The sequence below is a fragment of the Balaenoptera borealis genome, assembly GCF_965194805.1.
Source record: "Balaenoptera borealis genome assembly, chromosome: 8".
NCBI lineage: Eukaryota > Metazoa > Chordata > Mammalia > Artiodactyla > Balaenopteridae > Balaenoptera > Balaenoptera borealis.
The window spans coordinates 49,854,675-49,926,763 of record NC_138865.1 but is presented as its reverse complement, the minus strand read 5'-3'; the positions used below and the strand labels follow the sequence as shown (position 1 = coordinate 49,926,763).

General features: G+C 36.9%; 1 protein-coding gene across 1 annotated transcript; it reads right to left on the bottom strand.

Annotated features, from left to right (window-relative positions):
• Window positions 1–31,121: 31,121 nt before the first annotated feature.
• IZUMO3 (IZUMO family member 3) lies at window positions 31,122–47,016 on the bottom strand. Its single transcript, XM_082401706.1, has 6 exons — window positions 36,557–47,016; window positions 36,345–36,419; window positions 36,107–36,196; window positions 35,339–35,419; window positions 34,824–34,914; window positions 31,122–34,505 (listed from the first exon to the last, which is right to left on the bottom strand). The coding sequence occupies exons 1-6, from the start codon at window positions 36,786–36,788 to the stop codon at window positions 34,370–34,372; spliced, it is 705 nt and encodes a 234-aa protein (XP_082257832.1). The 5' UTR covers window positions 36,789–47,016; the 3' UTR covers window positions 31,122–34,369.
• Between the last annotated feature and the right edge of the window lie 25,073 nt (window positions 47,017–72,089).

Genomic DNA, 72,089 nt, shown 5'->3' with positions numbered 1-72,089 from the left:
TTTGGAACATGCCTCTTTTTGAATTATGGTTTTCACAGGGTATATGCCCAATAGTGGGATTGCTGGGTCATATGGTAGTTCTATTTTTAGATTTTTAAGGAACCTCCATACTGTTCTCCATAGTAGCTGTATCAATTTGCATTCCCACCAGCCCTGCAAGAGGGTTTCCTTTTTTCCACACCCTCTCCAGCATTATTGCTTGTAGATTTTTTTAATGATGGCCATTCTGATCAGTGTGAGGTGATACCTCATTGTCGGTTTGATTTGCATTTCTCTAATGATTAGTGATGTTGAGCATCCTTTCATGTGTTTGTTGGCAATCTGTATATCTTCCTTGGAGAAATGTCTATTTAGGTCTTCTGCCCATTTTTTTTTTTTTTTCCATCCAGAATAGTCTCTAATTTTTTTTTTTAAACATCTTTATTGGAGTATAATTGCTTTACAATGGTGCGTTAGCTTCTGCCCCACAACAAAGTGAATCAGTTATACATACATATGTTCCCATATCTCTTCCCTCTTGCATCTCCCTCCCTCCCACCCTCCCTATCCCACCCCTCTGGGTGGTCACAAAGCACCAAGCTGATCTCCCTGTGCTATGCGGCTGCTTCCCACTAGCTATCTATTTTACATTTGGTAGTGTATATATGTCCATGACACTCTCTCACCCTGTCACATCTCACCCCTCCCACTCCCCATAGCCTCAAGTCCATTCTCTAGTAGGTCTGTGTCTTTATTCCCGTCTTGCCACTAGGTTCTTCATGACCTTTTTTTTTTTTTTCCCTTAGATTCCATATATATGTGTTAGCATACTGTATTTGTTTTTCTCTTTCTGACTTACTTCACTCTGTATGACAGACTCTAACTCCATCCACCTCATTACAAATACCTCTATTTCATTTCTTTTAATGGCTGAGTAATATTCCATTGTATATATATGCCACATCTTCTTTATCCATTCATCCGATGATGGACACTTAGGTTGCTTCCATGTCCTGGCTATTGTAAATAGAGCTGCAATGAACATTTTGGTACATGACTCTTTTTGAATTATGGTTTTCTCAGGGTATATGCCCAGTAGTGGGATTGCTGGGTCATATGGTAGTTCTATTTTTAGTTTTTTAAGGAACCTCCATACTGTTCTCCATAGTGGCTGTATCAATTTACATTCCCACCAACAGTGCAAGAGTGTTCCCTTTTCTCCACACCCTCTCCAGCATTTATTGTTTCTAGATTTTTTGATGATGGCCATTCTGACTGGTGTGAGATGATATCTCATTGTAGTTTTGATTAGCATTTCTCTAATGATTAGTGATGTTGAGCATTCTTTCATGTGTCTGTTGGCCATCTGTATATCTTCTTTGGAGAAATGTCTATTTAGGTCTTCTGCCCATTTTTGGATTGGGTTGTTTGTTTTTTTGTTATTGAGCTGCATGAGCTGCTTGTAAATCTTGGAGATTAATCCTTTGTCAGTTGCTTCATTTGCAAATATTTTCTCCCATTCTGAGGGTTGTCTTTTGGTCTTGTTTATGGTTTCCTTTGCTGTGCAAAAGCTTTTAAGTTTCATTAGGTCCCATTTGTTTATTTGTGTTTTTATTTCCATTTCTCTAGGGGCTGGATCAAAAAGGATCTTGCTGTGATTTATGTCATAGAGTGTTCTGCCTCTGTTTTCCTCTAAGAGTTTGATAGTGTCTGGCCTTACACTTAGGTCTTTAATCCATTTTGAGTTTGTTTTTGTGTATGGTGTCAGGGAGTGTTCTAATTTCATACTTTTACATGTACCTGTCCAATTTTCCCAGCACCACTTATTGAAGAGGCTGTCTTTTCTCCACTGTATATGCTTGCCTCCTTTATCGAAGATAAGGTGACCATATGTGCGTTGGTTTATCTCTGGGCTTTCTATCCTGTTCTATTGATCTATATTTCTGTTTTTGTGCCAGTACCAAACTGTCTTGATTACTGTAGCTTTGTAGTATAGTCTGAAGTCAGGCCCTCCAGCTCCATTTTTCTTTCTTAGGATTGCTTTGGCTATTCGGGGTCTTTTGTGTTTCCATACAAATTGTGAAATTTTTTGTTCTAGTTCTGTGAAAAATGCCATTGGTAGTTTGATAGGGATTGCATTGAATCTGTAGATTGCTTTGGGTAGTAGAGTCATTTTCACAGTGTCGATTCTTCCAGTCCAAGAACATGGTATATCTCTCCATCTGTTTGTATCATCATTAATTTCTTTCATCAGTGTCTTATAGTTTTCTGCATACAGGTCTTTTGTCTCCTTAAGTAAGTTTATTCCTAGGTATTTTATTCTTTTTGTTGCAGTGGTAAATGGTAGTGTTTCCTTAATTTCTCTTTCAGAGTTTTCGTCTTTAGTGTATAGGAATGCAAGAAATTTCTGTGCATCAATTTTATATCCTGCTAGTTTACCAAATTCATTGATTAGCTCTAGGAGTTTTCTGATAGCATCTTTGAGATTCTCTATGTATAGTATCATGCCCTCTGCAAACAGTAACAGTTTTACTTCTTCTTTTCTGATTTGGATTCCTTTTATTTCTTTTTCTTCTCTGATCGCTGTGGCTAAAACTTCCAAAACTATGTTGAATAATAGTGGTGAGAGTGGGCAGCCTTGTCTTGTTCCTGATCTTAGTGGAAATGGTTTCAGTTTTTCACCATTGAGAATGATGTTGGCTGTGGGTTTCTCATATATAGCTTTTATTATGTTGAGGTAAGTTCCCTCTGTGCCTACTTTCTGGAGGGTTTTTATCATAAATGGGTGTTGAACTTTGTCAAAAGCTTTTTCTGCATCTGTTGAGATGATCATATGGTATTTCTCCTTCAATTTGTTAATATGGTGTATCACATTGATTGATTTGCATATATTGAAGAATCCTTGCATTCCTGAGATAAACCCCACTTGATCATGGTGTATGATCCTTTTAATGTGCTCTTGGATTCTGTTTGCTAGTATTTTGTTCAGGATTTTTGCATCTGTGTTCATCAGTGATATCGGCCTGTAGTTTTCTTTCTTTGTGACATCTTTGTCTGGTTTTGGTATCAGGGTGATGGTGGCCTCGTAGAATGAGTTTGGGAATGTTCCTGCCTCTGCTATATTTTGGAAGAATTTGAGAAGGATAGGTGTTAGCTCTTCTCTAAATATTTGATAGAATTTGCCTGTGAAGCCATCTGGTCCTGGGCTTTTGTTTGTTGGAAGATTTTTAATCACAGTCTCAATTTCAGCGCTTGTGATTGTTCTGTTTATATTTTCTATTTCTTCCTGGTTCAGTCTTGGGAGGTTGTGCTTTTCTAAGAATTTGTCCATTTCTTCCAGGTTGTCCATTTTATTGGCATATTGTTGCTTGTAGTAATCTCTCATGATTCTTTGTATTTCTGCATCGTCAGTTGTTACTTCTCCATTTTCATTTCTAATTCATTGATTTGAGTCTTCTCCCTTTTTTTCTTGATGAGTCTGGCTAGTGGTTTATCAATTTTGTTTATCTTCTCAAAGAACCAGGTTTTAGTTTTATTGATATTAGCTATTGTTTCCTTCATTTCTTTTTCATTTATTTCTGATACCAGGACTTTTATAATACTTGTCACCCTTCCTTCTCTGCCATCGCCCACTTCCCCAAGCATCAACTGATCTGTTTTCTGAATACTTTTCATTTTCTAGAATTTTATATAAATGCGATGATACGCTATGGACTCTTTTTTGAATATGTATTCTGTTGCTCATCATAATTATTTTAAGGTTCATCTATGTTGTTGTTTGTATCAATAGTTCATTCTATTATTGCTGAGTAGTATCGCATTTTAGGAATATGCCACAATTTGTTCATCCAGTTACCTGTTAATGAACATCTGGATTGTTTCCAGTTCTTGGCTGTGATAAATAAAGCTACTGTAAACATTTGAAAATAAGTGAGCAGTTAAGAATTGTTGAGTAGGATACACTTTTTCCTTGATGATAAATATTATTTTGATGGTGGTGATAGTAGTAATGGCAACTACCATTAAGTAAGCACATGTTATGTATCAGATATTGTGTCATATTCTGTGTGTCAGATATGTTTTACATGTGTAACTGTAACAAGATAAGATTAAAGTTTCAGCTCAGGCACCAAAACAACAAAATTGTCAGGTCCTCTGGTAAGTGTGAGACCACTTTAGAGCAATCGTGAAATTAGATATACAAGGATTGTTTCCATGGCTCTGGGGTGAAGATTTCTTCCTATAGCGAAGGGTTGAGAGCACATCATCTCTGTACCTTGAAAGGTATAGAGCTTCAGCTGGACTTCTTAGAGGGCTTGATATTCATTCCGTGCAGTTGTAGGACCCTGGGTGATGGTGACTGACCACACCAGGGAGAGATAAAGCTGAATTTGGTTGAGCAAAGTGTGAAAGTAGGAGGCTGTTGTCAGAAAGTAGCCAAGCTTACACTGAGTACAATAGAGAATGATGTCAGCTGAAGTTTAGTCTTGCCCAGGGGGCTGTCCTGGGAGGGTCAGAGTGCTCCAACAGCAAGTATACGTTGTGGACAACCAGAGAACCCGGGCTGAGCGTGGAGGAGTGGCCAGAGAGAGGGAGCAGGAGACACTGAGGAGCCCCCTGAACGCACATACGTGCTCTGCCATCTGCCTGGCCCCGAGAACAAGCAAGAAAGGATTTTCCTGCCCTGACTTCCCTTGGCCCGCACTCTTTGACCTTAGTGAGCTTTAAAAAGCAGCAGTGGATTTGAGGAAGAGGTGGAAAGCAGAGCAGAGATAGAGAGCAGGGGTCAGTCAACTATACCCTCACCCTGAAGGCAAGCAGGCTACCTACTATAGGCCTTAGCTCCAGAGAAAGAAAATAAATAAAAAATGATTAAAGTGTTGATAACTTGAATTGGACATATTTAATTACTGAAGCAAAACAAGGCTTTGTAAGTTAAAGTTTTTGTAGAATTATCTATTTTTAAGATGTATAGGGAGCTGCTTTCTCCACTGGATAGATTTTAACTGGACAGGGTGAGGCAAAAATAAAGTTACAATTTGACTACATCCTATGTGTCATTCCTTTTCAATGTCTTGGTTACATGTGAATTATTAGCTTATATAATGCATGGCTTCTGAAATTATACTTGCTGAATATAAAAATCTTAAGCACAAATATTCATGTGAGAGGCAAGAAATTTAGCTATTAGGTGAGAAATTTAGAAGAAAAAAATTCTTGCCCCCGAAATTGCCATGAAACCAGTATTACAAACAGCTTAGTGCTGACCTGCCTTGGGAGATAAAAACTAGTTCATATCTCAAAGAGCAAGATTTTAGAAATCTCTTTGCAGATAAAAATTTAAGTTATGAATCCTTTGAGAATTGTTCAGTTCATTTCTGAACATGCCACTGTTCTAGTTTAAGTTCATATCAGTTAACTGCATGTCTTTCTCTGGAGCTTGCTGTTTGTTTTTAAGCAGGAGACATGAAAAATGAGGGTTCTGTATTGAGATGTAACTTGGTCACAGTAGAATGATCTCCATCTAGTTATATCACAGAGCTAGCAGAGCCGTAAGAAACTAGAGACAGAGCTTTGAAATGACAGTTGTAAGTATAATGAAATAGTCACTCTACCCAAAGCTCATGAGTAAAGACTTTTTTCCTGGCAGTTTTATCTTTTCTTTATATTAACCACCAGCCAAACACACACCCTATGTATGTGCCCACACCCATACCCACACTGTCTCTCTTTCTCACAATTCTGAGGCATATATATGATATATGTGTGTGGTACATTTAGCAGTTGGGGAGGATGTATCTTTAAATAGAAGGTAATCTTGGCCAGGTTTACCCTAAACTTTGTAGTAGGATTTTGTATTGTCTTTTCTGAAAATGAAAATGAAAGAGTAATTCTAGACATGTTAGAATTACTCTTTCATTTTCATTTTCATGAATGGCAATCCAAATCAAATTCCAGCAAATTGACTTATTTACATTTAAAATGTGTTCAGTATTTTTTTATCCTGTATGTATTCTGACTAAGAAAATCCCCAGCAAACATTTTCCACTCCAACTCCCAGTATCAGGTGATCACAAAGCGAATTTTAAGAAATCTTCTGTATAAAGTAGTTATAATTATTTAGGAAAAAAATTGTGTGAGCATGCACTCATGTTTCCTAAGACACTTGGATAGGAAATACTTCAACATATTTATCTTGAATATTGTTCTGGAAAAAATCTTATATTGCCCCTGTTTCTAGTTTTAATTGATTTCTTTAAGTTTTTAATGAGTTTTCATTAATTTTAAAATAAAAGTAACTGTATGATTACTTGCAGGAAAAAATATTTTCAGGAAACATCACAACCAGTCAACATGTTTGCTTGTGATAACTACAACATTTAACTAGCCAAGAGCTAACAAATTTATGTTTTTAATCAGAGAAGTATTTGAAATTTGGGGAAAATAATTATAAGATAAATTGCATACTCCAAACTCATAATTTTCCAAATGGATGAATTGAGGTCCAGAGCAGTAGAATAGTAGAGCCTACAATTCTTTTGTGTAAAGGTATTGGTCATTCCCCTAAACCAGGTTAATTATACTATTTATTGTTTTATTATTGAAGCACAGCTTTCAAATCAATATGGAAGAGCTTATATGGTAAATTTTGATAAGCATTTGTTCAGATGCATAATCCTTTGATATTCGTGATGTGCTATAGGGTGAGAGCACAATTCCAAAGTAGAGTTACTTATCTTTTAGCCGGAAACATTTTCTTAAATTTCCCCCATACTTCAGCACTTAGTACTATCTTGTGTAAAATTGATTCTCAATGTATATTTGAGTCAAATTAATTTGGACCTAGGAAATATTTGTTATGAATGGTATGGGATGGACGTCAGTGTTGTGAGTGATACAGGTTGAAGACATGGGACCAAACTAAACCAAATTTTTTAATGCATGTATTAGTTAATGACGAAATAGCTGACAGATGCAGTAACTTTTTTAACCCACTGATATGACTTAGCTTTAATGATTTAGGATTATATTAAATCAAGTCATTTGGAGTTTGTGGACCTAAGGTTATTTTTGTGTGGTGTTTACAGAGGATATGTATGCAAGGGAAATAGAAGGGCATGTGCACACACACATGCATATATAATACTTACATATTCAATAAGTATTATATACTTATAATATTTATATATACTTACTGAATACTTTCTGTGCATTATCTCATTTGAACCAAAAATAATGCTATGAGGTAGGGAATATTATCAACATGTTACCATTAAGGAAACTGAAGCTCAGTGAGATTAAACAACCTGCATGATTTCACACAATTAGTAAGATTCAGGATTTTAACTGATGTCTACTTATTTCCAAAGTTCTGTGCTCCTTTTCATTGACTTTCTGCTTAAGAAATCAAGCAACTCAGAAGAATTCTAGCACATTTATAATCAACTGGCAAATGTCAACAGTTTCAAGATATATATGAGCTTAATTTATTTATTAGAAATCGTGATCAGTCTTAGTCCATGGTAGAATCTGAGCTTTAATCATTAAGAACCAGCTTGTCTGTACCTGATTGTCAGGAAAAAGGTATCATAAAAGGGCAACCTGCTTGAAGGAATTATCAGAGTATGGTGGCGAATTTTGATAAGGGTTTTTACCTTTACTAATTGTAATATTTAAATCAGTAGCTCATGCCCTGTAGGTATGAAGCACACAAAATTACTGTACTCTGAGTATTATTGTGGTGAGCAAATAGCAGACACATTTCCTTGAGACAGAAGTTTTTCCTGTATACAAACAATATCCTCCTTTATTTGAATGAGAACAGATGGATGAAGCCTCAATATAAATACTTATTGCCCATGGTAATGGATGATTTTATGAGACATTCAAATTCGGCTTAAACAAGGGTATGAGTTAGTAGATCTGCTTAGCTTGATATTTTTATTCTGACAATAAGAATTTCTATAAGAAAGGGTGAAGCTGAAAGGGCAACTGAGACCCCTTTGAGTGAATTAGTATTCCTATTGAATTACCGGCGTGGATAATATTCTTTACCTCTGATGTGACCCTTACAAATTTAATTAAGTATGATGGCTGGCCAGCATGTAGATTATTTCTGCTACAGACAAAACTTGAATGCTTTCTGGCTATGGACAAAATATTTATGGACGCTCCTGTTAATTTATGTCTCCCAACTTTTCTAACTTTAGGTGCTGGAGTTGAGGAACAAATTATCTTTGTGGCCTTGCTGTTATGTGATTCATGTCTATTAGGGTTTAATCAGAAAGATGTAATAGTAATGTATGGTCAAGTTACTGGAGATATTTTATAAAATATCCTTTAAAAAATGTTTGATTTCAAACAAACTTGATATATAAAACTTAGATGGAAGTTTTATTTTTTTAGTGGAATTTATTTCTCTCTCTCTGTGTGTATGTGTGTGCACAAAATTAGGAATCATATTCCCTAAAGTAAACTTAAAAAAAAGAACCATATCCAATCCATTTAATGAGCTACATTTTTAGTAAGACATCACACTTTAGTATTTTCTATTGAAAACCTAGTTCTAGTAAATAGTTGATTTTCTTTTCTGAGCAAATCCTATTCTTCTCGGCATCTTGATACATAATATTTCACATGTTAAATTTAAGTGCATTTCATGATTTTGAGATATTACCTCTTTCTGAATCAAGCCTTCCTACTGTCACAGAAGACTCTAAATGGAGCTTTTATTCTAGGAGCATATTGAGAAGTAGAATGGTGGGGTAGAGGCTGCATGGTACAATGGGATTGGCATTTCAAAATTAAGCATGTTGCTTTATGAAGTTATGGCTCTGGAGAAACCAGCCAAGGCTTCAGTGTCTCCATTCCCTCACCTGTGAATTGTGATTGACAACACCTTTGCGGTGATGACTGACAAGCAGTATATTTGGAGAAGCCTTGTAATCTTCAAATTTTACATCATTATTGTTGGAGCATTGACAAAGCCTACTAATTAAAGGTAGGGTTAAAGAAAAGAGGAGTACTAGAAAAGAGTTCCTGTGCCGCAGTAAAAATTACACTGATTCACTGAAGAGCAAGATGCAGTGTGATAAGTGCCAAGGACTACAGGGCACTTAAAGTATCTGCTGTCTGCTCCGACTACTCTTTTTGTTTTTAATTTTTATTTATTTTTTTGGCCCCGCCATGTGGCATGCAGGATCTTAGTTCCCCAACCAGGGATCGAACCCATGCCCCTGCATTGGGAGCACGGAGTCTTAACCACTGGACCACCGGGGAAGTCCCACTGCTCAGGCTATTCTGGTCTCATCTTTATACCTCACCCTGCTCTAGACCCATTGGCTGCCTTGCTGTCTCTAGAACACACCACACATCCTTGGGATGACCTTCCAGATACCTACATGCCTCACTCTCTTACTTCCTTCAGATCTCTGCTCAAATAAGATTTCATCAAAGAGGCTTATTCCCAAGATCCAACATAAAATGAACCATCATTGTCAACTCCATCAATTTTCATCCCTTTAGTCTGCTTTATTTTGCTTTACTATCACATGACATATTGATTGTTTATTTTCTTCTCATTGAAACACAAGCTTCTTGAGAGCTAGAATTTTGTCCATTTTATTTATTGCTATATCCCCAGAATCTATAAAATATGGATATAAATGAATGAATAAATTAGGCTAGGTGCAGAATGCCTGGGTTCCAGTCCTTACTCACTGTATTAACGTGGAAAATCTCTCAGTTATTTTTGCATTTCATTTTTCTCATTTGTAAGTAAGGGCTGATATCAATTTTATTTTTCACTCAAGCGTTGTGACGTTTAGTGGAAGAAACCTTACTTATGAAACCTACTTTTGGGCATACATTACTACGAGTAATTTGCATAAATTATCTAAACCCCATATCAACTTGATAGCTATTAATATTATTATTTTACAGATTAAGAAACCAAGGCTGAAAGAGTTTGTGACTTGTAGAATCCAATGCAATGAAAGTGTGTGAAATAGATGTTAAAGATATAAAAGGCTTTTTAATACAAGATATTTATACTCATCAAACTAGCAAAGAAATGAATGAATAGCTATCTTTTTTTTTTTTTTTTTTTTGGCCATGCTGCGCAGCTTGTGGGATGTTCCCTGACCAGGGATTGAACCCGGGCCACAGCAGGGAAAGCCTGGAATCCTAACCACTAGGCTACCAGGGAACTCCCACGAATACCTATTTTTAATGAAATCATCATATAGTTTTCTTGATGGAAAGAATTTATGGTTGGGTTAGTTTCTCCCTTTTTATGTTTCTCCCTTTTTATGATAACTTTAAGCACAGACAAGGAATAAGTAAAACAAAAATGATTCATTTGGATATATTACCATTGGCACTTTCTGCTGAAAGGTTTATGGTTTCTACTTTTTATAGAGATCTGCTACAACTTGAGAGCAGTTATTCCCTAAACATTTCAGACTTTTTGTAACAGAAATTTTTTCAGACCCACTTAATAATTTTTTTCAGCAAAGGAGAAATTAGGACCAAATACCACTATTAATTTGATAGCGCTTTGAAATTAGTTTCCATTTCGTACACTACTGCATAACTAAAAAATTTTAGAATGTATATGTGTAGGACATATACTATATTCAGGGTACAGACAAACTTTGATAAACATATTGATGTAAAGGCCTCTTGTAATAACTTAAAGGCCTTCTAATATCTATAGCACAAGGTTTGGCAAATGTTCAAGAAACTAGATGGAGAAAGCTTTTTTGGCCAATTCAGGTACATAAATAAGAGGTCTCAATCCTTTTACCCAAGAAGAGGTCACAGAAAGCTCTTTGGAAGAAAATTTTCAAGTGTAAAGTGGGAGAGAAAACATGAAAAAAGATTTCTCCATACAAAGCCATTTAAATAACAAGCTATCCGAATTAGTCTCTCCCAAAGGCTTATTGGGTAGAAAAGCGAAAATAGGAAAAGGAAAAAAGGAATTATTTATCATCCTAAGTGCTTTATACTTCACATCTCCTTATTAAAATTTGGAAGAAATAATCTTAACTGGGCTTAGAGCCATTTAGAAAAACTGAATAATTAATTCCTGATATTGTTTGCTTTTCTATACCAGGCCAAAATATTTTACTCTATTCACCTACATGGCTTTAGGCCAAGTAAGCAATATGCTAAATGAAAAGTTTGTCATGTGGAAAGATCTTTAAAATTTAAGCAATTTTCTCATCTTAATAATTCTAAGAGACCCAGGGAAGATCTTGTTTTAGGTAGATTGATAAAATTGAATTACCTTTTAGTTTTGATTCTCTACTCTTAAAATGTATGGAAAGGTTCATTAGAAATGCACATATGATTTCCATTGATTAAACTGAGGAAGGTATTCAGATGCTTTTTAGTTTCTGTTACTGGTCCTAGGTCTGTGGCCTTAGACATGCTGTTTCACATCCTCTGGGGGGCAGTTTAAATGAAACTGGCCAAGTGAAAATGACAAGAAGAAATGTTTCTTACTCTCCTCCAGAGTTAAAAAAAAAAAAAAAAAAGTGATGTAGACATGAGATGAATGAGGGAAATGAGTATCAAGTATCAGGCAAAGGATGGGTGCAAATACATTGTGTGATTTTTCTGATGGAACAGATCAGTCATAAAAGGAACTTTTGACATCAGTCTATTGTTTTACTTAGTTATTCACTTGACAAGGACAGTGTGAAATAATATTTAATAAAGATGAAAAAATCCTGTAGTTTGTGAAGTGAAAAGGAAAGTCGAGATTTGCCAAATTGTTTTGTATTTATTGAAATACTTGTTCTCATGTTTATTAGAAATACATAGCTACAGGTACTGAATGTTAATTTAATAAGCAGCATGAAGTATAGAATGAGGGCAAGGTAGGATAGGAGTGTGTGTGTGTGTGTGTGTGTGTGTAGGGGAAAGTGATTTAAACTGTAGTTGTAGAGGATAAAAAAGGGAACTATATCCAGGTACATATGTACCTGTTTTCTATACAATAATAATGTATCAAAAGCTTAAATAGATGAAAAATATATTCTGGAGAGAACATTTTAATGTAGACCCACCAGCTTCATCTCATCTGTGGACTGATCAGTGTTACAATTATGATTTGAAAGAAAAATATGCTTGGTCTGCAAGGATGCTTTAGAAAACAAAGCTAAAGAAAAATTAAAGGAAAGTTCAGACTTTTTCCTATCATACATTGCTTTTTGCATGAGCAGCAATATCCTAGCAGTTTTTATCTGAACCATTAGCCTGGCCCAGTAGGTGTCAGATTAGATATACATTACTCCATTATCTTGGTATACTACTCTGCATCAAAGGATCTATGGACTTGGAAACTGAAAGGGAAAGAGAATAAATAAAGGATATCTCTTTTCAGTTTTAGAGTAGCGCTTTTAACATTAAGAAAAATCAATAACTGGATTGACTGCATTCAGTAGGGAGCATTATTGTTTCCCATAATGTATCTAATGCATATCATTACCAGAGTAATCACATTATTATCTGCCTCTGCCTTGCTGCTTGCTTGGCTAGATATGAAGCCAGAGCTATTTGTAAAGTAAGGATTTTTTTCTCTTTTGCGAAATCGCTGCAAATTGTATTTTTCCCATTTTCTTTATTCGTTGTTTGAACTAGCCAGAACCTCTGAATTCAGATTAAGTGGCTTGGTTTGTTGTGGTGGTGGTTAATTTTTCCCCTTCAGGATTTCTTTTTGTTTCACCTTCAAATTGATCTCACCTTTAGGAAATGGGACAAATCATGTGTGGGTCATTGTATTCTCTGGCATGGAAGATGGGGTAGCATAAACTATTTGGGAGTGGGTTTTATGTTTCTGAGATATCTTTTTAAAGTCAGCAGTTGCAGAGTGATGCTGGAATGTGTTTCAAAGAGTGTTACGTCCCAACACTCCAATGCAAGGGGCTCAGTCTAAAACAGTGAAGTGCATCTAAAATCTAGAATAGTCAATTCCTTTTCTGTTTGTGATTATAAAGGGGGGGGGGGGTAAAAGATGTGTCCATTAACATTTAAGGGCACATTTAACTTAAGTTTAAGTCTTTCACTCATGAGCTTCATGATATTTAACTAGCTAAACAGTGTGAGCCTTTCTTTGTCCTCACTTGTATAAGTAGAGTCATACTAAATTCCTTGGTACAGATTTTCAGTGGAGATTCAAGACAGTGCATGTAAGATAGCTAGCCAAGAACACTGCAGTGGTGCCCTTCCAAGTGACAGTATGTTAAAAGAGGGTCAGTGGAGCAGAAAAACTGCCCAGAAGATAACTGAAATGAATACATGTGGAATCTATTTCTCCCAAGAATTCTTTATACTTCAGTTCTGGAGTTGCTGATGATGTCTAATTAAAGGGACAAACAGTGGGAAAGAAAAATAAATAGAAGTTTTTAAAATATGAAACTCTGAATGTACAGGAAACAATTAGAGCTTCTCAAGTGCTGAGCAGTGCAGTCAAATAAGATCATTTTGCATTAGATAAGGAATAAGGGGGATGTGCAGCTGGACTAATTCATGGGCCTGGCTGAAAGCCTTCAGAGGATGAGAAGATGGCATTTTTGGTAAAATAATTGTTCTCAGGAACAATTTTTGCTTTTGCTTTTCCTGTGAACCTTTAATCCTCAATCTGTCATTTCACTTGCGTACTAAAGATGTCATTACTGAAAGGGAGATTTCAGAGTTTTCTAATCAGAAATAAAAATCGCGCGTATTTTTCCTTTCTCTCTTCTTTTTTGTAGGCCTGTTCAATCAGGAGAGTGGGTAATAATTAATCTAAGAGCCCCATTTGACAGAAAATTTGAACTTTGGCAAGTAATCTACTTTATGCCCACTTGGAAATACTTACTTGGTTACAACCACTTGTCCATTCAGTTTGTGGAAGCAGATTAAGCCGCAAAGCTGCCAATATGTTTCCATATTCAACTCTTTGTCTACAGGATGGAAAGGAAATCAAAGTACTTGGGAATTAAAAACCTCTTTGATTCCAGACTTCAAGTGTATTGCTCAATTTGGAACTGGCAAGGGACACAGAGGAACAAAAAAGTGAATGTGGAAAACGGATGTTCTAATTTTCCTTCTAGTTCAGATGGAGGCATTTAAAAGAGTCCTGCTTCTAGATCTCTAGAATAGCCAGGGCAGTATTATGACCAGGCATTAGCGGGAAATGTAGGGAATGCTTCTGCTCTGACCCTTAAGTTTTTTTTTTATTGAAGTAGGGTTGCTTTACAATGTTATATTAATTTCAGTTGTACAACATAGTGATTCAAAATTTTTATAGATTATACTCCATTTAAAGTTATTATGAAATATTGGCCATATTCCTTGTACTGTAAAATGTATCCTTGTAGCTTACTTATTTTATACATAGTAGTTTTTATCTTTTAATTCCCTACCCCTGTCTTCCCTCTACTACCCCTAACCTGCTTCTCCTCCCTGCCATTTCGCCACTGGTAACCACTAGTTTTTTCCCTATATCTGTGAGCCTGTTTCTGTTTTGTTATATTCACTCATTTGTTTTATATTTTAGATTTTACATATAGGTGATAACATACCATATTTGTCATTCTCTGACTTATTTAACTCAGCATAATACCCTCCAGGTCCATCTATGTTGTCACAAATGGCCAAATTTCACTCTATTTTATGGCTGAGTAATATTCCATTGTATGTGTATATATATCCCATATATATATACACACACCACTTCTTTATCCATTAGCCTGTTGATGGACACGTAGGTTGCTTCCGTATTTTGTAAATAATGTTTATTTACATTGTAAATAATGCTGCTGTGAACATGGGGGTGCATGTATCTTTTCGAATTAGTGTTTTGATATTCTTTGGCTATATACCCAGAAGTGGAATTACTGGATCATGTGGCATGTGGTAGTTCTATTTTTAGTTTTTGAGGAAACTCCATACTGTTTTACATAGTGCCTTCACCAATTTACATTCCCACAGTCTACAAGGGTTCCCGTTTCTCCACAGCCTTGCCAATATTTATTATTTGTTGTCTTTTCATGATAACCATTCTGACAGGTGTGAGGTGAAATCTCATTGTGGGTTTGATTTGCATTTCCCTCATGATTAGCAATGTTGAGCATCTTTTCATGTGTCTGTTGGCCATCTGCGTTTCTCTTTGGAAAAATATCTATTCAGGTCTTCTGCCCATTTTTTAATTGGGGTGTTTGTTTTTCAATGCTGAGTTGTATGAGGTATTTATATATTTTGGATATTAACCCATTGTTGATCACATCATTTGCAAATATTTCTCCTATTCAGCAGGTTGTCTTTTCATTTTGTTGATGATTTTCTTTGCTGTGAAAAAGCTTTTAAGTTTAGTTAGGTTCCATTTGTTTATTTTTGCTTTTATTTCCTTTGCTTTAGGAGACAGATCGCAAAAAATGTTGCTATGATTTATGTCAAAGTGTGTTCTGCCTATGTTTTCCTCTAGGAGTTTTGTAGTATCTGGTCTTACATTTAGGTTCTTAATCCATTTTAAATTTATTTTTGTATATGGTGTGAGAAAGTGTTCTGATTTCATCCTTTTACATGTAGCTGTCCAGTTTTCCCAGCACCGCTTATTGAAGAGACTGTCTTTTCGCCATTGTATATTCTCGCCTCCTTTGTCATAGATTAATTGACAATAAGTGTGTGGGTTTATTTCTGAGCTCTCTTGTGTGTTCCATTGATCTGTGTGTCTGTTTTTGTGCCACTACTATACTGTTTTGATTACTGTAGCTTTGTAGTGTAGTCCTAGGTCAGGGAGCATGATTCTTTCAAGCGCTGTTCTTCTTTCTCAAGATTGTTTTGGCTATTTGGGGTCTTTTGTGTTTCCATACAAATTTTAGAATTATTTGTTCTAGTTCTGTGAAAAATGCCATAGATATTGTGTAGGGATTGCATTGAATCTGCAGATTGCTTTGGGTAATGTGGTCATTTTAACAGTGTTAATACTTTCAGTCCATGAACATGGTATATTTTTCCATCAGTTTGTGTCATCTTCAATACAGGACTTTTACCTCTTTAGTTAGATTCATTCCTAGGTATTTTATTCTTTTTGAAACAATGGTAAATGGGATTGGTTCTAGTGTATAGAAATTCAACAGATTTCTGTATATTACTTTTGTGTCCTGAAAATTTACTAATTCGTTGATGAGCTCTAGTAGTTTCCTGGTGGCGTTTTGAGGATTTTCTGTGTATGAGCTGTTTATATATCATGTCATCAGCAAACAGTGCCAGTTTTACTTCTTTCTTTCCAATTTCAATTCTTTTGATTTCTTTTCCTTGTCTGATTGCTGTGGCTAGGACTTCCAATACTATGTAAAATAGAAGTGGTGAGAGTGGGCATTCTTTTCTTGTTTCTGATCTTGGGGGAAATGCTTTCAGCTTTTCTCCATTGGGTATGATGTTAACTGTGGGTTTATCATACATGGCATTTATTATATTGAAGTAGGTTCCCTCTATACCCACTTTACTTAGAGTTTTTAGTCATAAATGGATGTTGAATTTTGTCAAAAGTTTTTTCTGTATCTATTGAGATAACATATGGTTTTTATTCTTTAATTTGTTAATGTGGTGTATCACATTGATTGATGTGCAGATATTGAACCATCCTTACATCCCTGGGATAAATTTCACTTGATCACGGTGTATGATCCTTCTAATGTATTGTTGAATTTGGTTTGCTAATAATTTGATGCTAATTTTTCACATCTTTGATCATTAGTGATATTGGCCTGTGATTTCTTGTTTTGTGATATCTTTATCTGGTTTTGGTGTCAGGGTGATGCTAGCCTTGTAGAATGAGTTCAGAAGGGTGCCTTCCGCTGCAACTTTTGTGAATAATTTGAGAAGAATAGATATTAATTCTTCTCTAAATGTTTGGTAGAATTCATCTGTGAAGCCATCTGGCTCTGGACTTTTGTTTGTTGGGAGTTTTTTTTTTAATTACTATTTCAAACTCATTACAGGTAATTAGTCTATTTATATTTTCTAGTTCTTCCTGGTTCAATCTTGGGAGATTGTCCATTTCTATGAATTTGTCCATTTTTTTTTTTCAGGTTGTTCATTTTGAGTACAAAGTTCATAGTAATCTCTTATGATCCTTTGTATTTCTGTGGTGTTGGTTGTTCCTTTTCCTTTTTCATTCCTGATTTTATTGATTTTGGCCCTCTCTCTTCTCTTTCTTTCTTAATGAGTCTGGCTAAAGGTTTATCAATTTTATTTACCTTTTCAAAGAACCAGATCTTAGTTTCTTTGATCTTTTCTGTTGTTTATTTTATTCTCTATTTCATTAGTTTCTTCTCTGATTTTTGTGATTTCATTCTTTTAACTAACTTTGGGTTTTGTTTGTTCTTTGTCTAGTTGCTTTAGGTGTAAAGTGAGTTTTTTTGTTGTTGTTGAGATATTCTTGTTTCCTTAGGTAAGGTAAGCTTGAATCACTATAAACTTTTTTCTTAGAACTGATTTTGCTCCAATCCCATAGATTTTGGATAATTGTGTTTTCATTTCTAGTTGTCTCCATGTTTTTTTTGACTTCTTTGATTTCTTCAGTGATCCATTGGTTGTTTAGTGGCATATTGTTTAGCTTCCATGTGTTTGTGTTTTATGCAGTTTTTTTCTTATAGTTGATTTCTAATCTCATAGTGTTGTGGTCAGAAAAGATGTTTGATATAATTTCAATTTTCGGGAGGGTGGGAAGGAGGGAGATGCAAGAGAGAAGAGATATGGGGATATATGTATATGTATAACTGATTCACTTTGTTATAAAGCAGAAACTAACACACCATTGTAAAGCAATTATACTCCAATAAAGATGTTAAAAAATAAAAAATAAAAATAATTTCAATTTTCTTAAATTTACTGAGACATTTTTTGTGGCTAGCATGTGATCTATCCTGGATAAGGTTGTGTGTGCAATTTAAAAGACTGTGTATTCTGCTGCTTTTTTCCTGTCTGGATAATCTGTCCATTGATATAAGTGGGGTATTAAAGTACCCTACTAGTATTGTGTTACTGTCAATTTTTCCCTTTATGTCTATTAATATTTGCTTTATGTGTTTAGGTGCTCCTATGTTGGGTGCACATGTACTTACAATTGTTATGTCTTCCTTTTGGATTGATCCCTTGATCACTATGTAATATCCTTTGTTTTAAAGTCTATTACATCCTTTGTTTTAAAGTCTGTTTTGTCTGATATAAGTATTGCTACCCCAGCTTTCTTTTCATCTCCATTTTCATGGAATGCCTGTTTCCGTCCCCTCTCTTTCCTTCTGTGTGTGTCTTTAGATCTGAAGTGAGTCTCTTATAGGCAGTATGTAGATGGGTCATGTTTTTGTATCCATTCAGCTACTGTACTTCTTTTGATTGGAGCATTTAGTCCATTTACATTTAAGGTAATTATTGGTAAGTATGTAATTATTGTCATTTTGTTAATTGTCTTTGGCTTGTTTTTGTAGTTCTTTGTTTCTTTCTTGTGATTTGATGACTATCTTTAGTGTTCTGTTTGTATTCCTTTCTCTTTTGTATGTGTGTATCTATTATAAATTTTTAGTTTGTGGTTGCTATGAGGTTCATATAGCAATCTCTCTCTCTGTCTCTCTGGATCTAGTATTGGCCTCTTCTTAGTGGGTAGGGCTATTTTCTGACACAGTGGGCTTTGGGTTCTGGGGTGTGCTAAAGCTGGTACTGGCCCACTGGTGAGTGGGATTGGATCCCAGTGTGGCTGAGGGGTCCAAGGGGTCTTGGATCTGATGTTGGCCTCTGGTAGTGGGAATAGATCCTGAGGTTGCTGGCTTTGAAGCCCAGGTTGTCCCAGAACTGGTGTCTGCCTGCTGGAGGGAAGAATTGGGGCCCAGGGGATCCCAGGGCTGGGCCTACCCACTGGTGGGCAGAGCCAGGTCCTGGGGTCTGTGACTGCAGGGCCCAGGGTGCTCAGAGCTGGTGTCAGACTGCTCATGGGTAGGGCTGGTGCCAGCCTGCTGGTGGGTGCGCTGTGTTCTTCTATGACAGGTTGCTGGTCTACAGTGATCTTGGGGCTGGTGTCTACCTGTGATCAGTAGGGCCATGGCCTAAGGGGTCCTGGGGATGGTGCCTGCCCACTGGTGTGTGAAGTTAGTCCCAGAGCTGGGGCTGGCCCTCTGGTCAGCAGAGCCGGGTCCCAGAGTTGGTGTGTCTGCATGCTGGTGGGTGGGGCTGGAGTGCAGGGGGTCTTGGGGCTGGTGCCTGCTCACCAGTGGGCAGAGCTGAGTCCCAGAGTCTCTGGCTGCAGGGCCGTGGGTGTCTCGGGGCGAGTGTGGTGTACTGGTATGTGGGGCCTGGTCCTGGACCCTCTGGTGGACAAGGGTGTGTCCTGGGGTGGCTGTTGGCTCAGAGGGTCTTAAGGCAACCTGCCTGCTGGTGGGTGGGGCTTTGTCCCCACCTGGCTAGTTGGTTGGCCTGAGGCATGCTGGTACTTGTGCCGATAAGCTGGTAGGTGGAGGTGGGTCCCAGTGGTGATGAACTAGATGGAGCAACTCCAAAATGGCTCTTGCCAGCAACAGTGTCCACGGTAGAACAAGCTCCTCCAAATGGCTGCCATTAGTGTCTGTGTCCCAAGGGTGATCTCCTGTAGCTTCCTGCCTCTTCAGGAAGCTCTCAAAGATCAGCAAGTAGATCTGATCCAGGGTCTTTCTAATTACTGCTTCTGCCCTGGCTGCTGGAGCATGTGAGATTTTGTGTGTGCCCTGTAAGAGTGGAGTTTCTGTTTCCCACAGCCCTCTGGCTCTCTGGAAAGTAAGCCCCACTGGCCTTCAAAGCCAGATGTTCTGGGGGCCCTTCTTCCCAATGCAGGACGCCTGGGCTGGGGAGCCCGATGTGAAGCTTGGACCCATTGCTCCCTGGGGAGAACCTCAGTTGTAATTATCTTCCTGTTTGTGGGTCACCCACCCGGAGGTATGGGGTCTTGACTCTACCTTGACTCTGCCCCTTCTACCCATCTCATTATTGTTCTTTCTTTATATCTTTTGTTGTAGAAGATCTTTTCTGCTAGTCTTCCAGTCTTTCTCATCAATAGTTGCTCTGTAAATAGCTGTAATTTTGGTGTGCCCATGGGAGGAGGTAAGCTCAGGGTCTTTCTACTCTGCCATCTTGGCTCAGTCTCCTTTCTTACCTTTTAATCTATGTTCTTAGGTAGTTTTGTAGTATGGGTATATTTATTTGTTTATATTTTTATTACATAGTAAATATGTAAAAATATATTTAGTGTATACACACACACACATATATATATAAACTGAAAATGCAACTGTAGAAAAAGGAGGCCATTCTGCAATTTCTCAAGGAAACAAGTTTGAGAAACATGTTAAAATGAAGGTATAGGAGAATTACTCTGTGTGTGTGTTTGTGTATTCTTACTTGCTTTTTTTTTTTTTAATTTGTTTGCTTCCCTCAGGAACATGTTTTAACAGATGTTGTAGCAGGTTGATAGTAAATGATCTTTCAACCCAGAACGAAAATGAAACAGGTACCTCTAATCAAATAAACTCTTAATAGCCTCTGGTCAGTGAGAAAATTCAATTATCTAGTTAAGTTTAAAAATCAATAGTGGCCACTCCAAATTTGACTATAGTTATAAACCAACAAACTTGAACACATTCTCAAGATCAGAAATTCTTTCGGTCTAACATAAATATGTCAGAATCTGGGGAAAAAAAATGAATCAAAACCTCAAAGAGAATTAGGATGTTTAATGGTAGGTACATAAAACTTACTCAGAAAATATAATGACAAAGTTACCAAATACCAGTAACAAAAGATTACAGCTATTCAGTAATTTGGATTCAATATTCTTATACTTATGAATGATATATTTGTTTTGTATTTACCTGTTGTATCCAATGCATGTCATTCAGTGGAATCATCCCCAGCATTAGCAACTCCATTGTTTAAAGGCCTTGCCATCTAAGCTTCTCAGAGCCAGAGGCCTCAAGAGGCCGTGCTGTTGTTCAGTGGTTAAAAACTCCAATTTTGCCATCAGACACATGCATGTCCAAACTCTGACTCAGTACCCTTTTCTTTCAGAACATCAGTTTTATTATTTTTGCAATGGGGCTATTCATAGTGTATACTTCATATTAGTATTTAATTATCCTTTATGATAATTATCCTTATAGGATACTTAAAAGATTATAGGATAACTAAAACATTGCAGCTAATGTATGTAGTGCCAAAACAGAGCAACCGTTGAATATTCCTATTATAGTATAATATATAATAGCTAAATAATATAGCTACTATGACTCCATGTTTTGGTTTGGACTGCTTAAGTCATTTGTTAGACTAACACTGAGGTCATAGCTTTATAATGATTCATATATAAAGTCCACATATTTTTATGATGCATCTATAATATGTGAGTTACTCTGCTGGCTTTTAAAAAATAGGAAAATAAATATAATATCACTTTTCTTAAGTAGCTTATAGTCAAGCAGGGAATACAGTGGCTGCTCACAGGTAACTGTAAATTTGTGATGGGCAAAATTACGTAAGAAAACAATTCTCTGGTAGTAAGAAGAAAAGGGAGATACCTCTGACTTAGTGGGAAGTGATCAATAAACTATAGTTATTATATTTAAAATAGTTATTGGTAACTCTAAATACAAAGCACTCTTGCAGAGCCAAATAAATAGGTCTTTAAAATTATAGGGGTATCACAAAATGAATTATTAAATCTATTAGCAGCATTCACATGAAATTTTTGTTAAAAATAAATAGAAAGGAAAGTAGAAGAAAAACTATTATAAAAAGTTAAGACTGAATGACTATAATGTACGTAAGGCAAGTAGACCTCATTGAGAAGAAATCTATGGCTGATTAAAATATGAGCTATCCCATTAATCACACAATACATTAGATAATAAGTTTTGGTTGTTAACTTGATATGCACCATTGAACATGGAGAAAAATATCACATAGGCAGGCAAGTGCACTAATGTATGACAATGTAATAGCTTGTGGATATTTCTTTTTGTAAATATGTCTACAGTTTTTCTAGTGTCTTACTGAACTGTGCTGTAAAATAAGGTTGTTCTTTAAGCCATAGAGATTAATGCTGCAGATTTTTCAACACTGGCAAAAAATTATGCATTTGAATAGAAGAAAGGGTGAGATAGAAATTAACATTTTTCATTCAGAATGTGTCATTCTAATATTTCATTCAATTTTGTAAGGGAGCTCTGAAGATGTTCGATTAAAAAAAATGTTTTGAAAAAAGAAAAACCAGTGACATATTCTACTGACAGGTAATTATGTGAACTAATTTCAAGACCAGTTTAAACCATGATCAAGGTTATTTAGCTGTCTGTGCTGTAGGGATCTAGTGAGCCTACCCTGAAAATTTGCTAATAGCACAAATAGGAAAGAATAGAAAAAGTGCTACGTTCTATAGGCCAAGTAATAGTTTTTACAGAAAATCACGACAGATTTCTTTTAACTTTGCTTTAGTAATATGAAAATTTAACACTTAATTGACTGTTAAACATAATTTTGAATAGGTCTCTTGTTTCCATCTTGCTTGATAAAGTAACATATATTCAGCAACTTATACCAAAGTTTCACTGCGATTATTATATTTGCTTCTGCTGTTCAGTAATGTCAGCCACTAGCCACGTGTGGCTATTGAGTACTTGAAACGTGGCTAGTCTGAATTGATAGAGACTATAAGTATCAAATATACAGATTTCAATGCTTTAAATAAAAAATAAAAGATGGTACAGTATCTCATTGGGATATTTAAGGTTTAATAAAAATGTATCAATTATACTTGTTTTTTACTCTTTTAATATGGAGGCAAGACAATTTAAAATTACATATGTGATTTGCATTTATGGATTGCATTGTATGTCTGTTGGTTAGTGCTGTTCTATGGGACCCATGAAGTAAACCACTGATAAAGGAAATAAAAAATTCCAAACAAAGAATCTTGACTTCTTCGGAACTGTATTAAAATGGCTCACATTCTGATCATAAAACTTGTTGTTTTAAGTTGTATGTAAATGGTTGTATATAAACCATGTAATTCAAAATACATTATGCATTAGAAAAAGGCACAAGAAAAATAGACTACAATTATATATGTATGGAAAGATAACATTGCAAAATATAAAACACAAAATACCCATTTTATTACACATTTCTTATCTGGAGAGTAGATCCTGCCTGTGGACTCTGTAACCATACTCATATAGATATTGTAATTACAGAGGAAACTCTTCCCCTTGATAGTCTGAAAGTTTCTGGAAAATTCATTTTCTCAGTGAAGATTTTTAATTGGCATCAGTCCAAATCAATTATACAAGAATCTTTGCCCAAGCCCTTCTTTTCACCCCTGCAAAAACAAGACAAAACAAAACAGTCCTCCCTCTCCCACAAAAAGGTCACATAAACCATCTGCTTGATTTCTTTTTTTAAGGTATGTATTTGTCAACAACAGGATCAGTAAGAGGGGGAAAAAGCCCCAAATGCAGTTATAAGCAAGAGCAACATAACAGGTGACTCTGGGGATTTATTGCTTTGGGGTACTACAATAGTCTGCCTTTGAGTTGATAAGTTAATAAATCAATCTTTATTGCCTGAAAGAATTTATGTGTATTCCAAAGTAAGCCATTTATGTTTTCATTTGCATTTTCTAAGATTAGTCCTTCATTTATATTTTAAAAATACTGTGCCTCTTCCAGGAATTATCTCCAAGTAAATTCAGAATGCAGTACTTATTCCCCAAGGCAGGGAGCCATCATATACCAGGGGTCACCATCAGATGGGGATATATTCCAAAGTGTTTTCTTCTGTATGTGTGTGTATGTTGGGGGTGCTTGTTACCTGAAAATGTCTGTGAAAGGTGTCTGTAGGGGCCACCATTGGGCTTTTGTGTGTGGGCCAGATCTGAGGTTTGATCCTTAAAGACCTGGAAAAAATATCCAACTTTTGAAAGTCTTAAGCAGAAACAGTTTGTGGATTCTAAACCTGTGCTCTCCAACATGGTTGCCACTTGCCACGTGCGGATTGTATCTAATGTGACTTGGAATATAACTAATGTGACTGAGAAACCGAACTTTTAATTTTATTTAACTTTACGGTAAATTTAAAAGCTGACATTAGATTGAGTGATTGGAAAACTTTTAAGCGTGCTTGGAGCAACTTTGGGTTTCCTTTTTCAGCTGTAAACTTTATGATATATAAATGCAAATCAGGTATTTCCAATTAAAAAATTTCAAATTGAGATGTGCTGAAGGTATAAAATACCAGCCAAGTTTTGAAGGCTTAGTTTCTAAATGAATAATTAAAATAGCTCAGTAATAATTTTATACAGGTTACACATTGAAGTGATATCAGTTTGGATATTTGGGTTGGAATGTATTATTAAAGTTAATTTCACCTGTTTTTAAACTTTTTCTTAATGTGGCTACTAGGAAATTTAAAATTATGTATGTGCTTTGCATTATATTTCTATTAGACAGTGCTGTCTAAAACAAAGAGCAAAACACATGGAAATACACTTGAGATACTGAGATCATAAACGGGATAGGGCAACAAAAGTGAAAAACTAATGACAAGATAGTAAGGGTCAGTGGCAAATAAAAGAGAAGCAGGTCCTTAGCTGACCTTAGTGTTAGCAGATGAGTAGTGTGTAATGCCTGACCTGGCTCGTGGCTTAGAATTGAAAACATGACTCTTCAGATTTTTGTACCTTATAATCAATGATAAATAGGGTGTTTCTTTAATAATAATAATTATAATACCAGTTTTATTTTTAAAAAATGTCACTGCATTCCATCTCCTTTTAGTCTCCCTTATGGTACTGAGTACATTACATAGAGTCATTGAAAGGATTTTGCCACAATAAGCCTTTGAAACAAAATATACCAGAATTACAGGACAAGAAAAAAGAATGTTAAACCAAATTTCATTTCCAAGGGAAGAAATTTAAGGAAATAGTCACTCGGGCTACTTTGTTATGTAAAAATCTATCTCATAAACTAAATACTGGATTAAATTAATTCATTGGACAGTTTGGAACAAATTGTAATACACCATGTTTGCTTTGGAAGTCCTATTGCCCTCAAGTTTAAGTCAAGTAGCCCTTCTCCCTACATAAGTAAGATGCAAGGTCACTGTAGAATAGTCAGAAACACCAACAAGCAAAAATGAGAAAATAATAATCACTGGTAACCTACACCACCCAGAGATAATGACTGTAAATTTCCCTTGCATTTTCTTTCAAGGAAATGCAGTTGGTTTTTATACAAGGTTCTGTATGTCTTAATAAGCATTGCATCACAAACTCTGTGTTTAATATTTTTCAACCTTTTCTTTGAACTCTCTTTGGACTGTTTTCATAGCCCAGACTGAGGTTATCAGTTATAGAAGCAGCAACTTAATAAATGATGTCTTGTTGGCTTGAAAGTATTATTCACATAGATTTCCAAAGTGCCAAAGATAAAACCAGGATGTGTTTTATTCACTAGAAAATCTTGTTGAACATTTTCTGACACTGTTAGTAAGATAAAGAGAATGTGGATGAAAGAGAAAACATGAATTCTGAACCTGAAGAGCCTGTGCTTATTAGTACTTTCAGCAGAAATTGTGAAGGGCCACCTCATCAGGCAGATTGATGAAGCCTTGTTAGGTAGGGGCTTGAGAGGAATGCCTCACAGAAAGCCCTGTAATGGTCCAGTGGATGCTTGACAAACATACATATCTGCCAGTGCTGCCCTTTAATTGGAAGGTGTTTGTATTTGTTTCCTATTTTAGAGGAAGATGTGCAAGCACATGTAATATTACATGGCAGTTTTAGTAGTGCTAGATCTGGGAATGCAAACCGGAGAACCTGAAGTTAGGCAAGTTCTTTGAGATGAAGTGGAGTGCAAAGTGTCCTTCTTCCATTCCTCAGATATTTACTTCCATTCTCCAACTTTACTCTCACTCTGTCCTTTTACTTAGTCTTGCTATTCAGTCTATTTTTAGGTGAGTTGAAAAATAAAAACATGCATCTTGAAGTTAGGAAAATGCTCAGGGTAATGTTCCAGAACCTTCTGTGTTTATTAATATTAATACCATTAGGTACTTAAATACTGACATCTCTACTGCGCCTTACCCATCTCCCACCTTATCCCTGTTATCAGGGTGACTCAGGGGAATATGTGGGAGTTTCCTGATCTTTGAGATAATTTCTCAATTTAGATCAATGCCAAAAGTCATGAGAACTATTAGAATGTTTGAGGTTTCTTCAGATCTGGTCCAATTGGCAGGCTGATGGGACAAAGCCAACCCAGCTCCCCTGAGGTGTAAGTGGAGCTGCTGAGAACTTCCCATAGATGCCCTTGAGGTAGGTTTCACCCTAAGAACCTGTGCACGTGATTTGGGAACTTGGTACTTACTCTAACTCTGACCTACGCTGCATGGAATGTGTTAGCTCCAAACAATGTTAAGGTAGCCCTTATTCCATGGCAGTGTTGGCCATCCAGCTGCAAGGGATTTTAAAGATGGACTGAGGCTACGGTGGACAATATGACAAAGTATATGTGGAAGTGTCAAGAATACCTAGGGTATACTTGATTCCAAACAACAGCGTTCATCAATGCTCTCATTTACATATTTAGATTTCCATTTAACTACTATTTATTTTTTAGTACCAGGTATTGCAATGATCTCTGTGGACAGACAGACATGATTTCTGACCTCTTGGAATCAGACATTAATTCACAGTTATATGAAATCCCTTGATTAGGTGACATTGAAGCTGATGCAGTTTTGTGGTACATTGCTAGATGCTGGGAATATGAAGATACGCATAGCATAGTCCCTGCCCCTGAGGATTTCATGTCTAGGAAAGAGACATGCAAACCTATAATAACAGTCCTCTGTGAAAAGTGCTTTAGAGAAGCAAATGAATTGTAATGGATCCTGAAGGTTGTGGGTGATTAATGCTGTCTGACCATCTCAGGAAAGGCTTTATGAGATGACTTTAGATGTGGGTTTTGAAGGCTGAGGAAGACTACCAGGCAATCAACAAAACATAGCAAGTAATGGCTAGGAGGAAGAAAAGGCCAAGTATGTTTGGCAAACCCTAAGTAGAGAAGGAGGCCTAGGAAGGCATTTGGCCAAAGGTGAGATTACATAGTGTGGAATGGTAAAATTTAAGCAGTGTAAAATGTTGTATGAAAGAGTTTACACTTCACTTTTAGGAGTGGAGGCGTCATTGGAGTACTTTACTTAGGAGTTAGAAATCAATTTGTGTTTTTAGACTGATCATTCTGAGTGCAAAAGGAAGGGTGGCTTTGGCTTCTGGAGAGGCTGGGCCCAGGGAGGCTGATTAGAAGGCCACTGCAATCAGCCCTGAGACGGGAGAGAAGGACTTCAACTGTGGCAGTAGCCATGGAGATTTAAGAGATATTTAGGAGTGAAGATCAATGCTAATTGAAGAGACTGGCTAGGATAGATGAAGGAGAGAGAGGATTCCAGAATACATTGAGACTTCTACCTTCTGGGTAATTTATGGTATCCACGGAGCCAGTGCTGGCTAGTGGGGTTTGAATCCTGGCTCCACCACTTACCAAGTAAGCACTTGGAAGAAGTCACTTAAACTTGCCGAGCTTCATCCATACAAAAATGATTTAAAATAATTTTGTGGAATCTATGGGAAGATAATTATGAAAATGCTCAGTAAAATGCCTTGTCTGTAATCTACATTCAACATATATTTTCTTCATGAGGACTGAAGGACACTCTGGGTAAGGATGAATTGTATAAAATCAGAAATGGTTCAAGATAATGAGTTCAGTTTTAGGCATGCTGAGTTTAAAATTGGTATTTTATGTCTAGATGGATATATCCGGTATGTATTCAGAAACAGAGGTGGAGGACTTGGGGTGTGCAAATAAAAGTCTAAGAATTTGGAGATACAATTACTAGGTGATAGTTAAAATCTCCTGAGTGGATGAGATTCTACCAGCTATGGAGTAGCTAGCAGAAAAAATTTGAAGTCAATTCTCTGGTGTTCAATTTCTAAGTAAGTAGGCAGAGGAGGAAGAGCCCCCCCAAAAGCAGCTAAAACATGGTGTAAAAATTCGAACAAAACCTTGAAAATAACAAAACCTGCCAAGTACAAGAGGGGTACTTTAAGAAGGAAACCATTAGCACTCTGATAAGTCTTAGAACTGACAAGTAACTTGAGGAATAAAGAGAACTCTCTGAATATAACAACTAAGAGATCAGTGACAACCTTAGAGCAATTTCCAATTGGTGGTGAGGAGCAGAATGCAGATTGTGGTGAAATGAGGGGAGAACAGGAATGAAGAAATAGTCATGAGATATAGGGTGCTTTTTTAAGAAGTTTGGCAGGGAGGTCTGGGGTGGTAGTTCGAAGTGGATAAAGGATGAAGAAAAGAGGCTTTAATTTATAGTAATGGACACTAAGAGTAAAGACCTAGTATTGAGGAAGAGAAAGGAGACAAATGATGGGAGATAAATAATGAAGGAATGTTCTAGAAGAGGCTGCAGGTCAGGAAGTATAAATCATAAAGCATTTGCCTCAGGTGGAAGAAGGTACAACCTCCGTTTGAGTCAGGATGTAAGGGAATGAAGTTAGAAAGACTATTAATAATTGGAAATTAAGAAGCTTCCAGTGTTAAACCAGCTGTTGTTTTATCCTGTTAGCTTTTATTTTTTATGTTCTAATAATTTATGTTTTGAGTACCTTAATTAGATTGACTAGCACCTTCTAATGTTACCTCTAGATAAAATAAATTATTAAATTTTCATTCGGTAAAAGCTAAGTGGAACCTCACCTCTGAACTCTTTTTCCTGGGGGGAAAAAAAACACCTTAGAAAATACTGATTCTTAGTAAAGTAACCCCAAGAATGATGGGGGGTCAGAAATTGCACCAACTATGCCAGGTTCACAGACTCAGAGAAATATGTTCCCCTAATGATTGATTTGTATATCCTAGGGAAATGCTAGAAATAAACTCATGCAGGGTTGACATCGGGACATTGGAGTATATGTTAGTTCTTAAAATATACTTGTTCCAGTAATAAAATGATTTGTATTGTTTCACTAAGCTATAAATGAGGTTTGGGTTGAGGATTTGCTTGTTGGAAAGGTGTTTTTACATATCTTTTTTTTTTTTAATATTAACTGTTAGCTCAAGCTTAAATTAGAATTGTAAGCAATTAATTTTGTATTTGACATTTGAAAATATAAGTACCACATGACCTTTCCTAGTAGATGAACATAGAGTTTCATTAGGTAATCTTCATGTTATTGTACTGTAAACACATAGAAACACAAAACAACCAGCCCCTCCTCGTGTTGGTGATTCTAGAAATGATAACGATCAGACTCTGGGTTTATATTATAAAGCAGTTGTAGTAAATTGTGCAGATGGAAGGGTCACAACTTTGAAACACATAGTCAAAGCTGATGGGAATTCAGCCCAAAGGCAGCATCTCAAATAAAGGTTTTCCAAGGAGTAAGACTATACAAAACAGGTTGGATTTTTAGGTATCTTAATATTGTAAGTATCTTAATATTATAGATATCTTAATAACATATAATATTGCTGGCTGCTCCTCTCAGCCCACTTAGAGTTATATTTTAATTTTACTATCATGTGGGGATCTTTAGTATCCTATCCTTGGTCTTCATCACTTCTTCTCTACCTTTTCACCTGGATGATCTTCTTAGTCATATTTTCAGGTTCACTAGTTATTCTGTTCAAGTGTTGTTTTGAAATATGTTTCATTAGCTTTGATCTTCTTGCTATATTCATATATGTAAATTCAAACACTGAATGGATGTCTGTTTTTGACACCCAACAAAATTGATACTTAGTATTTTCAAAACTGAAATTGGGCTCTTTCCATCAAAACCACTTGTTCTCCTGTATTCCTTGCTTTAGTGAAGGAAACAAGCAAGCACCATGCGCTTAAGGTGGGAAGAAATCATAGTTTCACCATTCAGGTAAAAATCAAAGTCAGCATGTTGTGTCTCATTTCAGGTTTTTCCTTAAGCATGGCATTTGTTTTCAGTAGTGCTCATACCATTTTTAAATTTCTTTAAAAACATTGGCGGGCTTCCCTGGTGGCGCAGTGGTTGAGAGTCTGCCTGCCAGTGCAGGGGACACGGGTTTGAGCCCTGGTCTGGGAAGATCCCACATGCCGCGGAGCGACTAGGCCCGTGAGCCACAATTACTGAGCCTGCGCGTCTGGAGCCTGTGCTCCGCAACGGGAGAGGCCGCGACAGTGAGAGGCCCGCGCACCGCGATGAAGAGTGGCCCCTGCTCGCCACAGCTAGAGAAAGCCCTCGCACAGAAACGAAGACCCAACACAGCCATAAATAAATAAATAAATAAAATTTAAAAAAAAAAAAAAAAAAAAAAAAAAAAACATTGGCAACGTGGGTTATTTTTTCTTCCTGTGTCAGTATTGGTAATTTGTACTTCTAATAAAAATATCCTTTCATCCAAGTTTTAAATGTTATAGTTGTTTAAAAGAGTCTCTTAAGATAAAAATAAATTCTATCTATAGTTTTGATCCTTTTATTTCTACCTTTTTAATGTATCTTTAAAAATTTTTGTTCTCTGTGGATGAAGACTTGTATTAGCATCTGGTGTTATCTCTTTATTTTTTGCTTTACATTTCATTAAGATACAATCTAATTTTCCCTCTTTGTACATGTTTTGAGTTTACTTTGTTCTTTTCCTAGCTATTTAGAATGACCTATTCAATATTATTATATTTTTTGATCTTTATGATATATGATGAATAGAAGATTATAGTCTCAAATGCATATAATTAGCTACTCTTCACAACACTTGATAGGTAATGTTTTGTGATTGTTATTGTTATGTGTTCAACTTGACTGAGCTAAGGGAAGCCCAGAGAGCTGGCAAAATATTGTTTCTGGGTTTCCCTGTAAGGGTAATTTTGGAAGAGATTAACATTTGAATCAGTAGACTGAGTAAAAAATATCTGCCCTCACCAATGTGCGTGGGCATCATCCAATCCATTGAGGGCCCCGATAGAACAAAAAGGTGGAGGAAAAGCACATATTCTCTCCCTCTGTCTTTCTCCTCCTCTCTCTCTCTCTCTCTCTCTCTCTCTCTCTCTCTCTCTCTCTCTCATGGTCAACAGACTGTGACTCTAGGACTCATACCAGGTAGATCCCCCTGATTCTCAGGCCTTCAGACTCTTAAGTGAATTATATCACTGGCTTTCCTGGTTCTCCAACTTGCAGGCTGCATATGATGGCATATTTCAGTCTCCATAATAGTGTGAGCCAATTCCTGTAATAAATCTCCTCTTACATATCTATCTTATTAGTTCTGTTCCTCTGAAGAACCCAGACTAATACAGATTTTGGAGTTGAGAGTAGTTCTAGAGGAATATAGTTTTAAGGATGAGTTTTCAGAATTGGTTTTGGGCTTTTTGAATTGGCTCTCTAGTCCTATTACATTTAAAGTTGCTGATGACTTACTGCCAGTAGTAAAGAGAGCACTGACAGTCCTCAGCATGAACTGTTTATAGAGTTATATAAAACATCTCCATTGGATACTCCTAATCAACGACTTATGAGAAGCAAGTTAGGTGATTCTTTGTATGATACTTTCCAACATTTTTCGAAAACTAAGTAATGTGATGATGTTGATTGGTTGCTCCTCTTTTTCTGGACAAAATGCTAAAAGGATGAGCTCTGGGATTCAAATTCTCAGCTCAAACCCCACATATGTGACCTATGAGCTCCTAGGTGTGCTCTGAGGAAGAGCCTTATCTCCTATAGCTCCTATAGTTGAAATTGCTGAAAATAAAACACAGGACCTTATCCTGCTATTGGCTGAATTACAATTCAAGTAGAATCCCAGCCTTGTAAGGTGTCTATTGCTAAAGTGAGGGCATTGATTAGGGAAGAATAGGATCCTGTAAGTTGGGATGGGGTATGTGGGCAGACTCTGATGAAGCACATATAATAATTTTCACTTCAGATATTCCAGTTCTGAACATTATCTCTTACACATGGGAGAATCAATAAGTAGATATTTATTGCACAGATGTTTATTGCAGCATTATTTATACTGACTAAAAAACCTAATGAAGAGAATACCCAAAATAGAGGAATGTTAGAATAATTATGGTACGATGCTATTGTGTGCAACCGCCAAAAAGAGTGACTAGGTGTTGATACCAGTTGGCTTAATTTCCACAGAGTATTTAAGTGTGAAATCAACATGCATTAGTGTGCGTAATTTTTAATAGCAAAAAATTACATGTGTAAATGTATTTGTATGTATGTGTATCTGTTTATTTATAACCATTTAGGTTTGGATAAAATAATGAAAGACATATCCTTGTCAACCTAGGTTTTCTAGAAGAGAGTGATGAGAATGAAATACAAGAGTAGTGGGGAGGGGACAATAAGCCAATATGACAAGAAATTTAAAAGGCTGCACTAAAGCAAACAAAGAGACACAAAAACACACAAAATCTAACAAGTATGTTATCGTGTTTATATAATTATCTATAATGAAAAATAAGACAGTATAAAAACAGTAATTTATAAAGACCATGAAAGAAGTTAGTATGTCTCAAGAATTTTTTGGTAAGGTGAGCCTTAAATCATTGGGAAATGATGGGTGCCAACAACACGATTATTTTTAACATGAAGTTCAAATTTAGCAACTGAGAGATATTAATGTTCAGGTCCTCCTCAAGTATATTCTGATTCATTCAATATTTCATTAATATAGCAGCAACAACAAACAAGTACTCAAAGATCTACAGTGGGTGAAAGATTAGCAAACACTTCTACCCACCACTGAAGCAGGACCTATTCTTCTACTGCTAAACTGTGGTGTTTTTCTTTTGAAATAAGCTTCCAGAATAAAAGGACACAAAATAGAGTGGAAAGTTCATGTATTTCAGGGTTAGCCAGGCCTCAGTTTTATTCCAGGCTTTGCCACCACTGCCTGTAATCAAGTTGGTGTTGACAATAAACCCACACTTATTATCTTTCCGTTAATCTATCTTTCATAACTGCATGCCTATAGCTGTGAGTTCCAATCAGATGGTGTGAGTAAGCACAGGTTAGCCATCAAGGGAGTTTATCATAGCCTAGATTAGTTGCTGTGGGACCTCGAGTTAGATATTTTCCTGTCTCCTCATCCATAACACGGAGGTAAATAACAATATTAACTCAAAAGATTATTGCAAGAGTTCAATTAGTAGATGTAAAGCACTAATTAGGGTAGTATACACATTAAAAAGTGTTCAATAAGAACAACTAGACTAAGACAGTAATATCTAATTCAGTCATAGACCATAGATTTAGGGAAAAATGACTGGGACAAATCTCAACTCAGGACTAATGTTTTGGACTTTGTGTGTGTGCGTGTGTGTGTGTATGTGTGTGTCATATCATGATGAAGATTAAATGTTATGTATTGCCAAAGAATTTTCCACATTGAACCTAATAAATATGGAAACATAGATAAATATGGAAAGGTGGAAATAAAAGCAAACTTAGAAATTTAAAAGTTTTCCTGATTAAAGACATTAATGAGAGTTACCAACCATGCATTCTTTTCTTTAGGGTGATTACAAGGAACTTTATTTTTATTTATAATAAGTTGAACATTGATTTACATCATAGAAAAAGACAGGTTTAGGAAAAAGATAGTGTTCTGTTCTGCAAGTATAAATTTTCCATCTATTTCATCATTATCCTAAATGTAGTCTACAGTATTAAGAAATTGATTCCACTTCTCTTACTTTGCCTTTTTTTTAAACAGAAGAACCAAAACCATACTTTAAATTTTGTTGGTAATAGTTATACACATTAAGATGTGGAAATATTGTATTTAGTGTACACTTCAAAATGTCATTTGATTGATAACTACTTCTGAAAAAATATGTTTGATTTCTTAATAAGTTGACCAATCAATGGAATGATTTTAGAGTAAACTTCTTGAATAAAAATGAAACTAAAACTTTTTTCCAAACTGATAGGATGCTTAGCCTGATAGGACGAGAAATAAAGCTGAGTCTTTATTACGTTTTCTGTAGAATCTTAGACAACCATGCATTCTTTACTATCATGCAGCGTATCATCTTTTATGTGCATTGTAGCATACCAGCATTACTTTCTGTACAACTTCCAGTAAATCATTTGCTTCCATTGCCTCAGGTTATCAGAAAGGGTCTTTACTAGAGAAACTGTAAGTTCACTTTTAGAATATTCTGACTTTATGACTGCAAAAGAGCTTAATTCCTGGTTTTCTACTCTGAGTCAACACGTAAGAGAATTATGAAAGACCTTCTGGCTGTGTCTCTGTATTTATTTTCCGCCTCCAAAATCTTTCTCCTTCTCATCCATTATCCCCATTAATTCTTCAAGTTTCTTCTCCAAGTATTTCTTTAATGACCTTCGTATTGCCTTCATTTTCCTCCGATGAGAGATGCAAAAATGGAATCTAGAGTAGAGAAATAAGATAATCCCAACTTCAGTATTAGTAGCCCAACTCTTAAAAAAATTGTAACAATTGTTTTTTCTTCCTTTTTTGAATTCCTCTACGAAAGTTTTTCTCATACTTCATTGTACCTCCTCCATTTCCTATGTTCCAACTTTTGTCCCATCAGACTTTATCTGTCTCATTCCTGTTAGTATGAGATCCCAGATTTTGAAATGACTTCTTTCCCCTTATTTCCATTGGAAGGAAGGGGAAGATTGGGCAATATCTTTGCCAAAGAAATGCTTGACCCAGTGTTTGTTTGGAGGGAGGAAAACTCACAGTAACAAAGCACCTCCCAGTATTACACCTTCTGCTAATAATATCAGAAATAGTGCAATCTCTTGATTCTCAGCCTTCTTTGGATCATCTTCTGAAAGAAGAAAGGGCAAAAAAGAAAGTGAATTTTGGAGAAGGAAATTAGTAACTTGAGAACTTTATCCATAAGAAGACTCTTTTTAACCTTAAAAATTGCCCTGTTCACCACTTACGTCACTGTTCCCTGGTTATTCTGATCTGTATTAATTACTTAGACTCCTAAGCTCTACAAAACTTTTTCTCTTACTGCCCCTAGCCTAATTTCTCCACCTTTAGTACAGCTTTTTCATTTCTAAGCTCTTCAGTTATCCGGTGCCCGGTAATTCATACCGGTACAAATTTTGTCCAGCATCTTAGCTCTTGTTTGTGGCATTAGCATGACCTACAGAGAAGGTGATCAACAAATATTTGTGGATTAAATCAATGAAGAACTCCTTGATCCCTGGCCTTTCAAAATGCCACACTGCAATCTTTGTTACCTGCACAATATTCTCCTTTGAAGCACCGAGTGGTGATGCGAAGACAGGTCCAACAATCCAGGATAGGACCTTCAGTCACGACTGATAGAGAGAAGAAAGATAGTTGGAAGGGGGCCACGGCATGGAGTTTCCTTAGCTCAGACACCAAGTATGGATTAGATCTCAGGCATTTCCATTGGTTACATTGCTGTGACTTTCTTCTTCCCCTGGCAATCAATTTTATTGATGGGTCAAAACTCTAAATATTTTAAGTCAGATCTCTGGGAAGAAGTAGGAAAATGATGGCTCAGCTTATATTGGTGCTTTGGGTTATAAACTATACTATAGGCCTCTTAGCACCTCTAAAATCTCTGGGGTGTCTGAGATTTTATAAACTAGATTTTGTTGTCAGTGATCGTTGACATTCCCCCTTGTAGCCAATAGCTCTAGGAATTGCGTTCTCAATGTGACAAGTAGAAGAGATAGGGTCATATAGAGCACAGGAGATGGGAAGATATGGCTGAAACCTCAAGGCATCACATATACTGTACTTACCACAATCTTCAGAACAAGCTAAAAGAGAATCAGAAAGATCTAATGAGCTTAGAATCAACTTAGTGTTTGCCATATGTGTACCCAAGTCATCTTTATTTGGTTACCCATTAAGTTCCAGCCACCCCTCCACCCACTCTAAATTATTCTAATGTGAAATCACATTCCTCCTCTCACCCCTCATTTCCTATTCCTTTCACATAATTTCAGTGTTGTTAGATAGACATCTTATATTACCAACTTCAGAGAAGTTCTTTAATAGTTCTTTCAGTTTGGATTCCAGGTTTTGGCGGACATCGAGAAGCTTGACTTGAAGGATAAGGACACCTAAAGAGGGGTGGAAGGGACATCAGAAAATAGGGGTGGCCTTTCCCTTCCTAATTTAATCCTAATTGTTTTGCCTTGTTTTCCCCAGTGAATTTTTCTCATACTTGCTTGGGCAATACAATCTCTTAACACTGAAACAGTACCTCACCTTTCCATGTTTCATTGCTCAGTTTATAAAGTTCATTCTTCAGCCATGTTCTCAAATTGACAACCTTTTGAACAGCTAGAGAGGAGGGGTAAAGGAACATGTGGGAGAATAATTACATTTATGGAGGAAATTACGTGGGCCCAGGTGCTCTCTTCCCTACCTCCCTTCTCCCTTTAACCCCCAAAACTCTCAGGGACTCGAGCTTCCCTCACCCAACACCCGAAGCATCTTGTCCCTGTGGGAGACCTTGAAGCTTAAACGGATCATCTCCTTAATCTGCCGTTCAAGCAGATGAGTTCGGCCAGGGACTTCTGAGGGTACCAGCTTTACCAGCAAGGACTTAATATCCTCGATGAATTTGGGGTCACATTCCAAACAGCCTTTGACCCCGTGGAAGGCTGCCAGGGACAGGGGCAGGAGCAGGAGCAGCCGCAGGTCTCCCATTTCCTTGCCCCGACCACCCTTGCCTCAAGACCAGGTTGTCCTGGCAACTAGTTCACCAAGTTCCCTTTCCTTCAAAACTCCAGGAATGAGAGCCTTGTCCTGGATAGTCTGACTCCACCTTCCCCTCTGTTTCCATCCCACTTCTAGGCAATCTCATTTCTCTAAGGATCTTCAGTTTTCTGACTTTTGTCCTTCATTCCAGAGAGAGGGAACTGCCAGCTGGGGAGCAGATACCTGAGTTCTGAGTGTGGAACACAGAGAGAGAGAGAGAAGTCTTGTGCTCACACAAGCAGAGTTCCGTGCACAGAGATAATCTCAGAAAAAGTCTTCAACTCTTTGTCTTACTTGTGTTCTTAGTAAATTCCCACACTCCTGCTGAACATTGAAGTAGTATCTCAATAGCAGTGGATGTTGGAAGAGATCTCTTAGGACTTTAGATTGCTTAACCCAAGCTCTGCTTTTATAGAAGAGGTAAGAAAAACTTGGAATATTGAGCTTCTTGGGGTCCCAGTCCCTGATGGTAGCAGTATTGTTGAAAATTAGCAATGGGTGTCTGTATATAATTGATATCATTGATAATAATGATTTTGATACAATTGATAATTTCTCAGAAATTTAGGCTACCTTTGTTTGTAGGAATATTTCTCCAGCTATGCTCTATAACCTTTTTATATATCATTCTTCTTTTAGAGAATCTGGAGCCAGGAGACTAGAAACAACAGTTGAGGAATACATAGTGATGAGTGAAACTCCAGTAATGTTCAGGGTCCTTTAACAGGCACCTCTTGAAAGTGCTGATGACACACTTTGTGTAACATATAAGAAAATAACTACAGTTATCATGGGCTGTGTTCTCAGGACACCTCCATGGAATGTGGATAAATAAACATGTTTTTCCTTCAGTTTAAGTCTCTTTGAATAAGAATTTTCTTTGTTATATGAAGAAATTAAGGCTGCTTTGCAGACTTTCCAGAGTACTAGTTACCTCTTCTATAATATATTGCATGTATGGCTGTGACCCCCTGGAAACTAGGGAACCCTGGGATCTTCAAATGTTGGCGGTAGATTTTAGACATAAGGTATGGGAGAGTCCTGGAGTAGAAGGTTGTGAGGGAAGTTAAAAGAACTACCACTAATTATATGCCTTCCATGTGCCTGATTTTGTCTTAAAAACACTGTAGATGGAATGTCCCAAGTCCTCATGGATGGCACAGCAATACTTGGAGAGATTATTTCCGTTTTATAGATAAGAAACTGAGGCTTAAAATAATTCAGTGGTTAGGGATCTGGATTCAAACTCATGTCTGTTTAACTCCAAACTCTATATACTTTATCTACTGCCTCTCAATATTTTCTGGGATAAAACAGAAAACAATCTCTTGGAATTTGATAAATTGGAAGATGGTGGGGGGGAGAGAGTATAATTCAAATCCTTTGATGTTCCAGAACTGGCACTTCTCCACTCTAATTTTATGTTCCCTTGGCTAGATGATCTCATCTTTAGATGACCCCCAAAGGATTTTCACAGGCTGAGGTCTGAAGGTATGTGTGGTAATGGTATTAAAGTAACTCTGGAAACCAAAGTTGGAGACTAAGAGGGTTAAGAAACTTGGCAGGCAGGTGGCCAAGTATGAGGAAAGACTATTCTTCAAGAGAAAACACATGTTATAGATGAGATATTTTCCAGTTAACAATACGTGCCTTTTGGATTAGACAGCTTAAAGGGAGCACTTTATCATACTACGGAATAATTTTACCTCATTCCATGGCACATTTTCTTGACCTTCTAGTGACCCATCTACCATTTTTGTTCTTGCTTTACCCTCCCAGCTTAATTTGCAATCCAAGATTTTTAGGATGAGAGAAAAATAATTTGACTTTTGTATAGTCTTGGGAAGACTGGAAATAACAAACCATTTCCTAAACAGACAGGTAGAGCTTGTAATTGAAAGGTGCATATAAAAGGGGAAACAGTGGAGGAACTATCATTTTCATGGAGTAAACAGTAGACAGAAAACAACAGTGTGTGCTAAGGTAAAGAAAGAGATACACACAGAGGTCTGGGGAAGACAGAACAGCACTAAGTCTGGAGGAATTTTTTATAGAGAGGCCGGGTCCAGGAGACTAGAAACAATTAATGAGTATATGGTTATGAGTGAGACCCAGTAATGTTCAGGAGCCTTTAGGGGAAGCATCCTGAAATTACTGATGATGGTGTATATAACATGTAAGACAATAACCACAGTTAACATGGGCTAGTTCTTTGGATTTTGTATATGAAAAGTATTTTAGCTTTGGAAAAGAAGAGCTGTCTGGAAATTGATTAATAATATAATGATCACATTACCTAATTAAAATAATAGTACTTGTGTCAGGGAGGCAAAAGGCTAACACCCAAATCCTAGAATGATTATGCTAGTGTTTGGTTTGGATCGGCATCAAGGGGATATGATTTATGGTCAGTGTGAATCTGTAGAATAGCTACCTGAGCTCTGTATTTGCCTCAAGTAGTAAAAAAGATACGTAACAGCACATGCTTTCGTAATATTGTACCAAATATATATTTGCTTGTTTGTTGTTCTTACGGAGATAAGGTGTTCATGGGCAGTGTTGTGTATTTTTTTTTGTTTTTTTTGTCGTACAGCACTATCAATTAGAGAGTCCCTCTTTTAAGGGCTAGAACCAGATGTGTTGTAACACTTGGCCTTTGTTACAAGTCATATAATGCACTGAGGTTTAAAATCTGAAGAACAAGTTTCATAAAGAGCAAGAAGCTTCTTACAGTAATTTGCCCACGTTCCATGGTGGATCCCAGATCCATATAAAAAATAAAAATAATGAATCTCTCTGTGCCTCAAGCTTCTTACGTCATCTTTTCTCCTGGGTTATCTGTCTCAGCTGAGCCCTGCTGCATTGCTTTTCTTATCACGTCACTTGATTATCTACAAGTTTGTCAAATGATACGGATATTTCTTACAGTCCGGTGATATTAACTTCTTTCCTGATTGTAAACTGAGACTAGGAAGCCATTATTTGATATTTGGCTATGTTATAAATTATCTTTCTAGGCAGTATTATAATCATAGGTTTAAATATGTAAATAATTACTTTGTGCCAGATATTTCACATGTAAAATAATTTCAATATTTTCTGTATTCCTGTTCATTTACATTCCATTGTCGTTAAGCCAATCTCTCCATATTCTACTCATCCTTTAGGAAAAGTCGTAAGGTTTGAGCCTGGAAGACTTCGAAGAAATCTCTACCTGATAGGAAATCAAACTAAAAGAAAGTTGATCCCATCAGTAGGGATTGTGGGAAGAATGAGGGGGAGAGAAGTAAAGGAAGCAGAAGATGTGTGTCACAACCTCTTCTCTCTGGGCAGGTCCCAGGAGGGAAGATATATTAGGTTCAAGGAAATAATGAGGGGAGAGAAGCTTTTGCCTTGCATCCTTTAGCGGCTCTGAAAACTACACCATTACCCACACGCAGATAATAGTACCTAAGGAAAAGCCTGTAGGACTGGCTAACAGAAGACACTCCTGAGACAGTGCCGGTTCCCACATGGCATGGAAAAACGAACATGTTCCCACTGGCTGCTAGGCAAGGATGTGCAGGTGAACTCAGGATCTGACTGGGGAACTTGCCAGTGTGTATCATTAAAGCTTTAGGTAAAGGGTCCTTTGTCTGAGATCTGGATAGCAAACCACCAGGCCAAGAAAGGAAAAGGAGTCTGCAGCAATCCCCAGGGCCTTGATGGGATCAAATTGTTAGGAAAGGCCACTAGACCCCAAGGAAAGAGAGAACAGATTCAAAGTGTTCCCCTTGCAGAGTTTCTCAGCAAACACTGCAAGAATAGTGAGAGGTAGGGTGGTGCCAACTTTACCTTAAAGATACCAACACATTGTCAAAGAATGAAGCAGATATCCTCAAAGTTTAAAAAAAAAAAAAAAATGCTGTCATGCCAGGGAACACACATCAGTGAAGAAATTCACTGCAGAGTTCACTGAGGAGGAAAACGCAGGGGTTTTAAATACTAGAAAGAGAGTTCATTTTAACATACTTGGTAAGATGGATTGAGTCCATAGTTAGTTAAAACAAGCTTGATTTTTCAGTGATTAGGAAGATACTTTAATTAGGCCCAAGAGAGGTCTAGCATCCCAGAGTTGCTCAGTGTTCATGGTTTGTTATCAGTTTCAGGAGGTTGAGCTAGCTAGGGTGGAAAATATAACAGTTTCATATCTCCTAGGTAGGTGCTGTTATAAGTGGAAAACTTTCCTCAATGTGCTATGCACCCATGGGCCCCCTTCAACCGTGCGGCTGGTTCATGAATTAACATAGGACCCCCACCTCCCCATTCTTAGGTCCCGTTTTACATAGAAGCAGGGAAAGGGGGAAATATGAAAAAATGATTCCTCCAAAGGAAATTTAGTTACCTTAAGAAAATGTTCAAATTTTGGGGTGGGATCAAATTTATCATATTGTTCTAATATTTCTTTTTTTTCCCCTCCCCAGTGAGGTAAGAAGTAAGGTTTCCAGAGAAAGTTCAGACCAACTATAGACTATGAAGAGGCTATGTATCCTTTGTATATCGGAGAGTAGTGTAAATAAATGGGTGAGCTTGCAACATAAACACCACAGTATTTAGTACTCAACACAAGTGTGCATTACTCTTTCCTTTACATAAAATATAAGCCTGATGTTCAGAGACGCTAAGGGGAGTGTTGAAGGTCACACACCTAGTAAGGGAAAAATTGGGGGTTGTAACAAACATTTGTCTGCCTTCAAAGTCCATGTGTTTCCAAAATACCAAAATGTCCCTTGAACAGAGTTAATTCAAGGCAAAAATCATCACCGTCTCTAATTAGCAAGAAGAGAGACCCTCAGGAAATTATTTTTGTGAGAAAAGAAAAATTATTATTTCTCATTTTAAACAATAAATGGAGTCTATAATTCCAACCATCTTTTAATATTTCGTCTCACATCCAATTCTTTTTCTTCCTTTTAAATTACTTGTATAGAGAATATGAAGAATATTTATGTTCAACTGTAGCTTGTCTGCTTGCCAATTGCAGTACTCAATTTTCTTTAATATTGTATATAAAAGGCATAGGTTTTAATCTAGTTTACCTTAAGTAAATACTAGGCAAATGTAGTACTACTCCTTTTCTCCCTTCAAATGAAATTAAAATACAATAATACAAACAGCTATAAGAACACAATATCCAATAACAAGAAGTAACATCGTTGAACACATGATCTGTGTCAAATAGTGTATATTCTTTACACGCATGATTGTATAAAATCCTCATGCTAAGAGATTAGTACTATCAGCCCCACTTAGAGATGGGAGAACTGAGAGGGAGTAAAGTACTTTGTACCAGAGCACAGAGCTCTGAGGTGGTATAGCTTGCATTCTTTTCTTTTATCTGTTTCACTTAAGTTTATTCACCTATTATTGCATGTGTGACAGTAAAGAACCACTTTTCCTTTCTACAAAAGAACAGTTACATAGAAAGCCATTTATACCTAAGGTCCTGATTCTTTAGGCTAAGGATATACAGTAGTTCATATTCTTCTTGGTTCTGTTTCCAAACTATAGTCTGAAATTGTCCACTTCTTTCCTTCTCAGATTCCACCACCACAGTGCAAACCACTATCGCCTCTTACCTGGAGAGTATTACAATATCCTCTCCTAAATGGCCTCCCAGTCTCACTTCTTGCCCCACATGTCCATTCTTCCCACAGCAACCAGAGTGGGCTTATAAAAATGTAAATCAGGTCATTCCCATCTTCTGTTTCTGTAACTTTCTACTGCACTGAGAATAAACAAGCTGGCCTGAAAGGCCTTCTATGATATGATGTGGCACACATCCAGATTACTGTGTCCATCTTGGGCCACTCTCCCTCACACCTCTTAGGCTCCAGGCTGGCCTCCTCTCACGGCTGAGCACTCGCTATTCCATGAGCCTGGAGCTCTGTTATCTCACATCTCCATGGCTGGCTTCTGCTCATCCTTTAGATTCCAGCTAAGTGTCACCTCCTCAGAACATCCTCTCTGACTACCCTTTCTACAAATAGCTCTGCCTTCCCTCATTCCAATTCTGCTGTTTTCTTTTTTGAAGTATAGTTGATGTACAATATTATATAAATTATAGGTCTGCAATATAGTGATTCATAATTTTGAAAGGTTATACTCCATTTATCGTTATTATAAAATATTGTCTATACACCCTGTGTTGTATATTATATCCTTGTAGCTCATTTTATACAAAATAGTTTGTACCTCTTAATCCCCTACCCCTATATTGCCCCTCCCCCATTCCCTCTCCCCACTGGTAATGACCAGTTTATTCTCTATATCTATGGGTTTGCTTCTTTTTTGTGTTATTCAGTAGTTTGTTGTGTCTTTTAGATTCCACGTGTAAGTGATATCATACAGTATTTGTCTTTGTCTAAATTATTTCACTTAGCATAACATCCTCGAAGTCCGTGTTGTCACGAATGGCAAAATTTCATTTTTTATGGCTCAGTAGTATTCCACTGTATATATATGTACCACATCTTCTTTATCCATTCATCTGTTGATGGGCATTTAGGTTGCTTCCATATCTTGGCTATTGTAAATAATGCTACTATGAACATTGGTGTGCGTGTATCTTTTCGAATTAGTGTTTTTGATTTTTTCAGATATATACCCAGGAGTAGAATTGCAGGGTCATATGGTAGTTCTATTTTTAGTTTTATTGAGAAACCTCCATACTGTTTTTCACAGTGGCTTCACCAATTTACATTCCCACCAACAGAGTACAAGGGTTCCCTTTCCTACACATCCTCTCCAATATTTGTTATTTGTGGTCTTTTTGATGATAGCCATTCTGACAGGTGTGAGGTGATATCTCATTGTGGTTTTGATTTTCATTTCCCTGTTGATTAGCAGTGTTGAGCATCTTTTCATATGCCTGTTGGCCATCTGCATGTCCTCTTTAGGAAAATGTCCTTTCAGGTCTTCTGCCTATATTTCAATCAGGTTGTTTGTTTCTTTGATGTTGAGTTGTATGACCTGTTTATAAATATATTGGATATTAACCCATTATAGATCATATCACTTGCAAATATTTTCTCCCATTCAATAGGTTTTTTCATTTTGTCAATAGTTTCCATTGCTGTGCAAAAAGCTTTTAAGTTTAATTAGGTCCTATTTGTTTATTTTTGCTTTTATTTCCTTTGCTTGAGGAGACAGATACAAAAAAATATTGCTACGATTTATGTCAAAAAGTTCTGCCTATGTTTTCTTCTAGGAATTTTATGGTTTGTGGTCTTACATTTAGGTCTTTAATCCATTTTGAGTTTATTTTTGTGTATGGTGTGAGAAAATGTTCTAATTTTATTCTTTGACATGCAGCTGTCCAATTTTCTCAGTACCACTTATTGAAGGGACTATCTTTTCTCCATTGTATAGTCTTGCCTCCATTATTGTAGATTAATTGAAGATAAGTGTGTGCATTGTTCCATGTACACTTGAAAATATTGTGTATTCTGCGGCTTTCAGGCAGAATGCTCTCTATATATGAATTAAGTCCCTCTGGTCTAATGTGTCATTTAAGGCCAGTGTTTCCATATTGATTTTCTGTCTGGATGATCTGTCCATTGATGTAAGTGGGGTGTTAAAGTCCCCCAGTATTATTGTGTTGCTGCCAATTTCTCCTTTTATGTCTGTCAATATTTACATTATATACAGTAAGTCCCCTACATATGAACCTTCAAGTTGTGAACTTTCAAAGATGTGAACGTGCGTTCCATCAACGTCAGGAGTAAGTGAAACTGCAGCTTGCCCTTCATCTCCTAGTGCTGAAGATCCTTCAGCTCTACCATCTCCCACCTCCTCTCTCTCCTCCAGTCAGTAACCCTTCTTGCCTGTTCACTTGATGACAGCCCTCGTATGCCAGCTGTTTTGCTGTACTACTGTACTACTCTACTTTTCAAGGTACTGTACTGTAAGATTAAAAATTGTTTTCTTCTTGTGTGTGTTTTTTTAATGTATTATTTGTGTGAAGAGTATTATAAACCTATTACAGTACAGTGCTATATAGCCAATTGTCTTAGTTGGGTACCTAGGCTAACTTTGTTGGACTTATGAACAAATTGGACTTATGAACACGCTCTTGGAATGGAACTCATTCGTATGTAGGGACTTACTGCATTTAGTTGCTCTTGTGTTGGGTGCATATATATTAACAATTGTTATATCTTCTTCTTGGATTGATCCCTTGATCATTATGTATTGTCCTTCTTTGACTCTTTTAAGTCTTTATTTTAATATTTATTTTATTTGATGTAAGTATTGCTACTCCAACTTTCTTTTGACTTCCATTTGCATGGAATACGTTTTTCCATCCCCTCACTTTCAGTCTGTTTATGTCTTTAGATCTGAAGTGAGTCTCTTGTAGGCAGTGTATATATGGGTCTTGTTCTTGTATCCATTTAGCCACTCTTTCCCCTCTCTTCTCTTGTTCTCTTCCCTTGTGATTTGATGACTATCCTTAGTGTTATGTTTTTCTTTTTTGTGAGTATATCTATTATAGATTTTGGTTTGTGGTTACCATGAGGTTTTTATATAGCAATCTCGCTATATATGTGATTGTTTTAAGTTGCTGATCTTTTAATTTCAAATGCATTTTAAAAACCCTCCATTTGTACTATCCTCCTCTCATGATTGCTGTTTTTTCTATCATATTTTATGCCTAATTGTTTTGTGTATCCCTTAACTGCTTATTGTGGATATAGATGATTTTACTACTTTTGTCTTTAAACTTTGTTAGTTTTGTGTGTAGATGATTTCCTACCTTAACTGTATGTTTGCCTTTACCTATGAGCGTATTCATTTCATAATTTTCTTGTTTCTTGTTGTGACCTTTTCTTTTTCATCTCGAGAAGTTCCTTTAACATTTGTTGTAAAGCTGGTTTGGTAGTGATGAACTGTTTTAGCTTTTGCTTTTCTGTAAAGCTTTTCATCTGTCCATCAGAATGAATGAGAACCTTGCTGAGTAGGGTATTCTTGGTTGTAGGTTTTTCCCTTTCATCATTTTAAATACATAGTGCCAGTCCCTTCTGGCCTGCAGGATTTCTGCTGAAAAATCAGCTGATAGCCTTATGGGAGTTCCCTTGTATTTGTTGCTTTACCATTGCTGCTTTGAATAGTTTATCTTTAATTTTCCATTTTAATTACAATGTGTCTTGGTGTGTTCCTCTTTGGGTTAGTCCTTTATGGGACTGTGTGCTTCCTGGACTTGGGGTGACTGTTTCGTCTCCCAGGCTAGGAATGTTTTTAGCTTTTATGTCTTCAAATATGTTCTCAGGCCCTTTCTCTCTCTCTCTTCAGGCTTCTGGGACCCATATAAAATGAGTATTAGTGTGCTTCATGTTGTCCCAGAGGTCTCTTAAACTGTCTTCATTTCTTTTCATTGTTTTTTTTACTCTGTTCAGCTTCAGTGATTTCCACTACTCTCTGCCTTTTACCTCATTTATCATTTGTCCATATTATTTACCCTGCTCTTTATTCCTTATAGTGTATTTTTCCTTTCATTTAGTGTATTCTTCATCTCTGCTTGGTTGTTCTTTATATTTTCTGATTCTTTATTAAAAACTTCTAACTTCTTGCTCTGTGCATATATTCTTCTCCCAAGTTCTTTGATTATCTTAACAATCATTACCCTGAACTTTTTCTCAGATAGATTGTCTATCTACACTTCACTTAGTTGTTCTTTGGGGTTTTATCTTGTTCCTTCATCTGGAACATGTTTCTCTGCGGCCTCATTTTGTCCAAGTTGTTTTGTATTTTTCTGTATCTGGTAGGTTAGTTGCATTTCCCAACCTTGGAAAGATGGTTTTCTCTAGGAGTCATCCTATGCATCCCTGAAGTGGACTCCCCTCTGGTCACCAGAGCTGTATGCTCTAGGGGTTCTACTAATAAGGGATGTATGGGTCCTTCCGTTGTAGTGAATTGGCTATGTGGACAGCCTGGTAGGCTTGATTGGCTCCTAGTCTGGTTGGTTGCCAGACCCTGCCACGTGTGGAGGCTGTTGGCTGCTGTTTGGTAGGGCCTGGTTATGAGGCAGCTGCAGCAGAACCGCATGGAGCCTTGGGGCTAGTGCTGGCTCACTGGTGGGCAGAGTTGGGGTCCAGAAGACTCTGGAGCTGTTGCCTACTCACTAGTGGATGAAGCCAGGTCTTGGGATTAATGCCAGACTACTGGCAGGCAGAGCTGGGTCCTGCAGTCTGGCTGCCAGGCCCAGGAATCCCAAAGCTGGTGTCAGATGATCGCTAGTGTGGAGGGGGCATTTCCTGATGCAGTTGGGTACAGGGTCCTGGGTGTCCCAAAGCTTGTGTTGGCCTGCTAGTTGGCCGTGCTTGGTCCCAGTTCATCCCAGGGCAGGGTCTGACCTGCTGTGGGCTGGCTGGTTCTGCAGGCTGGGGTATCTTAGTTTTTGTGGATCTGGTGTCTGACCCCTGGTGGGTGAATCTGCTCCAGAGGCTAGAGGAGGCTTCCTGGAGGATAGGACCAGTGCCTGTCTGCTGGTGTGTGGAGCCAGGTCCTGTCCTGTGGTGAGCAGGACTGTGTCTAGAGGCATGTCTAGAGGTGGCTCTGGGCTCAGGAAGTTTTTAGGTGGCCTGACTGGTGATGGTTGGGGCTCTGTCCCTGTTTAGGTAATTGCTTGGCCTGAGGCCTACTGCCACTGGTTCCTACAGGCTGTTGGGTAGGGCCAGGTCTTGGTGCTAAAGAGCTAGAGGGAGAATTCCACAGTGGCACCTGCCTGCATCAGTGTCCATGCTGTAGAAGAATCTCCCATGAATGGCTGCCACCAGTGTCTATGTCTCCAGGATAAGCTATAGCTGCCCCCCACCTCTCTGGGAGACTCTCCAAGACCAGCAGGCAGGTCTGGACCAGGCTCCTATCAAATTACTGCTTTTGTCCTGGGTCCTGGAGGGTGTGAGAGACTTTGTGTGCTCCCTTTAAGAGTGAAGTCTTTATTTCCCCCAGTCCTTTGGAACTCCTAAAATAAACTCCCACTGGCCTTCGAAGCCAAGTGCTTTGGAGGCTTGTCTTCCCAGTGTAGGACCCCTGGGCTGGGGAATGGGACATGGGGCTCAGAACTCTCACTCCTGTGGGAGAACCTCTACAATATAATTATTCTTTAGTTTGTGAGTCACCCATCCGGGAGTATGGGACTTGATTATATTGTGAGTCTGCCCCTCCTACCCATCTCGTGTGGTTCCTTCTTTATGTCTTTAGTTGTATAAGATCTTTTCTATTAGGTTTCAGACTTTTTCGTTGATGGTTGTTCTGAAAATAGTTGTGATTTTGGTGTGCTCATGAGAGGAGGTGAGCTCAGGGCATTTCTATTCTGCCTTCTTGACCCTGCCCCTAGAGCTTACATTCTTAACCCCATTTGAATGATTCTCTATTTATATTCTTTTAGTCACTAAACTCTCTCTTACCCTTTATTAGCCAATTTTTTTTTTAAAGTCCCCTACTCCTGTGCGTAATGAATTATCGTATTTCTGAAAAACTGACTCTTAGTGGCTGAGGCATTGTGGCCTAACATATGGCATTGCACCTAGTTCTAATTCTGGTCCTTGTAGAAACAGATTTCTCTTCAAAGTATAGAGTCAAGGGGGAAACTCTTAGTTGAATTTGCCTATGTGGTTACTACCCTTTAACAATTAATCTTATTGTTGATTCCTTTGCATTAAACTCCCTTTCATTAATATAAAAATTACATTTGGACCTTTCTCTATTTGCAGAGTTTTATTTGTTATCTTGTCTTGAAATGATTGAGTTTCCTCTTAATTTTTTCTAATATGCTAAGTAAATATTTTCTGCTTAAATACACCCTCATTTCAGTACTACAGCTGTATTGGGTTATTGATCCATTAACCAGGAATTTAATAAATTCTGTTATATCTTGCAGGGTCTTCTGAAAAAGGGTCTGACAAAAATTTACTATATACCTATTTACTACTTAATGAGATAAGAGGAAGCTGAATGCGTCAACCCTGAGGCAGGAAGGTTTCAATTCAATGAAAGAAAGAAGCACTTGGTGAAAGCATTATTGACTTTAACTATTGGAATGAGCTACTAAAGAAGGTGTGGAATCTCCTTTCCTAGAGGAGATTAGTGGTCACCTCTGTCAGTGTTGGCACTCTTGCCTAGGGATTTGGGCTTAATTGAATGGGTTCCTCCTAGCTGACACAGCTGCTATCATATACAGAGAATGATAACTTGAAAAGTATATTTCATATTAATTTTTCCTTAAATTTAGTGCAAGTTTAACAGCAGATATGTGTTGAATTTCTTTTTCAAAGAATGGTAATTATGGTGTTATGTACAGTGAATGGGAAAACAGTTTGTCAAGTTCCATATTCTGTAAATTATTATCATTTTTTGGCATAAATATATTCACCAAGAAGGATTCTAGAAACCACCCCAAATTGGTTTTTTTTTTAATTAATTAATTAATTTTATTTTTGGCTGTGTTGGGTCTTCGTTTCTGTGCGAGGGCTTTCTCTAGTTGTGGCAAGCGGGGCCACTCCTCATCGCGGTGTGCGGGCCTCTCACTATCGCGGCCTCTCTTGTTGCGGAGCACAGGCTCCAGACGCGCAGGCTCAGTAGTTGTGGCTCACGGGCCCAGTTGCTCCGCGGCATGTGGGATCTTCCCAAACCAGGGCTGGAACCCGTGTCCCCTGCATTGGCAGGCAGATTCTCAACCACTGCGCCATCAGGGAAGCCCCCAAATTGGTTTTTAACTGGTAAGGGAAATAGTTTAGAGAAATATAAAATGTTTTTCAATTGCAGCTATTTGAGAATTTTACCATTTCATTTTCTTTCCCTGGTGCAGTAAGAGAAGACCTTGACAAAATGTGCACTGACCACTTTTCATTTATGCCAGGTTTAGCTCTATGTCTGAAGGGCATATGTGATAAATTGGTCATACATTATCTCATTTACAGTCTGCGTTTTATGAGCTCCTGTAAAAACAATTACCATATATACATTTTACAATAAATGGGCAAAGTGGCTGCAAACAATATGGAAAAGTCAATAATTAATTTCAGATTTCCAAATATAGCAGAGACACTGGAGCTTTCTCTTCTTTTCAAAAGAGATGGTTTCTTTGTTAGGAATATGCAAGCATGTTAATTCATTACTCTGTGGTTTCTCTTTTTCCAGAGCTTGTCGAAGGCCTAATTTATGTGCAAGGCTGAAAGCTGTTTAAACGGATAATATGCCTCCTTCATGAGAAATACCACCGCTTTATGCTCCATTAAATGCAGACGTTGACTCTATAAGCTACATACCAATTATTTCTTTCCAGAAACAGCAGCATAGTTTTTTTTTCCACACAGGACAACAGATTATTGCAGGCTGCTATTAATCTCTACATAGTCCACAGAATACACAGGACACTAGGGAAAAAACAATTGAGTAGCTATTTTAACATTTGCAAAAGTACTATATGGAGAGAAAATAAAAAGAAGATGCTTCTCTGTTTGCTACCCATAAAATATTTCAATTCTCCTCAGAAAGATAAAAAAAAGCCCTTAAATTAATCAATAATGACCTGCTGATGTTGAAGCAGTGCCTATGGATGAGCACAGATGGATCTTTATCTGGCAGATCTTTATTTTCCCCAACATCATGTATGGCTGACCACTCTACAGTCCTTCTACATGCTCCATTAGTTGGGTGGTGCAGTTAGTGAAATGCCTATTAACATCCTTAAATGGGTTCTTTTATGATAACAGCATTGTTTGGTGTATGATAATGGGCCAATTTTCATAGTTAAAGCCAGAAAAATACACTAGTACCTCAGCATAACCTGTCATAGGCTAGAATTTAATATAATGGCTGTGGATCATTTTGGAGAGTATGAATCACTATAACTTACAGGACTGTTTACAAAACTAGTGACACTGATACTGGTCCATGTATCAAAGTTCAAGGAGTATTTTAATAGTGAAAAGCCAGTAACCAAGTTATTTGTGTAAAAATTTTAACTTTTCTCATTCATCTAGTCAAAAATATTTGGGTGCCTCCTGTTTAACATTTTTTTTTTTAAAGATTTATTTATTTATTGATTGATTGCTATGTTGGGTCTTCGTTTCTGTGCTAGGGCCTTCTCTAGTTGCGGCAAGCGGGGGCCACTCTTCATCGCGGTGCGTGGGCCTCTCACTATCGTGGCCTCTCTTGTTGCGGAGCACAGGCTCCAGACGCGCAGGCTCAGTAGTTGTGGCGCACGGGCTTAGTTGCTCCGCGGCATGTGGGATCTTCCCAGACCAGGGCGCGAACCCGTGTCCCCTGCATGAGTAGGCAGATTCTCAACCACTGCACCACCAGGGAAGCCGCTGTTTAACTTTTTTTCAACAAGTATTTATTGGACACTTATCAGTAGTATCAACAAAAATAAAGTGGAGACAGAAATGCCTCTGCCTTTACAGAGCTTGCATTCAAGTATAGTGCTGATATTTTCATCTAAATGGATTTTCTTTTTTGTGCTCTAGTGGCATATTTTTGGTTTCCTTCCTCCTTCCTTCCCTATCCCCTTCCCTCCCCCCTTCCCTCCCCCCTTCCCTCCTTCTCTCCCTCCCTTCCTTCCATCTATCTTCCCATCTATTTTTTTTTTTTAAATTAGCGATCCCCTTGTTTCTGAATGGTGATTTCACTCTGCTGTGTCCGAATGGAGAAACATTTGGGCAGCATGGTTCACAGATCAGTGAGCCCCAGATTAGCTTAAGCTAATTAGTTTATTTCATTCCCCCAGAAATTTCATGGGTAAGTAAACCATTCAGGGTTCATGAGATACTGGCAAACTAGTGGAAGGCTTTGGGGAAAAGACATTTCCTACTTCTTCCTCGGGAACTACCAGAAGAAACTTTGTCCTCCAAGACTTAGTGATATAAAAATACGAACACTGAGCTGCAACTAACATAGGTAATTTTGGAACTGGCCCTTAACTGCTTCATGAGAGCTGATTGTATAACCCATCCTGGATTCAGTAGTATACATTGATAGCTTCAAATGGCCATGGCTGTGTTGGGAGTATTTACACCACAGAAATCACAGATACTACAAATGAAGGCTTTTTTTCTTTTCCTTTAACTTTTTCCTTTCTCCCTCCCCTCCCCTCCCCTCCCCTCCCCTCCCCTCCCCTCTCTTCCCTCCCTCCCTTTCTTTTTCTTTCTTTTTTCTTTTTAGAGGTAGCTACAGAGAGTCCATAATGTGGAGACAAGGAGACAGCATGAGGCCAGTGGAGAGCTTGAGAGAAAATGGGTCTTGGTAATATAATTTGAACTATTAGAACAAGCTTTACTGGAAACCTGCTGTACTTTTGGAGTTTTTAGTGATGTAAGCATATAACATGCCCACAAAACAACAAAAGTTTCATGGTCAGTGTACATTATTTTTTGAAGGTAGAACATTCTAAATTAACATTATTGAAAGTGTGTTCTTAGATGCTAATTGAGATTCCATAAAAAATGGAATATGCATACTGGGACTCATCAGAGAGGGGTTGAAAAATTTGAATATGTAACTGCTTCTCAAGATACATTTAGTAAGCTCAGGAGGTTGATAATTGGGAAGAGACAGTTTAATTGTTGAAGACTTGTGGCCTGCAGAGGTAAAGGTTAAGTAATTAAACAATATGTGTTATTGACCTAATAAGCACTGATTTCAATGATCAGATCTACTCCACTACAATTTGTAAGTTATATTTGCTAGGTATCACTCCAGTAAAAATTTCAAAGCCACATCTGTAATTCTATACTCGGTACTATCCATCTAGCCAGTGAGTTGAAGAGCTGAGACTAAAGGAAAAGAAAAATCTAAAATAGCAGTGTGGTCAAATTAAAGTTTCTGTTTTAATATGACCAGGAAGCAGTGGAGTCACTTGATTCTACTCAGGCTAAAATAAAATATTTAGAGAGTCTCAACAATCAACGAATAACTTCTATCACATTATTACTAATTGATTAAAAGTCAAAAGTAAGGAAACTATACCTAAAATATGATACAACAAATTATTAATAGGGAAACACTTGTACATTTTCTAAAGCTAATTTTTTATGATTTTTTGGTGAATTTATTGACAATATTAGCAGTGGAGTTAGATCTTAAGTATTTAATGAAGTCCTGATATGTGTGAGACACTTTCATTTTCATGACAACCTGATGGGCAAAAGTCTGATGTTCTCCATTTACTAAGCGAAGAAATTGAACCTCCAAAAGGAAAAATATCTTGTCAAAGCTTATGTGTCCAGTGAGGGCAAGAGTTTGGGTCTAATTCCAGTGCCCATACATAGCTGAATTAGAATACATCGACTAAATATCTTGATGCGTATTTAATCTTAGCCCAATCAAAAGGATAAATGGATGCAGGAGGGATGAAAATTAGAGGGGAAAGTATTTTTAGTTTCGTTTAGATGATGGAGAATATGAAACAGAGGGCAAACCACTGAGATGGTTGAACTAATTCTCACACGTATCCGAGTTGAATTATAAAATAACATTTTATGACAATGCTTATAGGAATCTGGAAGTTTGTTCTTTAGTGTAGATTGGTACTTGGAAAATAAGGATAGGGTAGAGGAAAAGCTCAAACACGTGGTGATACTTACCTGACCTTTAATGTGTGGAATAAATAAGGAGTTTTTCGTTAGGATGAAATAATCAAGTACTTCAATGTCACAGTATCAAACAGATGACTCAGAGGAATTTGGAAAACCAGAATTGTTTCATCAAATTAGCCTTTCAAGTACTATTATATGACCTTGGACAAGTCGTTTTATCCTTAGTGGCCTAAGATTTTGCATCTGTGACATGAGAATAATAAAACATACCTCATAAGGTCATTGTGAGGATTAAATGGGATGATAATGAACTAAAAATAGTACCTGGTGCTTATTAAATGTAAATGATGATTTAGTGTTGTTGTTATTGTTATTACAAATAATACAAAGTGTTTTTCCTGGCTTCCTCATTTAGTAGCTATAAGATCTTACACAAATAATTGGATCTCTCTCAGTCTTAGTTTTTTTCATTTGTACAAATTCTAATATACTATCATGTTGATCTTTCAGTGTTGTGTTTTGAGTATTAAACTGAACAATGCATATAAAAGCACTTCATAAGATATAAATTGGGGAGTGATGTCTTCATGATGCCCTCACTACAAAATCCTATGGATCTTCTAAGTCCACATCGTTGTGGCTTCTGTAGCATTTGGCAGAGAAGGATGCAACCTTTTACTTAAATAGCATAATTTACTTTTTTCTCAATTTTCTACGCATCTCCTCCATTCCTGTCTGAACAGCTCTTTTCATTTTCCTCTGCAGAATGCAGTTTCGTTTTTGACCTCTGAATTGGGTGTTCCACAGGGTTCCCCTCAACCCCCTAATAGTCTATACTTAATCTGTACTACTTCTATGACTTTTGACATCCCTATCTATACCCACATAGCTGCATCCTGAAATGAAATTTACCAAATGGGGGTTGTCGAAGACTAAATTTTTAGTGATTTTCAAAATATATCGAATAAGCTTTATAAAGCTATATCCAACCCCATTATTGCATTAGATATTGATATAGAAGTAGCTAAGCTGTAGTATCAGACACCACTAAAATGGCATATTTATCGTAATTCATGGCTGTAGGCTTTTGGGAGAAATAAGTAGCCTCAGAGGACAAACTAAGCAAACCCAGCCTAATTCAGTTATGGCAGAGATCATTTTGGCATCTAATTTATAGCATCTTCCTCTTCCTCATCCACTTTCTTATTTATAAAATGTTTATTTAGCATTTATTGTGTGTAGAATACTGAGTTTTCTGAAGGGACAGAGAGATGGTCCTAGGGTGTGAGGAGGATTACTTTTAGTTTCAAGTTGTTGCATATTTTATGTCCTATTCTTACTCCTTGCACTAGCTTTAACTTTTGGGTTATCATAAATATGTGTTACACTGAGGAATAAGGATCCTTTTGTAAATATTCAGTCAGACAAATAATCTGCTTCTGATTTGAAATCAGTCTGAAAGAAGAAAAACATTAGCTCCAAGTGAAAATTAATATGCAAGTCTGAATTGAGAAAGTAATTTTCTTCTAATTTGGAGGATAACTCTTCTTAGGAGGATTGTTACTTACCATTTGGAAACTGCTGATTTTATGCAAGGTCATAATAAAAAAATACATCAAAGTCAAATTGGCATATGAGTAACTGACCTGTCTAGTATACTAGATACACATATTACTTTATATATGTAAAGCATGGAAACTAGTTTTCATATAGTTTCCTCATTTCAAGCTGCAAAACTCCTCAGACAGAAAGGACAGTAAAATTGCCTCACAGACGCCAACTGATTTATTTAAATTTTGAATTCCAAACGAGTGAGGATGTCCAGCATTGCTTGAGCAAATACAAAATATTATTCTCTCTTTTGGTGGGACTACTGTATATAAGATATTTGTAATTTGTGTTAGCAACTGTGAGTATATCAAAGAGAGATAAATATAAGATTATTTTAAAAAAGGAACCAGTGACCCAAAACTCTTTGGGAATTGTTGGCTAGAAAATAAAGGTTTGTTGTTGCAGGTGTAACTCAAAAATTATTAGTATGGGAAAAGCTGAAGGGTTGAGATAAAACCAAGGTCACAGCTAATCGTTAGTTGAGTCCGGATTACTAAATCTATGTATAATTTCTTGGTTTCTGGAAAATTCAGTTATAACATAAGGTCTTGTATCTCATTTAATCTTTACAATTCCGTGAAGGAAGTATTTATAATTTCCATTTTTACAGAGAAAATATTAGATTTATGAGTGTTAAGATGGTTCTTCATGGCTGTGTAGTTGGCCCATGGCAGAGACAAGATTCAAATCCAGATCTGTCTGATCCCTGGGCCCATTTTCTTTCCACTGTCCTATACTGTCATTATATTACCTCTCTTTGCAAGGTGAAGCAACATTATTATAATGTTCTATATAATGTGATGTGATTTAACACTGACCAGTGATTTTTCAAGTTAGAGAAATTAATTTTGTGCTAGTTCATTTAAAGTAAATCACTCTGTCTTCCCTATGGTCTAGGCCATGTGTCTGTGGGACAGATGGTATGATCTGAGGTAATGGAAGAATGATACTGACTGATTCATATAGGGATTATTAAGATGTAATGACCTAAAAGAGTCAGCCTATCCTTAGCATAGTTTATAAGCATGAAAAAAATAGTTTGCATATTTATGTTTTTTTGTAAATATATTTATGGAAATATGTAATGATTTTAATATTTCTGATTAATTCAGTGCTGAAATATTGAGTACTAGGATCATTTTAAGGATAGGTTTTTATAAATAGAATGTTGTCATACTAAAAGTCTTTATAGCTTAAAAAGCATAACTTAATTTACCATAGTTAATTTACTCACTGAACTAATATATTCCTTTACTCTTTGTAATATAGCAGGTATTAAGCTAGGTGCTGGGGATATATCAGTGAGTGAAATAGACAACGCCACCATCACAGTCTAATTATACAAGGAAATGAATGATTAAAACTGATGGAAAGGCCCAAAAGGACAAGACCCTTGTTTTAGGAGCACACAGGAACCTGGCTTATAATGGGTGCTAAAGGGATTTTGCTCGTGATAGAAATAAATTTGAGCTGAGGTTTGAAAGATGAATAAGAGTTTACTAAAGTAAACATTTTTTTTGAGGAAATGTTCCAGATGAAGAAGGAGTATGTGCAAAGGCCCTAAAGCAAGAAGAATATAACTATTTCAAGGAACTGAAAAGAAGTTTGATTGAATCAAGGCAAAGAGTAATGTGATGAACTTTCAGAAAGATAAGGTCCAGACTTCACAAAGCCCTACAAGACAGGTTAAAGATTTTGGTTTTGGCCTCAGAATATGGAATATCCATTAAAATGGTTTAAGCAGCAGCTGATCTGATCTGTTTGAAAAGATCATTCAAACTGCCATTTAGGAAACCTTTAAGGGTGCCAGAGTGTATGGAGGGAAAGCAGTAAGCTACTGAACAATAGTCAAGGTGAAAGAAAATGTTAGATTGGACCAGGGGTGTGGAAGTGGAGGCCATGAAAGTGGATGCATGGATTTTGGATTTTGTAACTATTACATGGGCCTTGGTATTTTAAGTAGCAAAATTAGATTGTTTTTTTGTGTCTTGAGTGAGCAAATAAGATATGGAGTACACTAGAGATTTTTCCAAAGGAGCAAGGGAAAAACTGTCTCTATTGAACATAGTTGAGCTGCCAGTCAACTGAGGTGGAGGAAGAATGCAGTTGTTTCTCATTGTATTCTGTGATAGGTTACCAGTAGAGGACCATTTACAGAGATGTATAATAGTGAAAGAAGACCAGGTTTAGACAGGAAGATTTGGAAGCTGTATAGTATGGTGGTTAAGAAATTGATCTCTGTACCTGGGAGGCCTGGATTCAACTCTTAGGTCTGAGACTTGTTACCTGTATGTACTTGGGCAGTTTATTTATATTCTTTATGCCCCATTTTCCTCATTTATGAAATGAGGATTATGACGGTAATATTACCTAACTTACTGAGAGCATTATGTGGAACGGGGCAAGAGCTTAATAAGCTACTATTATTATTTTGACTCATTTTGGATGTGTTGAATTTTAGGTCCTTTTAAATATCTAGAGATGTTGAGCAAGCTTTTAGATATATACGTTTGGAGTTCAGAGGAAATGTTTGGACTACAGGTAAATTTAGGAGTCAGTAGTGGTGATTGAAATCATGGGTGTGGATGAGATTGCTCTCTGAGAAAATATAGAGTGAAAACAGAAAAGGAAGTAAGACTTACCTTTGAGTAACACTGTCATTTAGTGGCTGGTTGGAAGATGGGCATTTTAAAGAGACAAAGGAAAATTATCCAGACAGGAAGAAAACCAAACAGTCTTGTATCCTGTAAATCAAGGGGGAAAAAAAGCATGTGAAAAATAAGGGGATAGTTATTATTGTCCAATGTAAGATTATATGAGACAGAAATTTAAAGGTGTTTGTTGATTTTAATTACATGCAGATAATCATGTAAGGTCAAGGATGATCTTAGCAAAGATTCTTTTTATGGAATTCAAGGGTCAGAAGCTAGAGTGTAGTGAATTGTAAAATAATTTGGAAGCAAATAAAAAAAGAGATAACTCTCTCAAAAGTTTGATTGAAAGGAGACGAGAGAAATAGAACTGTTATTTAGAGGTTTGTGGAAAGAAAAAAACCTAAGGATTTTTAAAGATAATGTGAAAAACCTCAAATCACTTCTACTAGGAAATGGGCTACTATTGTAATTCCAATTAAGAATTCACAATTACGAAAAAGTAAAGTCATTAGAGTGTCCATGCTGAAAAGACAGAACTCAAATATTGATCTTATATTATGAACTAGGGCAGCTGCTGTTCCCTTCAGATAACCTGCAGTGGGACCAGACACATCCATGTCTGTGATGTTTAAACATCCACCTAGGTCAAGATGCTGTTCACCAGAAATATATTATACTACCCTGATTGTCTACTCAGGAATATATGACTGATTCCTTGTTTTCTCCTTGGGTTCCTATTTTCTTCTACCAGTTTCTCTTTTAGCAGATCCTGGTTTTGGAACCAGTCTTAACACTGACTCTGGCGTTTATCCTGGTAGCTCCTATCCTTTAGCTGATAATTTGTTTGTTTCATACCTTCACATTCCCTGACAGGCAGGCAGTCGATGGTCATATATTTATAGAGTGCCTACTGTGTTCCAGTCATTGCCCCTGCACTAGGATAAAGCAGAGATCAAAAAACATAATCCAAGCCCTCAAGAAGCTTATTTTCTAGAGAGAGAGAAAGGTAAATATATGCATACAAGTCGACGTGCATAAATGAGTGAAGTAACTTATCCGAGATCACACAGTAAGTGAAATTTTTGGACTCTCGTGTGTGATTCCACTTTGTTCTGCGTAGGAACTTTAGAAGAATTTCCCAACAATTTTTCAGCAGGAATTCTGCCTAAATTTTGTGAAATTCTAAGAATTACATAGAAAAATTATGTAGGAAATCATCCAATTTTTATATTTGAGTGATTCTTGTATAATTTTTGTGGTGTGATTGAAACATCTTGCATGATTGTTGGAAGATATTTATGGTTGCTTTGCATCACCTGCTGTATTTCTAGGGCTGTGTAACTCAGAGACCACCTAGGTAGTCTGACCTCCTACTAGTTCTGGATTAATTTGCTTTAAGATGGTCACAGAGGAATGGAAAATTCTGGAAGTTGCCCTTTTGCTAGATATTTTCCTGCTGCTACTCATTTCATGAGTCTGGGTAAACTCCTGTTTTAAGTCATGTAGTGGCTTGCAGCCAGTGTACGCTATTGTCCATTGCATCCCAGTAGGTCTGATAATGTTTTGTTTGTTTATTTAAAGTAATTTTACTGGGTTATTTTTTGTTATGTGTTACCATCACCATATTTTCTATTTTTTCTAAAAGTTATGTGGGAAATTTAAAAATCAAATTATTTTAAACTCTAACATAATCTAGAGAGAATTTAGGGGAAAAAACCTAGAATTAAAATTAGAAGTCATTGTTAAATGTTGCTAAATATGCACAGTACCATGGTCATTTATGTACAGAGTATCTCAAGTATATTGATTGAATATTTAGAATGCTTTGCTGTATCTTTTGGGTTTCATGTTTCTATTCTTTTTTTTATTGTGGTATATAGTTGATTTACAATATTATATTAGTTTCAGGTATCAAATATAATGATTCAATATTTTTATATTTTCCATTTAAAGTTATTATAAAATATTGGCTATATTCCTTGTGCTGTACAATATATCCTTGTAGCTTATTTATTTTATACATAGTAGTTTGTGCCTCTTAATCCCTTACCCTTGTCTTACTCTTCTCTTTTCCCTCTTCCCACGGGTAACCACTAGCTTGTTCTCTTTATCTGTGAATCTGTTTCTGTTTTGTTATATTCACTCTTTTATTTTTTAGATTTCACATAAAAGTGATACAATACAGCATTTGTTTTTTTGTCTGACTTGTATCACTGAGCATAATACCCTCTAGGTAAATCCACATTGTTGCAAAATGCAGGATTTCATTCTTTTTTGTTGTGGCTGAGTAATATTCACACACACACACACACACACACACACACACACACACACACACACCACATCTTCTTGTCCATTCATCTGCTGATGGTCACTTAGGTTGCTTCCTTATCTTGGCCATTGTAAATAATGCTGCTGTGAACATTGGGGTGCATATATCTTTCTTGAATTCGTGTTTTTGTTTTCTTCAGAAATATACCCAGGAGTAGAATTGCTGGGTCACATGGTAGTTTGCTTTTTAGTTTTTTGAGGAAGCTTCATAGTGTTTTCCATAGTGGATGCACCAGTTTACATTCCTACCAATGGTGTACAAGAGTTCCCTTTTCTCCACGTTCTCACCAATATTTGTTATTTGTAGACTTTTTGTTGATAGCCATTTTGACAAGTTGTGAGGTGATATTTCATTGTGGTTTTGATTTGCATTTCCCTGGTGATTAGTGATGTTGAGCATCTTTTCATGTGCCTGTTGGCCATTTGTGTATTTTCTTTGGAAAAATGTCTATTTAGGTCTTGTGCCCATTTTTTAAATTGGGTTGTTTGCTTTTTTGATATTGATTTGTGTGAGCTGTTTATATATTTTTGGATATTAACACCTTATTTGTTGTATTATTTGCAAATATTTTCTCCCATTCAGTGGGTTGCCTTTTCATTTTGTCACTGCTGTGCAAAAGCTTTTAAGTTTAATTAGGTCCCATTTGTTTATTTTTGCTTTTGTTTCCTTTGCCTTGGGAGACAGATCCCAAAAATATTGCTACAATTTATGTCAAAGAGTGTTCTGCCTGTGTTTTGTTCCAGGAGTTGTACAGTATCTGGTCTTACATTTAGGTCTTTAATCCATTTTGAGTTTATTTTTGTATATGGTATTAGAGAATGTTCTAATTTCATTTTCTTACATGTAGCTGTCCAGTTTTCCCAGCACAGTTTATTGAGGAGACTGTCTTCCCCATTGTATATTCTTGTCTCCTTTGTCATAGATTAATTGACCGTAAGTGCAAGGGCTTATTTCTGGGCTCTCTATTCTGTTCCATTGAACTATGTGTCTGTATTTGTGCCAGTATTATACTGTTTTGATGACTGTCATTTTGTAGTACAGTCTGAGGTCTGGGAGGTTTATACCTCCAGCTTTTTTCTTTGTTCTCAGGATTGCTTAGGCATTTTTTTTTTTTTTTGTGGTTCCATGTAAATTTTAGGATTATTTGTTCTAGTTCTGTGAAAAATGTTGTGGATATTTTGATAGGGATTGCATTAAATCTGTAGATCGCTTTGGGGAGTATGACCATTTTAACAATGTTGATTCTTCCAACCCATGAACATGGGATATCTTTCTATTTCTTTGTGTCATCTTCAGTTTCCTTCACCAGTGTTTCATAGTTTTCAGAATATAAGTCTTTCTTGGTTAAGTCTACTCCTAGGTGTGTTATTCTTTTTGATGCTATTTTAAACGGGATTGTTTTCTTGCTTTCTCTTTCTGATAGTTCATTTTTAGTGTGTAGAAAAGCAACAGATTTCTGTATATTAATCTTTTATCCTGCAACTTTACTAAATTCATTTTTTTTAGTTCTAATAGCTGTTTGGTGGAGACTTTAGGGTTTTCCATATACAGTATGGTGCCATCTGTAAACAGTGACAAGTTTTACTTTTTTTCTTCCAATTTGGATGCCTTTTATTTCTTTTTCTTGTCTGACTGCTGTGGCAAGGACTTCCACTACTATGTTAAATAAAGGTTGTGAGAGTGGACATCCTTGTCTTGTTCCTGATTTTAGAGGAAAAGCTTTCAGCATTTCAGCATTGAATATGACCTTAGCTGTGGGTTTGTCATACATGGTTTTTATTATGTTGAGATATGTAGACATGTTCCCTGTATATCAACTTTGATGAGAGTTTTTATCATGAATGGATGTAGAGTTTTGTCAAATGCCTTTTCTCCATCTATTGAGTTGGTCATGTGATTTTTATCCTTTTGTTAATGTGGTGTATCACAGTGATCGATTTGTAGATGATGAATTATCCTTGCATCCCTGGAATAAATCCCACTTGGTCATATTGTATTATCCTTTTTATATATTGTTAAATTTGTTTTGCTAATATTTTGTTGAGGATTTTTCTACCTATATTCATCAGAGATATTGGCCTGTAGGCTTTTTTTGTAATGTCCTTTTCTGGTTTTGGTATCAGGGTAAAATAGTGGCCTCATAGAATGATTTTGGTAGTGTACACTCCTCTTCAAGTTTTTGGAATAGTTTGAGAAAAATAGGTAATGGCTCTTTTTTATATGTTTGGTAGAATTCCCCTGTGCATCCATTTGCTCCTGGACTTATGTTTGCTGGGAGTTTGTTGATTACTGATTCAATTTCACTACTAATGATCAGTCTGTTCAGATCGTCTATTTTTTCCTGATTCAATATTGGAAGATTATATGTTTCTAGGAATTTATCCATTTCTTCTCAGTTGTCCAATATTTTGTCATGTAACTGTTTGTAGTATTCTCTTATGATTTTCTTTTTTTGTATTTCTGTGATGTCAGTTGTAATTTCTCCACTTTCACTTCTTATTTTGTTTATTTGGGTCCTCTCTTTTTCTTAATAAGCCTGACTAAAGGCTTATCAACTTTGTTTATCTTTTCAAAAAAGTGGCAGGGGTGGTGGTGGTGGTGTGATGAATTGGGAGATTGGGATTGACATATATATACTAATATGTATAAAACGGATAACTAATAAGAACCTGCTGTATAAAAAAATAAATAAAATAAAATTTAAAAAAAAGTCTAATATTCATGCAGCCTGGGAACATTTAATAATATTAAAAAATAGGAAACACTACATTTTAAAAATGTGGCCAACTTTTTTGAATCTTTTTTCTTTAACAAAAAATAGTACTAAAACAAATGAATTGTTTAAGGGAACCCTCCTTCTCTTTAAAAATCTCATTTTAAAATCCTTATATCCCTACAGTCCTGCTTATACATGAATTTTGTGTCTCTCTGTATTTGTATACTAACTGGAAAGAGGCATGAAAAGAATAAAGAGACTTAAGGAAAAAAAAAAACCCACATCTTTGTTTTGCTAATCTTTTCTATTGTGTTTTTGGGCTCTATTTTATCATTTTCCTCTTTGATCTCTACTATTTCCTTTCTTTTGCTGACCTTAGGCTTTGTTTGTTCTTCTTTTTCTAATTCTTTTAGATGGTAGGTTAGGTTGTTTATTTGAATTTTTCTTGTTTCTTGAGGTAGGCCTGTATCACTATAAACTTCTGTCTTAGAACTGCTTTTGCTAAGTCCCCTAGATTTTGGAAAGTTGTATTTTTATTTTCATTTGTATCAAAGTGTTTTCTGATTTCCTCTTTGATTTCTTCATTGTCCCTTTGGTTTTTTTAGTTGCAAGTCATTTGGTCTCCATGTGTTTGTGATTTTCCTGTTTTTCTTCCTGTTACTGATTTCTCATTTTATACTGTTTTGGTCAGAAAAAATTCTTGATATAATTTACGTTCTTTTAAATTTGTTCAGACTTGTTTTGTGGCCTAGCATGTTATGTATTTTGGAGAATGTTCCACGTGCACTTGGGAAGAATATGTATTCTCCTGTTTTTAGATGGACTGTCCTGTAGATAACTATTAAGTCCAGCTGGTCTCATGTATCATTTAAGGCCACTGTTGCTTTATTGATTTTCTGTCTGGATGATCTGTCCTTTGATGTAAGTGGGGTGTTAAAGACTGCTACTATTATTGTCATTTTCTCCCTTTATATTCATTAATATTTGCTTTATATATTTAGATGCTTCTATATTAGGTTCATATATGTTAACAAACGTTATATTCTCTTCTTGTATTGATCCCTTCATCATTATATAATGCCCTTCTTTGTCTTTTGTTATAGACTTTGTTTTAAGATCTACTTTGTCTGATATGAGTATCACTACCGCCATTTTCTCATCATTTACGTTTGTGTGAAATATATTTTCCCATTCTTTCCCTTTCAGTCTGTGTGAGTCTTTAAGTCTGAAGTGAGTCCCTTGTAGGCAGCATATAGATGGGTCTTCTTTTTTATCTAATCATCCACCCTGTGTCTTTTGTTTGGAGCATTTCTTCCATTGACATTTAAAGTGATTGTTAATAGGTATGTAGTTATTGCCATTTTGTTACTTGTTTTCTCATTGTTTTTGTATTTCTTCCCTGTTCTTTACTCTTTTAGTTTCTTCCCTGTGGTTTGATGATTTTATTTAGTGGTATACTTGTGTTTCTTTCTCTCCATTTCTTGTGTATCCATTGTAGATTTTTGATTTGTGGTTACCGTGGGCTTCATATATGTTGTCCTATATCTATATGTACTTGTTTTAAACGGATAGTCATTTAAGTTTGAACACATTCTAAAAGATCTACATTTTTCAATTCCTTCCTCCACATTTTTTTTTTTGCTATCATATTTTACATCTTCATGTTTATCCCTTGTAGTTGTAGTTGATTTTACAACTTTTGCCTTTTAATCTTCATACCAGCTTATTTAAGTGGGTGATTCACAGACTTTACTATATATTTGCCTTTACTGCTGGGATTTTTTCTTTTTTTGTAAATTCTTACTTGTAGCCTTTTCCACTTACAGAAGACTCTTTAACATTTCTTTTAGGGTTGGTAGTATTGATAAACTCTTACTTTTTGCTGCTCTGAGAAGTTCTTTATCTTTCCTCTACCTCTGAATAATATCCTTGCTGGGTAGAGGATTATAGGTCATAAGTTTTTTCCTTTCAGAACTTTAAATATATCATGTCATGCCCTTCTGCCCTGCAAAGTTTCTGCAGAAAAAATCAGCTGATATCATTATGGGGGTTCTTTGTATGTAACTTTTTTTTTCTCTTGCCTTTCTAATTCCTTCTTTATCTTAAAATTTTGCTGTTTTAATTATGATATGTCTTGGTATGGGTCTTTTTGTGTTCATCTTGTTTGGGACTCTGATTCTTGTACCTGGATATCTGCTTTCTTCTTCAGGGTTGGTAATTTTTCAGCTATAATTTCATCAAATACATTTTTGACCCCTTTTTCTCTGTCTTCTCCTTCTGGGACCCCGATAATACAAATATTAGTATTCTTAATGTTGTCTCAGTGCTCCATTAAAATGTTCTCATTAAAAGAATTTTTTTTTGCTTTTTTGATTGGATGATTTCCATTATCTGTCTTCCAGACCACTTATGAATTCTTCTGTATCACCTAATCTGGGGTTAATTCCTTCTAGTGTGTTTTTCATTTCAGTTATTGTGTTTTTCAGTTCTGATTGGTTCTTTTTTGGACTTTCTAGTTCCTTGTTAATATTCTCACTCTGTTCATCTATTCTTCTTCAAAGTTCAGTTAGCATTCTTATTACTAATACTTTGAACACTTTATCTAGTAAATTATTTGTCTCTGTTTCATCAGTTGCTTTTTCAGTTTACTTATTTTTTTGTCCTTTCATTTGAAACATATTGTTTTGTCTTCTCATTTCTGTCTCTATGAAATTAGGTGAAACCGTTACCTATCCCGGTGTTGAAGGGATATCCTCGTGTGGGAGTGTTCCTATGCCATCTGAGTGTGCTCAGTGTCTTTGGTGGTAGAGCTGGATTTGAAGTTATCAGGGATCATGTCTTCCCCCAGGATGTGCTGGCAGCTATCACCTTGGTAGGAGACGAGGCTGGAGATTGGGCTAAAGACAGAGCCAGGTGTGAGCCAGAGCTTGCCTATGCTGAGTGGTCATCACCATGCTATGATAATATATTTTTAGATCTTCAACAACCATTCCCTTAAACAGTTGTGAATGGAGCATAGCAAGGAATTAGGGATGAGGACTGTGTGAGACTAAGTCCAGTGTTTGGGCTGCTTGAGTGACAGCAAGGTAATACATAAGCTGTTGGGAATCCAAATATCAAAGACACAGTTAATTCATTCAAGTCGATTATAGTTTAGTGGAGAGGGACATAAAAAATAAACAGCAAATTATAATAAATAGTGATAAATAGGAATAGCCTAGTAGTTAGTCTCAGCTCTGAAGTCCAGCATAACTGGATTGGGTGTCAAAATTCTATTAATATCGCTATCTAGCCTTGGGCAGTCATTTAACATCTTTGGGGATACAAATAGTAATTGAGACACAAAGATGACGCAGAGATTAGATAAAATGATTCAGTGAACTATTTATCACAGTGCCTGGCAAATGGTAGGTTAACCTGCATTATTGTTGATATTGGTGTTTATTATTATATAATAAAGGCTTCCACATGGTGATACTGGACAAGAGAAAGGACATTGGATGTGGAATGTCACAGAAGACTTTGTGAATAAGAAACACTGTCTGGGAGCCATGACCTGCATCTGGTGGAGGAAGAACCCAAGGCTCAGAGAGGTTGCTCTACTTTCCCAAGATCACATAGGTTCTCAGCTGTAGAGCTGGAAACTGAGCCCAGGTCTGCCTGGTGTCCAAGCTCTTTTCCTTGAACCACATCAGAGTGTCACCTCGTAAATCCTCCCACTGCTACAGGGTGGCTCTGCTTCCTTCCTTGAAGAAACTGGGCAAATTATGTAAGTTCTCTAGAGGTTGCCTAGTTTCTGTGTTTCATTAGATCCAAGATGCCCTTGATTTAAGAAAAAAAAAAAAAGAAACACAGTCTGTATCTTGATGCTTGAAAGATGAATATGGATTAGGAAAGACAGAAAAAATAGGGGAGTGAAAGCCAAGGGTTAGTGCAATGGCTGGAAGTGCATAATGAACATTTGGTATGCTACAAGAAATTTCATGTATTTGGGGAAAAATATTAAAGTGTGGATGTGAGAGCGTCCAACCATGGAGGGATTGTGTGGTATTGGGGTACTGGGAAACCACCCAAGTTTCATCTTTTCATGGGTCTTGGCTATGAGTTATGCGATATTAGAATGTCCTTCCAATGAATTAATAAATGTTCTTAATTTCAGCAATCCAGTGATTGTGTTGCTTGTAGTAAAAATAAAAACAAACTATTTAGTTAAAAATCTGTCTTAAATCAGTTTGCTTACCTTTGTGCTACTGGAAAGAGTTGAGATTTAGCTCATATGTGAGTGCCACTTTTCTAATCCTCTTATTTTTAAGAAACTGGAGGTAAGAAATTTCTGTTTCTTAGAAATCGACAGCCATTTCCTTCTTTGTTGCTCTTATTTTTGAGAGGTTGGAGAGGTAAGCCAGAGAAATACCCAGTTCTTCCTGGATAGAAGCCCAGGCATCTTTGACTGTCTTTGCATTTTTTCATGCCTTTTAAATATGTAGGTGAGGGAGTCTGATACAACTCAAAGGTCAAGGGGAGTATAAAGCCATTATACCTAGAATTACAGAGGAGCTTTCCTTCTGGCTTGTTCTTTCTCTGCATCTAGTCTAGACAAAAATGCCTGCCTACCTGGCAGTAGTTTAGGTCAGCTAGGGTGTATACTGGAGCAGTAATCCAAAGTCCAGCAAGGCATAACATGTTCTTTTGTTGTTTACTTGACTGTATGTTTATGCTTCTGCAGTGGTAGCAGTAGGGGTAATTGCTTGTGGACCAAGCTCTCTTCCAGGGCTTCTGGGTCTCTGCCATCTTCCTCTATAAAAATATATCAATGGACACCACCATTTTGACATGATCTCTGATGAACTACCTCAAACGCTTACTGGGAGGATTGAGTGAGCTGTCTTCTGTGAAATTTCCTAGTAAGTTGACTCACATATGAGTGGTAATGTCCATTCATTCTGACCTGTCCTACTGAGTGGGATAAAGGGAAAAGGATATATAGGATCTGACTTGCCTTTCTCATCACCATTGTAAATGTGGGGGGCTTGGAGGAATGAATCTTTAGATTTACTTTTTTCCCCCATCTCCATTGAGTTTATATGAAAAGCACAAACCCACCATTAAATAACAAAGTCTGCACATTGCCCAGGAAAGTTATATTTTCAATATAAGATTATTTTTTCATGATGAAAAAATTCCATTCTAAGTTCTTTCTTCTAATTTTTTCTTGAGGCAGTTTTTCTTCAGGGAGAAATTGATATCTTTACTGAAAACAAATTACAACAAAAGCATAGCTTGGGGTCAGTGAAGATAATCATTTTTGGGGTAGATTTCTTTTTATTGAGGGATTTTCTATGGAGGTGAATACATTGGAAGTGAGGAATAGGAAATACTGAACTTGTTCCACATTGTTTGGAAATTTGGGAACTTCACTTTTTCTCAGGTTTTGATTCTCTCTTTGTAAGGAAGTGAAGTTATCCTTGAAGTGAATGTTAACAATCTCACTTGAGGCTAATGAAAATGCTAGGCTACTTTAAAACAAGATCTTACCACTTTGGACATAAGATCAAGTTGGCAGAATCAGTGATTCTGATGTGGTCTGTGTTCTCCAGAGTTCACTGAAAATGAGTAATTCTATGAGTCTCTGTGCTTGTTCCTGTTCTTTGTTGTTAAAAATTTCCTTCAATGAATCACTTGATAGCTCTTTTCTCACATCAATGTATGCTCAGAATGTTTTCTCTTTAATTGAATAAAATAATAAACTTAGGCTTGGGTGGATATGGGTCTCCCAAATCTCTCTTTAAGGATAAAAGGACAAATAAAATAAAAATGAACTAAAAAGTTGGCTTAGGGGGATTAGGAACCAAGATGGTGGAGTAGAAGGACATGCTCTCACTCCCTCTTGCGAGAACACCAGAATCACTACTAGCTGCTGGACAATCATTGACAGGAAGACACTGGAACTCACCGAAAAAGATACCCCACATCCAAAGACAAAGGAGAAGCCACAGTGAGACGGTAGGAGGGGCGCAATCATAGGAAAATCAAATCCCATAACTGCTGGGTGGGTGACTCACAGACTGGAGAGCACTTATACCACAGAAGTCCACCCACTGGAGTGAAGGTTCTGAGCCCCACATCAGGTTCCCAACCTGGGGGTCTGACAACGGGAGTAGGAATTCCTAGAGAATCAGACTTTGAAGACTAGTGGGATTTGACTGCAGGACTTCGACAGGACTGGGGAAAACAGACTCCACTCTTGGAGGGCACACACAAAGTAGTGTGTGCATTGGGACCCAGGGGAAGGAGCAGTGACCCCAGGGGAGACTGAACCAGACCTACCTGCTAGTGTTGGAGGGTCTCCTGCAGAGGCAGGGGGTGGCTGTGCCTCACCGTGAGGACAGGGACACTGGCAGCAGAAGTTCTAGGAAGTACTCCTTGGCATCAGCCCTCCCAGAGTCCGCCATTAGCCCCACCAAAGAGCCCAGGTAGTATCCAGTGTTGGGTTGCCTCAGGCCAAACAACCAACAGGGAGGGAATCCAGCCCCACCCATCAGCAGTCAAGTGGATTAAAGTTTTACTGAGCTCTGCCCACCAGAGCAACAGTCAGCTCTACCCACCACCAGTCCCTCCCATCAGGAAACTTACACAAGCCTCTTAGATAGCCTCATCCACCAGAGGGCAGACAGCAGAAGCAAGAATAACTACAATCCTGCAGCCTGTGGAACAAAAACCACATTCACAGAAAGATAGACAAGATGGAAAGGCAGAGGGCTATGTACCAGATGAAGGAACAATATAAAACCCCAGAAAACCAACTAAATGAAGTGGAGATAGGCAACCTTCCAGAAAAAGAATTCAGAATAATGATAGTGAAGATGATCCAGGACCTCAGAAAAAGAATAGAGGCGAAGATGGAGAAGATGCAAGAACTGTTTAAAAAAGACCTAGAAGAATTAAAGAACAAACAAACAGAGATGAACAATACAGTAACTGAAATTAAAACTACACTAGAAGGAATCGATAGCAGAATAACTGAGGCAGAAGAACGGATAAGTGACCTGGAAGACAGAATGGTGGAATTCACTGCTGAAGAACAGAATAAAGAAAAAAGAATGAAAAGAAATGAAGACAGCCTAAGAGACCTCTGGGACAACACTAAATGCAACAACATTCGCATTATAGGGGTCCCAGAAGGAGAAGAGAGAGAGAGAGAAAGGACCAGAGAAAATATTTGAAGAGATTATAGTCGAAAACTTCCCTAACATGGGAAAGGAAATAGCCACCCAAGTCCAGGAAGAGCAGAGAGTCCCATACAGGATAAACCCAAGGAGAAACACGCCGAGACACATAGTAATCAAAGTGGCAAAAATTAAATGCCAAATAACATACAAGGGAACTCCCATAAGGTTAACAGCTGAGTTCTCAGCAGAAACTCTACAAGCCAGAAGGGAGTGGCATGATATACTTAAAGTGATGAAAGGGAAGAACCTACAACCAAGATTACTCTACCCAGCAAGGATCTCATTCAGATTTGATGGAGAAATCAAAAACTTTACAGACAAGCAAAAGCTAAGAGAATTCAGCACCACCAACCAGCTCTACAACAAATGCTAAAGGAAATTCTCTAAATGGGAAACACAAGAGAAGAAGAGGACCTACAAAAACAAACCCGAAACATGTTTAGTTACCTTAAACGTGAATGGATTAAATGCTCCAACCAAAAGACACAGGCTTGCTGAATGGATACAAAAACAAGACACATCTATATGCTGTCTGCAAGAGACCCACTTCAGACCTAGGGACACATACAGACTGAAAGTGAGGGAATAGAAAAAGATATTCCATGCAAATAGAAATCACAAGAAAGCTGGAGTAGCAATACTCATATCAGATAAAATAGACTTTAAAATAAAGAATGTTACAAGAGACAAGGAAGGACACTACATAATGATCAAGGGATCAATCCAAGAAGAAGATATAACAATAATAAATATATATGCACCCAACATAGGAGCACCTCAATACATAAGTCAACTGCTAACAGCTATAAAAGGAAATCAACAGTAACACAATAGTAGTGGGGGACTTTAACACCTCACTTACACCAATGGACAGATTATCCAACATGAAAATACATAAGGAAACAGAAGCTTTAAATGACACAATAGACCAGATAGATTTAATTGATATTTACAGGACATTCCATCCAAAAACAACAGATTACACTTTCTTCTCAAGTGCACATGGAACATTCTCCAGGATAGATCACATCTTGGGTCACAAATCAAGCCACAGTAAATTTAAGAAAATTGAAATCATATCAAGCATCTTTTCTGACCACAACGCTGTGAGATTAGAAATGAATTACAGGGAAACAACCGTAAAAAACACAAACACATGGAGGCTAAACAATATGTTACTAAATAACCAAGAGATCACTGAAGAAATCAAAGAGGGAATCAAAAAATACCTAGAGACAAATGACAATGAAAACACAACGATCCAAAACCTATGGGATGCAGCAAAATCAGTTCTAAGAGGGAAGTTTATAGCTATACAAGCCTACCTCAAGAAACAAGAAAAATCTCAAGTAAACAATCTAACCTTACACCTAAAGGAACTAGAGAAAGAAGAACAAACAAAACCCAAAGTTAGCGGAAGGAAAGAAATCATAAAGATCAGAGCAGAAATAAATGAAATAGAGACAAAGAAAACAATAGCAAAGATCAATAAAACTAAAAACTGGTTCTTTGAGAAGATAAACAAAATTGATAAGCCATTAGCCAGACTCATCAAGAAAAAGAGGGAGAGGACTCAAATCAATAAAATTAGAAATGAAAAAGAAGTTACAACAGACACAGCAGAAATACAAAGCATCCTAAGAGACTACTACAAGCAACTCTATGCCAATAAATTGGACAACCTGGAAGAAATGGACAAATTCTTAGAAAGGTATAACCTTCCAAGACTGACCCGGGAAGAAACAGAAAATATGAACAGACCAATCACAAGTAATTAAATTGAAACTGTGATTAAAAATCTTCCAACAAACAAAAGTCCAGGACCAGATGGCTTCGCAGGTGAGTTCTATCAAACATTTAGAGAAGAGCTAACACCCATCCTTCTCAAACCCTTCCAAAAAATTGCAGAGGGAGGAACACTCCCAAACTCATTCTATGAGGCCACCATCACCCTGATACGAAAACCAGACAAAGATGTCACAAAGAAAGAAAACTACAGGCCAATATCACTGATGAATATAGATGCAAAAATCCTCAACAAAATACTAGCAAACAGAATCCAACAACACATTAAAAGGATCATACACCATGATCAAGTGGGATTTATCCCAGGGATGCAGGGATTCTTCAG

Bases quoted from the DNA above. Each gene is read 5' to 3' on its own strand.
- IZUMO3 (XM_082401706.1), bottom strand. From the start codon at position 36,788: ATGGGAGACCTGCGGCTGCTCCTGCTCCTGCCCCTGTCCCTGGCAGCC. The intron at 36,420-36,556 runs GTGAGGGAAGCT...CCTCCTCTCTAG, and splicing joins CAAGATGCTTCGGGTGTTGG to CTGTTCAAAAGGTTGTCAAT. The intron at 34,506-34,823 runs GTGAGTTTTCCT...TCTCTACTCTAG, and splicing joins CTGGGAGGTGCTTTGTTACT to ATTCCATTTTTGCATCTCTC.